At 39.2% G+C, this 66,387-nt stretch overlaps 1 protein-coding gene and 1 long non-coding RNA gene across 3 annotated transcripts; one reads left to right on the top strand and one right to left on the bottom strand.

The window, feature by feature from the left end:
* Positions 1-19,137: 19,137 nt before the first annotated feature.
* On the bottom strand, positions 19,138-50,674 carry FAM199X (family with sequence similarity 199, X-linked). Of its 2 annotated transcripts, none has more exons than XM_032250937.1 (6): positions 50,144-50,674; positions 40,890-41,109; positions 29,207-29,356; positions 28,798-28,959; positions 27,200-27,337; positions 19,138-25,460 (listed from the first exon to the last, which is right to left on the bottom strand). In XM_032250937.1, exons 1-6 carry the CDS (start codon positions 50,338-50,340, stop codon positions 25,290-25,292), a joined length of 1,038 nt encoding a protein of 345 aa, XP_032106828.1. In that variant the 5' UTR covers positions 50,341-50,674; the 3' UTR covers positions 19,138-25,289. The 2 variants fall into 2 exon arrangements, with proteins under 2 accessions (XP_032106828.1, XP_032106827.1); XM_032250936.1 differs by having other exon boundaries at positions 27,071-27,337.
* LOC116531911 lies at positions 39,309-40,473 on the top strand. Its single transcript, XR_004260638.1, has 2 exons — positions 39,309-39,393; positions 40,408-40,473. It is a non-coding gene; the product is annotated as an uncharacterized LOC116531911 (long non-coding RNA).
* Positions 50,675-66,387: the final 15,713 nt, after the last annotated feature.

The raw sequence follows: 66,387 nt of genomic DNA on the forward strand, positions 1-66,387 counted from the left end.
ATTACAGGCACATGCCACCACACCCAGCTAATTTTTGTATTTTTAGTAGAGACGGGGTTTCACCATGTTGGCCAGGCTGCTCTCGAATCCTGATCTCAAGTGATCCGCCCACCACAGCTTCCCAAAGTGCTGGGATTACAGGCGTGAGCCAACATGCCCGGCCTAGGACCACCTTCTTCTGGGAAGTGGGTGCCCTTGTAAAGTGCTCTGTGGATACGACTGTGCTTCCATGAGCCCAGCTGGACCTTGGCAAGGCCACAAGGCTTAGTTAGCCAATCCAATGGAAGTGGCTGGTGGCTGGACAGATCTATTTGGTGACCTTAGAGTTTCTCCCTTCTTTTGTCTCTGTGGATATTAAGCAAATTTAGTGTGATCAATGACAGTGTTTGGATAAGAAATATATTTTTAATCATGAATGATATTGCCTACAGGAAGGATAATCCTATTGTGACTTGAAAAGCAATGGTAATAGACAGCCATCCTTATGTGTTCAACAGGAATCTACAAAGTGCCTGTTTTGTATGCAGTGCTGTGCTCTGTGCTATCTCTTTGCCCTAGCAGGTCCCTTTGCCAGGAATGGATGGCTGCCTCCTAATCTTGTCTTTCAAGTCAAATCTTAAATTTCCCTTCAGTATTCCCCAGTCTTAAGTAATTTTAAGACTCCATTCTCCATCACATTATCCGATTTTATCTTCATAGTGCTTTTGAGTATCTGAAATTATTCTATTTGTTTTCTGTGTCTCACTCTTTTCCTCCCTCTCTCACCCTCTCTCTCCCACTCCCTAGAATGTAAGCTCCAGGAAAGAAAGCTGGTGTTATCTGCCTTGCTCATTTCTATATCCTCAATGAGTAGCCACTCAATATATTCATTAAATAAATGAATGAGACACTTGGAAGATAGGAATCTCCAGCCAGGTCTTAAAGGATGTGGCCATGGGTCAGAAGATAAATCAGCTTTCCAGATAAGGAGGGTAGGGTAGAAGACTTAATGACCTCAGTTTTCTGAGGGTCTGAGGGGAGCAGCCAATGCATATCCCAGGGGCTAGGTCAGGGAGCAAGAAGTGCTGTCATTAGAGGCACAGGGAAAGTATGGAGGGGACTGTAAAGCATAGAAAGCTAAGATGAGGATGTATATGATCCAAAAAGCAGTGAAAAAAATCAATGGGGCCAGGTGTGGTGGCTCACACCTGTAATCACAGTACTTTGGGAGGCCAAGGCAGAAGGATCACTTAAGGTCAGGAGTTCAAGACCAGCCTGGCCAATATGATGAAACCCCATCTCTACTAAAAATACAAAAAAATTAGGTGGGTGTGGTGGCGGGCGCCTGTAGTCCCAGCTACTTGGGAGGCTAAGGCAGGAGAATCACTTCAACCTGGGAGACAGAGGTTGCAGTGAGCCGAGACTGCACCACTGCACTCCACTTTGGGAGACAGAGCCAGACTTCGTCTCAAAAAGAACAACAACAAAAAAAGAGATAATCGGTTATTGAGTAGGAAAATAATGAGAAAACCTGTATTTAGAGTTTATCCTAACGTAAGAACAAGAGTAAAATCCATTCATGTTCCTGAAGCACAATTGTTCCTCAAGTAAAACCATGGAGGACACAGCATAAAACAGGTAAGTGCCTTACCCCTCTCATTCTTCTCTTTTTCCTTCTGTAAAGCAAGAACAGAGCATCATTAACAAAAATGACATGCTAACAGTTCTATTGTGAGGCACTAATTCATACAACATCTTTATGAGTTAGGTGGTGTTATTAGCTCTATTTTGCAGATCAAGAAACAGAGCCTCAGGGAGGAGGTTACATAAATCAAATCCCAATCTAGTCCAGAGTTCTATTTACCACCATCTATAACATGGAAGTTTCAAAGATAAAATCCCACTTGTAAATTTATTGGGAGAAGATGCCACCTTAAAGGAGGCAAAGTGCATGTTAGAATAGAAGATTTCTGGATGCTAAAACCTGAGACAAAAACACTGTAGTTTGTGCTCTTCTCTGACAGAAGGCATTCTACGTGTATTATGCAGCCCTGTGATGTGGTGTTAAGAGCAAAGACTTAGCCAGGCGTGGTGGCTCATGCCTGTAATCCTAGCACTTTGGGAAGCCTAGGCAGGTGGATCACCTGAAGTCGGGAGTTCAAGACCAGCCTGGCCAACAAGGTAAAACCCCGTCTCTACTAAAAATACAAAAATTAGCCGGTCGTGACGGCAAGTGCCTGTAATCCCAGCTACTCGGGAGGCTGAGGCAGAGAGAATTGCCTAAAACCCAGGAAGCAGAGGTTGCAGTGACCTGCAGTCGTGCCACTGCACTCCAGCCTGGTGATAGAGTGAGACTCCATCTCAAAAAAAAAAAGAGAAAAGGCTTTGAAAATCAGATCAACCTGAATTTGACTCACAGCTCAACTAGTTTCTTGAGGTGTGATCTTGAACCTCTCTGAGCCTCAGCTGCCTCATCTATAAAATGGAGATGATACTAATACTGAAGTCATGAAGAAATAAGCTAACATATGTAATCTGTCACTGTAGAGAACAGAATCATCAGCTTTAGAATCAGACAAATCTAGATAAAATCCTAGATCAACAATTTAGTAGCTATGTGGCCTTGGGCATGATATTTTACCTTACCTTTCTGAGTACTGATTTCCTTATATGCAAAATGAGAAAAATAGTACTTACGACTCATTCTTTCAACAAACATATATATGTAAAAATATATAATACACGTGTGTGTGTGTATGTGTGTGTGTGTGTATATATATATATATATATATATATAAATTTAGAGACAGGGCTGTCACTCAGGCTGGGATGCAGCCTGATCATAAGTTACTGCAGCCTTGAACTCTTGGACTCAAGTGATCCTGCCACCTCAGCCTCCCAAAGTGCTGGGATTGTAGGCATAAGCCACTGCACCTGGCCCAACAAATACTTTTTAAATGCCTGTGGTGCTAGGCACAAATACTTTCTAAATGCCTCTGTTGCTTTTCTAGGTTTTTGTTCACAACATTTTGTTTTGTTTTGTACATAGTTAATTCTGAGTGAGTAATGAACACTATATATGAATAATGCAAAAGATCATTTGAGGCCTAGAATGAAATTGCCCTGCTCAGAGAGCCTTCTTGCAAGTGGCTAGAGTCTCTAGCAATCTGGAATTATCTTGATCCATTTCAATGACTGAGATTATCAGAAACTGGTCTTTAATTCCTGCAAGGGTCAATCTAGTTCTGGTTTCCCATTATTCCTAGGGTACAGCGTTTTGAAGTCCCAACCAAGAGTTGGTGCAGGAGTGGAGTTGCCAGGCCCTCCTGTCCTTGCTGAGCTCTGGACTGCAGCTTTTGTGCCTCCTTCCCCCTTGAAGCTATCACAGCACTGCTTGGATTCTCAGTCATTCAGATGTTTCTTCTGGAATCAAGAGAAAGAGGAAAAGTCCAAATGCCAGACTCACTTCTACGAGTTTCTGCGTTTTCTTAGGCTTTTGGATCTCAGTCCCCAGAATTCTTCATTGCTTTGATACACACACACACACATTTTCATAGTTGTCTTCAATGAGAGGGTTGCCCAAATCCCTAGTGCACCAATACTAGAGTGGAAATGTTGCTAGAAACATTTCTAAAATATTACCTCACATAATATACATGTGCTCAGCATCACACAGAAGAAAAGTGACAGAGACAGGTATGGTAGCCCAGTCTCGCTGATTCCAAAGTCTAAGTTACAAAACAAACAACGGTGATGCAGCAGCCTGTGTGGTGTGTGGCTAGAGCTGGTGAATTAGTTTTTATTAGTTTCATTCCGTCTCTAACATTTAATGCTAATTTAAGTATTAAAGAAAAGAAAAAAAACTCTATAAGTGAGTTATGCATTTGAGAAAGAAACACCTCAGATAAGGATGACTAACATATATAAATCTCAGCAAAAATAAGTTGTGGTAAGTGAAGAATGCATTTGTTCCCCTCTTGCCAACCTCATTGCCATTGCCTTAATTGAGACCCTAATCATGTATCTTCTGGATCTCTCTGTAAGTTCTATTCTGCAAAAGAAGGTAAAGACTCTCAGTCTTCTTCAAGTGATAACAGGGTCACCACTCTACTTCAAAGCCTTCAAGAAGACTCTAGGATTCCCCTTGACCTCACAGCCCCCTCCAGCTACCACCTTATTTCTTTGCTCCCCGTCGTAGCAAAGTTTCTCAAGAGAGTTGTCTCTATGCTGGCTACCTTCACTTCCTTGCTTCCCATTCTATCTTAAACTCACCACATTCTGGCCTCTGTCCCTCAGCATTCCACAAAAACTTCTTTTTTTTTTAAATTTTGAGGTCACCACATCTTCATATTATCAAATGCAGTGGGCCCTTTTCCTACTTCATCTTACTCTCAGCAGCATTCCACACTCCCTCTCTCTAGAAACACTAGCCTGGAATTTTTCTGACTTCTCTTCCTCTCTCCAACATCTGAAATTTGGTGTCACAAGTCTTTGTCATGAGAAACACTTCTCCATCTGTGTTCTCTCCTTATATGATCCCACCCAGTCCTGCCTTGAAATACTACCTATATGCTGTCCAAATTCACATCTTCAGCTAGATCATTTCTGAGCTTCAGTCTCCCGTATCTAATGACGTGTTTGATATTTCCACTTGCATACCTCAAATTCAACAAGTCAAAAATGAAACTTTGATTCCCACACTACCCAATTTCTCTTCCAGTTTTCCTCATCTCAGAAGATGTCATCTTTCCACTTCTACCATTATGCTGGTCCAAACTATCATCATTTCTTGCATAGACTATACTAATGGCTTCTTAGTGGGTCTCCCTGCTTTTATCTTTGCCTTCCTATACTACTTTCTCAATAGAGAGCAGTCATAATAAGCCTTAAAGCCTAAATCGGAACATAGAACTACCCTTCTTAAATACTTCCTTCTATACATAGAAAGGGCTTACATGTAGTAGGAATAAAAATTATGATAGTCCTAGCATTGTTAAGGATTTGTGCATATGTCTTACTCTTCCTAACAAATGTATAGCTTAATAGATTCATAGATTCAATGTAATTCCTTACACATTAGGAATCTGAAACCTTTTTCTGTAAAGGGTGATATTTTAGGCTTTGTGGGCTATATGGTCTCTGTCACAACTACTTAACTTTGTCACTGTAGCACAAAAGCAGCCATGGACAATAAATGAAGAGAGGAATGACTGTGTTCCCACAAAACTTTATTTACAAAAACAGGCAGCAGGCTGGATTTGGCTAACAGGCCATAATTTGTGAAGCCCTGTTCTCAGTGTCCCAAGTCTTATGTGATTATATCAAAGAAAAATGGCTACCATGGCAGACATGAAGGTGCACCATTCAGATCTGTAAAGAGAGAAACTAGTTAAGGACTGCAATTATCTGACAGCCTCTTGCAGGTTGCTTTAGGGTCTGTTCAGTTTTTGAGTCAAGGCCATGTGCTTCCCAGGTAGTTCTCAGCCTATAACTGAGCATAGTGGTCATAGTGGTGATACAATGGTTCACCATTTCTGGCCAGCACAGGACAATCTTTACACATAAGCGAGCTTTGCACCAGAGCTCCCTACTTGGCTGGCTGAGATTTTTTTCAGAGCTACACCGCAATGTGAGGCTGTTCCTTCCCAATCCTCCTTTCTTCCCACTTTCCTTTGGCAGGGGTCAAACATGCATTACAATCTAAAGGCAAGTAATGTGTTGGTGGCCTGGACTTCAGTGGTAACAACGGCAGTGGTAAGAAGTAGTCAGATTCTGGACAAACTCTATAGGTAGAGCCAACAGGATTTGCTGACAGAATGGGTTTTTGGTATGAGTTAAAGAAAGGAGTCGGGCTGGGCGTAGTGGCGTGCACCTGTAGTCCCAGCTACTTGGAAGTCTGAGGTGGGAGGATGACTTGGGCCTCGAAGGCAGAGGTTGCAGTGAGTTGAGATCACGCCACTGCATTCCAGCCTGGGCAACAGAGCAAGACCCTGTCTCAAAAAAAAAAAAAAAAAAAAAAAAAAATGTTGCCACCAAAGAGGACTCTATCTAGGGTTTTCTGGTTCACTCATTTCTGCTCCTATTTTTCTTATTACCTGCCTTGTGTTTTCTTTAGTGTTATTTTTGTTGTTCTCTCTGATTTCTTCACTTGTACACTTAATGCATCAGTTTTGGAGTCTTTTCTCATTTTATAACTATGTAAGACTATAAATTTCCCACAAGATAATTTAGCTGCGTACCACTTTTGTTGCACAGTACTTTGTTTTATTCAGCTGTATTTTTAAATTTGTTTCTTCTTCATTGACCCATGAGTTATTTATAAGTACATTTTCAAACTTTCAAATATATGTTTTTTGCTAATTAATATTTTCCATTGATTCCAATTTATCTGCACTGTGGTCAGAAAATGTGCTATGATTAAGATATTTTTTTTAAAAAAGTTCAGACATGTTTTAAGGCCTGGTCTGTAGTCAAATTTTGTAAAAATGCTGTGTGGGCTTGCTGGGGCTTCTGTAATAACTGGGATGTGTTCTATACATTCCATTAAATTAGTCTTGGTAATTGTGTTGTTTAAATCTGTATCCTTATTGAATTTTTATCTGTCCAATCTAAAAATAGAGAAAAGTGCTTAAAACTCCCACTATAACGTAGATTTGTCCATTTCTCCTGGTAGTTCTGTAAATTTTGCTCTCTATATTTTTGAAATTATTTGTTAGGTAAATTCAAGTTTAGAACTGCTATATTCCTCTAGTGACTTGAACCTTTTATCATTACACAGTGACAACCTTCTTTATTGTTAGTAATACTTTTTGCCTTCAGGTTTATTTTGTTTGTTGTGAATGCAGATTCACCACCTTTCTTTTGGTTATTATTTGCCTGATAGATGTTTCCCCATTCTTTGACCTTCACCTTTTATGGGTCCTCATGTTTTAGATGTGTCTATTACAAAGAGCATTTGCTTTTCTTCCCCCTTAACTTCATCATATAATCTTTTAACATTAGTTGTTTCACATTTATTGTGATTTTAAAAAAATATTTGATTTTCTTTTTTTTTTTTCCTTTTCTTGCCTTCTTTTAAAGATTCTTTTTTCTTGCTCCATTTTTACCCTTTACAGACTTGGAAGTTATTTACTCTTTTCATTTTCAGCAAAAAGTCCTTGAAATTCAAATTTAAAATAAAAATGTTAAATACTTATTGAAATAAAATTAAAATGTAATGTAATTGAGGACCTTATAAAAGCCCTTACAATATGTTGACTCCAATCATTGCCTTCTGGTTTAAATGCTCATTTTGAAGCATTTTATTGAAATATACATAGAGAATATTGCACATCAGTGTACAGCTTACTGACTTTCTACAAGCAGACTACATTATTTAACTAACCAACAGCCATCTCAAGAAGCAGAAAATTACCAGTTCCCCAGAAGGGCCCCTCAAATACCCTTGTAGTCATCACAGGTATCCCAGACCCATAAAGGTAACCACTATCCTAGTTCTAGCAACATAGTTTTACTTTTTTTTTTTTTTTTTAACACCATGTAGTATGTACTCCTTTGTATTTGGCTTATTTTGCTTAACATGTTGGTGAGACAGATTTATATTATTGGGTATAGTTGTAGATAATTCATGATCAAGATTGTATAGTATTTCATTGCATGACTATATCCTGATTAATCTATCCATGCACCTGTTGGTCATTTGATTCATTTCCAGTTTGTGGATATTATATTGTTGCTATAAATATTCTAGCATATGTCTTTTGGCAAACATACACCTTTCTGAGGTAGGAGACTGGCAGGCCTTATTTCCTGGTCCTGACAGGATGAAATGAAAAAACCATTAGAAACCAGCAGATGGTAACTAACGTGATCCCAAGCTGCCCTCATTGCTCATTAGCATAAGACAGTCCCACCAGCAACATGACAGTGTACAATCATCATGGTAACAACCCAGAAGTTACTGTCTCTTTTTAGAAAGTTCTTAATAAGCCACCCCTCAATTTGCATTAACCCACCCCTTAATTTGCATGTAACTGAAAGTGGGAGTGAGTATAAATACAGTTGCCAAAAGCCCATAGATTGCTGACTGTGGGTGCAGTGCCTACAACTTACCACTGCTCCATGAGGAGCCGTGCTGCTTAATAAAACATTGCTCTCCAATAAACTGGGTTATCTTAAGGTATTAATTTGGTGAGCTATGGGAAATTTTGCTTTTAATGGCATAACCAGTATCTTTTAGAGCTTCTTAGATTCATGTCTCAGAATCTGTTGTCTCACTGTTCTCTGCTCTCGCCCTTTAAAAATGCTGGGGATGATGGCTCTCTTTATTAGCTTTTTTGTCTACTCCTGTGACTTGTTCTCTTCCTGTTCTGACTTTTGTTGTGATCTGATATGATACTAAAGTGCTTTGTCTTAAAGGTCTGTGAGACCAGTGGTTTCCCTCAGTATTGCTTGGTTGTATGCTTTTAATTTTTTCTAACATATAATCTTATTTTTGGCTTTTAAGTTTTGACTCATATTTCTTTTTTTTTTTTTTTTTGAGACGGAGTTTTGCTCTTTACCCAGGCTGGAGTGCAATGGCACGATCTCGACTGACAGCAACCTCCAACTCCTGGGTTCAAGCAATTCTCCTGCCTCAGCCTCCTGAGCAGCTGGGACCACAGGCGCGTACCACCATGCCCAGCCAATTTTTGTATTTTTAGTAGAGACAGGGTTTCACCACATTGACCAGAATGGTCTCGATCTCTTGACCTTATGATCCACCTGCCTCGGCCTCCCAAAGTGCTGGGATTATAAGCGTGAGCCACCGCACCCCGCCTCATATTTCTTAAAAGTGGTTTAAGGGCTATTAAGTGCCTGCCTACCTCCATTCCCATTTGGCCCAAAATATTTATTTATTTACTTTTGAGATGGAGTTTTGATCTTGTCACCTAGGCTACAGTGTAATGGCACAATCTCGGCTCACTGCAACCTCCACCCTCCAAGTTCAAGCGATTCTCCTGCCTCAGCCTCCCAAGTAGCTGGGATTACAAGTGTGTGCCACCTTGCCTGGCTAATTTTTGTATTTTTAGTAGAGATGGGGTTTTGCCATGATGGCCAGGCTGGTCTTGAACTCCTGACCTCAGGTGATCTGCCCACCTCGGCCTCCCAAAGTGCTGGGATTATAGGCATGAGCTACCATGCCCAGCCATGGCCTAAAACATTAATTGGCTATAAGTGTTTTGACTTTAAGTCCCTTGGCCAAAAGGAATCCCCTAAAAAATAACTCAGGCCGTGATGGGAAACAAAGAGCTGGACATGCCTCAGTACGCTCCCCCTTAAAATTTAGGCCAAAAAAAGGGCTTCTTTTGTGAGTGGCACGTGTAGGGCAACTCGATGGCTCTTTACGTGGAATCACCACCAAAATTTAGGCCAGATTCAAAAGACCTTTCAAAATTATAAAAATAAAGTATTGCCCTTTCCCACAAAGGAAAAAAAAATACCTCCTCTGTTCAAAGTGAAGACTTAGTCTCACTAAAAACTGTTTTAAATCCCTTGAGAATCAATTACAATGAAAATAAAAGGGCCCTTATCAAGTATTGTTAAATACCCCCACTACTGTTAAAACTTCAGGGAATCACTAATTGGATACACCATCCATGATTAAACATTTTTTATAAGTCCTCACAGGCATAAAAAGAATGCAACATGACCTACACTTACAAAATTCTAAAAGACTTAAAACTATTGTTTTGCAAACACAAAGCAAGACAAAGAGAAGTATGTGCAGTAATGAACCACACCTATTATTCTCACCTGATTTTTACCTTTCCTAAGATGTTTAATAGCTATTTTATTATTATTAATTTTGGGTCCTTGCCTGTTTAATCTCTTACAAAAGTTTTGTGCCTTCTAGACTACAACAACTGCATATAAAGAGGATACTTACACAAGGCTTCCAACCCATCCTGTCTTCTCACCTAGAGAATAAAAGCATCCTGCTGTTGGCCCCTTTAAATCAGGTATCCATAGATTTTTACTTCTCCAATGCTAGGCAGGGCCTACACCATAAAATCAGCAAAAAACAGTTACAAAAAAGCAGACCTCTGCTCTTCTGCAGCCCTAAGATGAAGGAAAAGTATCTAACCTCCGAAGGGAGAATGGGGTAGGAGAGCAGCAGGACTTATTTATTAGTCCCAACAGGATGAAGCAAAAAACGACAAACAAAAACGGTGGAAACCAGCAGATGGCGACAAGTGATCCCTAGCTGCCCTCATTGCTTATTTGCATAAGACACTCCTACAGCAGTATGACAGCTTACAAATGCCACGGCAACAACCTGGAAATTACTACCCCTTTTCATGGCAATGATCCGGAAGTCACCATTCCTTTTCTAGAGAGTTCAAAATAACCCACCTCTCAATTTGCATTAGCCTGCCTCTTAATTTGCGTGTGATTGAAAGCGGGTATGGGTGATTATAAATACAGTTGCCAACAGCCAATACTTGTCAACTCCAGGAGCACTGCCTGTAAGTTAGCCCTGTTCCACAAGAAGCAGAAGATTGGTATTTAACATCACTGGCTTACCCTTGAGTTATTTCCTGGGCAAAGCCAATGAGTCCTCCCAGGCTAGGCCCTAGTTTTTGGGGTGCATGTGTTGTACATAATTTCCTTTGGGTATTTATCTAGGGGTAGAATTGCTGGCATATTAAAGTATGCATATGCTCGGCCGGGCGCGGTGGCTCAAGCCTGTAATCCCAGCACTTTGGGAGGCCGAGGCGGGTGGATCACGAGGTCAAGAGATCGAGACCATCCTGGTCAACATGGTGAAACCCCGTCTCTACTAAAAATACAAAAAATTAGCTAGGCATGGTGGCACGTGCCTGTAATCCCAGCTACTCAGGAGGCTGAGGCAGGAGAATTGCCTGAACCCAGGAAACGGAGGTTGTGGTGAGCCGAGATCGCGCCATTGCACTCCAGCCTGGGTAACGAGAGCGAGACTGTCTCAAAAAAAAAAAAAAAAAAAAAGTATGCATACGCTCAGCTGTAGTAGATACTGCTAAAGTTTCACCAAGTTCTGGTTCTTTTGCACCCTTGATCCCACTTGGGTATGTGCTATTTTTATCTCATTTCAATTCTTGCTTTTTTTACACCCCTAGAATAATCTACGTCCTAGTACATTATCACATACTGCTTATGTTTTAGATTTATCCATGTTTTCCTTTTTGGGTCTTACTACTACATTTTTTCCACTTTTTTGTTTGTTTTGTTTTGAGACAGGGTCTCACTCTGGCTCCCAGTCTGGAGAGCAGTGGTACAATCTCTGCTCACTGCAGCCTCAACTTCCCAGGCTCAGGCGATCCTCCCACCTCAGTGCCCAGACGTTCACTACTATGCCAGGCTAACTTTTATGTTTTTTGTAGAGACAGGGTTTTGCCATGTTACCCAGGCTGGTCCCAAACTCCTAGGCTTAAGCGATCTGCCTGCATAGGCCTCCCAAAATGCTGGGATTATAGGCATGAGCCATCATACCTGGTCTAAACTTTTCAAGCATTTAAAAGCCGAAGAAATATAACTAACTCCCATGTACCTCCCACCCGGCTTCAACAATTATCCATTCATGCCAATCTTCTTTTATCTTTACCTCACACTTTACCCCAACCTGGCTTATTTTTTATATGATTTCTTACATATTTACATATATATCTGAACTATTAAAAAATTAAAGATAACCATAATCACACCAGGAAAAAATGATTCCTTAATATTTAAGATCACTGAATATTCGGTGTTCACATTTTCCTTGATTTTCTAAAAGTTTGTTTGAATCAGGACTCCAGTAAGGCCCATACCTTGAAATTAGTAAATATGGTTCTAATGTGTCTTTTAATTGATAGGCCTCCCCCTCTATCTTTCTCTCCTTTGCAGTTTTTTAGTTGAGGAAATGGAGTTGTTTGTCCTGTTGAGTTTCATGGAGTATGGATTTTACAAATTATGTCTGTTCGGTTTCATTTGAGTTCATTCTGACTCAAACCAACTAGTTACATATAATCCTGAACCAAGGAACACACATATACTAGGTCATTGAAATTTATGTTTTTTTCTTTCAGAGGTATGTAAACAAGGATGGTATCATCTCTATCCAATGTGAAGTGCTAGATAATCGGGTGTTCTCCATGTCAACTTAATGTTCTTTCATATGTTTTATATATATACCAAATATTGACTTAACAAAGTTTACAACAAAAAAATCAGATATCAGATAGAACTGATAGACAATTTAATTAAAAAGTGATAACATTAAATATTTCAAGAAATTATGTGTTAACATGCGGAATGGTAGATGAAGAATATGAAAATTTTAATTGAAAAACATTTCTTTTAGAAATTAAGGAAAAGCAATGTGTTAAACCTCTTTGCTACAAACAGTGGCTTTATAAACGATAAAATATTTACTCAATCTGAATTTTCTTAGGATTTATTTATTTATTTGAGACAGAGTCTCACTGTCACCCAAGCTGAAGTGCAGTGGTGTAATCCCGGCTCACTGCAACCTCCACTTCCTGGGTTCAAGTGATTCTCCTGCCTCAGCCTCCCTGAGTAGCTGGGATTACAGGCACCCACGACCACGCCTGGCTCATTTTTTTATTTTTAGTAGAGATGGGGTTTCACCATGTTGGCCAGGCTGGTCTTGAACTTCTGACCTCAGGTGCTCCGACTGCCTCGGCCTCCCAAAGTGCTGGGATTACAGGTGTGAGCCACCGTGTCCGACCCTTAGGATATTTTTAAACGGCCATACTCCCAGTGGAAATAAATCTTTAATTTTTATTATCTTTTGAGATGGAGTCTCACTCTGTCACCCAGGCCTGAGTGCAATGGCATGATCTCAGCTCACTGCAACCTCTGACTCCCAGGTTCAAGCAGTTCTCCTGCCTCAGCCTCTCAAGGAGCTGGGATTACTGGCACCCGCCACCACGCCAGGCTGATTTTTTATATTTTTAGTAGACAAGGTTTCACCATGTTGGCTAGGCTGGTCTTGAACTCCTGACCTCAAGTGATCCTCCCACCTTGGCCTCCTAAAGTGCTGAGATTACAGGCATAAGCCACCACTCTTGGCTGGAAATAAATCTTTTAATAACTATCTTATTTAGAGATATTCATACTATACTGATGAGAAGGCAGTTTTCTAAATGCAAATGAGATAAATGGAGTTAACACTGCTAAGCAAACGTGACATTTTTGTTGTACTGTGATCACAGATGAATCAACTAAATAAAATGATTAATCACAAATCAGTGTTGCCAGGCTCACTGAGAGACTGTTTCTCCCTTGCAAGGCAGTTAGAAGCTCTACCTTTATAAGCTAATGAGTTTATTCTAGCTATAAGCAGACGTAAGTATTCGAGTATGCAGAAAATTTGTGGGCAATTAAGCTCAAATGATGATCCCCCTATATATATTTTGGCACATTTTTATCATATGGGTGTTGTGCAGATATATAAAATGACATATATTACAGATAAATTTTGGATAATACTAAGAGAAACACTCTAGATTTTAATACATGTCAATAAGATATTTAAGAATCACAAATTATCATTTCATCAGCCTTTAAATAGCTTTGCTGTGTTTTGCAATTACTAGAACTTGTAACCTTAATAAGCATCATTATCATGACCTGAATCATTTGGAAAGGAACAGGGATTTACAAAGCTTTCAGTAAGTACTCCCTTAAAAACAGGAGAAAATGAAGAGTGATGGTGTTACGGTTTTTAATGTAACCTATTTGAACTGAAATCTCCATTAATCTCAGATTGACAAAGCTATTAATAATATCAAATTAACAAAGTTCTTTACACAGGCACAAGGAACAAGGATGTAAAAAAGAAAACATGGACTGGTGGGAAAGACAGACAAATCAACCTTAATTGTAAGGCAGAATGACATACAAGCCAAAAATACAATAAACATTTGAGTAGTGCCTAGAAGCAGCAGCCTACATGTGGCCTGTGCCACATAATGAACTTTTCACTGGTCTGTACCAAAATGATCAATATAACAATGTGGAATTGTGGAAAAGTTTTCATACAGTTTCTTTAGATTATTTCCTTCCTACTTTCTTGGCATTAAAATTAGAGGTGATCTGCCTGCCTTGGCCTCCCAAAGTGCTGGGATTACACAAATGAGCCACTGCGCCTGGCCTGGCACCAGTATTTTCTAAAACTTCCCAGATGATTCTGATGTTCAGCCAAAAATACACTGCTCTATACCAGTGGTTCTCAAACTTGAATGTCCATAAGAAATCTTCTGGCAGGCTTGTTGAAACACGAATTGTTGTCTGGGCGCAGTGGCTCATGCTTGTAGTCCCAGTACTTTGGGAGGCTGAGGCGGGCAGATCGCTTGAGCTCAGGAGTTCCAGACAAGTCTGGGCAGCACGGGGAAACCCTGTCTCTACAAAAATACAAAAATTAGCAGGGCGTGGTGGCACATGCCTGTAGTCCCAGCTAGTTGGGGGGCTGAGACAGGAGGATTGTTTGAGCCCAGGAGGTCGAGGCTGCAGTGAGTGGTGGTGGCCCCACTGCACTCCAGCCTGGATGACAAAGTGAGACTCTGTCTCAAAAAACAAACCAAAAAAACACAGATTGCTGGGCCCCTCCCCCAGAATGTCTTACTCAGTAGGTCTAGGGTAGAGCCTGAGAGTTTGTACTGCCTACAAATTGCCAAGTGATGCTGATTTTGCTGATCCACACACTGGGACCACTGTTCTATGCCAAAATCTTAAGGTGGTTTCTCCCAATTTCTTGGTGTGAGTTGTACAAGTGTGCAAACCAGTGTGAAAAGTAGCAGCATGATATAATGCAGCGTGATACAATACATCCAGGTGTATCACTTGGATGACAAATTAGATTCTAGCCCTTGATTTGTCATTAACCAGCCATGTGATCTGGATGAAGCACTTAACCTCTCTGGACCTCAAGCTTCTCATCTACAAAATAAAGAGACTGATTTAATGACCATTAAATCAAAAAGTCTATATCTCATTCAAGTTTTCAGATTATCAACTAGCTCTGTTATCTCAGATTTGATACGTGATTATATGAAATCTAACCCAATATTTCTAAAACATTAGTGGAAGATTTCTCTAGAGTACATTTTATGATTATAAAGCAATAAAAACTATTTTTAATCAATAAGCCAGAGCTAATACATCCAAATTTATATCATCTTCATTCTATGTTACCCTGATACACCTAGTCTAATAATGCTGTCTTTCCCAGGATATTTCTGGAACTCTTTAATATATACCAACACTAGTTTTAAGGCCACACACACAAAAGAACCAGGGTCATTATTTAAACAATTATACTTCATTGACCAAATCTAGAAATTTCGTTTTCTCAGTCCCATTAACCACCAGACAGCTTCCAAATGACCCTTGGTTATTTGCAAAAACCAAAAATGCCCTAAAAACACAATGTTAGTCATTAATGGGAAGGAAATTTACTTGAGAACTTGATAAAAGACGTGAAACCCTCCCTAGAAAAATTATCGGCAAACAAATTTTGATCGCTAGACTCCAGGTTAGAAACTTCTGCCCTAGAAAGACTGAAGATTTACTACTGCCAAGAAAATTCACATATGTAGAGGAGACTTGAAAGAAAGCTTCGGGAGCCAACTACTCAGAAGGGAAAAAACATATAACAGAAAAAGCACTGGATTTAGGGTAAGTCACCTCAAGATTTAGATGTAGATTTGGCTGTGTCACTAACCAGTTTTGGACAAAGAAGTAGCTTTCCTCCTAGTGTAATTTTTCTCATTTGCAGGGAGGGAGAAAAGGGGACTGAGGCTGCATCAATAATTCTGTGTGTTCACTGGATGAGCAGCATCACATAGGAGAGCCTCTTCAAAAAATGAAAATTCCCAAGCCCCACCCCAGACCTACTCAATCAGAATCTCTGGGGGTGGAGCTTTACCATCAATGTTTTAACAAACCCTCCTGAGGATTCTGATCCACTGCTCAATTTTGAATACCAAGCAGATGATCTCCAAAGTCCTTTCAAGTTCTCAAATTCTACAATTTATTTGGAAAGCATACTCTGGTAAGTTAAAATGCAAAACAAAAACCATTAGTCTCAGTTACGTGTTAAAAAAAGATTTAATTTCTAATAAATAAAAGGTTAAAAATGTCTATCTTTCCTTATATCCCCCACAAGATCCTTAATTTTTTAAAAAATAAATACTAGGTATTCAAATCTGTGCCATGTGGGCCAATTTTAGCTAAAAAAAAGAAAATTCTTAAGCCCAGAGGTAAGGTGGGACAGAAAATACCTGGCTTAGCTTATCTTGAACAGTTACTTTCCTGCCTGGTACTCAAATTATCCTGTGGCTTTAATAACAAAGTAGTGAGGAAAACAACTGGAATTTATTTTTATCTAAGAACAATAGATACTTCATTTTCAATTAAAATGTGCTCAAGACACCATCAGGACCTATCAAGTAATAGTAAAAATAACTGTTCTACCTTGGTGCTAGCAAAATGCAGAATGATTCTGAAATTAACACAAATGGTTATGACTGTGATTTCAAATAAGTAGACCAGATATTTGATATTATGGAACAATTTTTATAAATAAGCAAGGTATATTTAAATAAATATTAAGGAGGTATGACAATGGTATCGTAATTATACACAAAATAGGAAGCGCGGGTGTGGTGGCTATCGCTTGTAATCCTGGCACTTTGGGAGGCCAAGGTAAGCGGATCATTTGAGCCCAGGAGTTCAAGATCAGCTTGGGCGACACAGTGACTCCATCTCTAAATAAAACAATTAGGCATGGTTGTGCACACCAGTGGTCCCAATACCTTGGGTGACTGAGGAAGGAGAATTGTTTGGGCCTGGGTTGAGGCTACAGTGAACTATGACTGCACCACTGTACTCCAGCCTGAGTGACAGAGTGAGACCCTATCTCAAAAAAAGTAAATAAAAAATAAGAGTGTCTTTACCTTTTAAAAATCATATATTCACATATTTAAAAATGAAATATGTCACCTGGGGTTTGCTTTAGTATCATCACTGGGAGTTGAGGTAAGGTGAGTGGGTAGGTGGGAGTAAAAGAAACAAGACTGTAAGAAAAGACTTGAAGTAGATACAGGTATGTGTGGATTCATCTTACTGTTCTACTTGAAATTGTTTGTATGTTTGTTTTTGGAGACAGGGTCTCACCCTGTCACCCAGCCTGGAGTGCAGTGGCACAATCTTGGCTCACCCAGGTTCAAGTGATTATCTTGCCTCAGCCTCCCGAGCAGCTGGGATTACAAGTGCACACCACCATGCCTTGCTAATTTTATTTTTTTGTATTTTTAGTAGTAGAGACAGGGTTTCACCATGTTGGCATACTGGTCTTGAACTCCTGACCTCAAGTGATCCACTCATCTTGGCTTCTCAAAGTGCTGGGATTACAGGTGTGAGCCATCACACCCAGCCAAAATTCTTTGTAATACTAAGTTGAAAATACATAAATCCAATTCAAATACATATTTTTAAGATTACAAAAAGCATATAAAGGATCCTGGTCACCAAAGGAATAAACTGGAGTGTTAAAAATGTTAGCTCATTACAAAAAGAAGCAACACTGTACCTAAATCTAGTATCTACTAACCAATTACTAAGAAACAAGGATACCGTAATACAAACATCCCACTTACCATGAGATCCAAACTCATGGTGGGAGGGCAGAGGATTGTCCAACCCAAATAACAGTGACTATGAAGGCTCTCACAAGAATTAATAAAGAAAAAACACTCTGGGCCAGGCGTGGTGGCTCATGCCTATAATCCAGCACTTTGGGAGGCCGAGGTTGGTGGATCACCTGAGGTCAAGAGCTCAAGAACAGCCTAGCCAACATGGTGAAACCCCATCTCTACTAAAAATACAAAAATTAGCCAGGTGGGGTGGCAGGTGCCTGTAGTCCCAGCTACCCTGGAGGCTGAGGCAGAAGAATCGCTTGAACCCAGGAGGCAGAGGTTACAGAGACGTGCAGTCTTCACACCACTGCACTCCAGCCTGGATGGCAGAGTGAGACTCTGTCTCAAAAAAAAAAAACAACAAAAAAAAAACACCGTGAGGGATGTTTCTGAAATTCACATTTGTACATATTTGTAAGCATAGTTTTAAACAACTGGAGTCTTTTAAAATGTATTCAGTTCTGTGTCCCAGCACTGCCATTTACAAGTGTTTTATTTTTATTTTTTGCATCAAAGAACCAACTCATAGAGAAAGCTGCATGGCAGCATTCTGCAACAATAAAAACTGTGAAAACTGGCCGAAACTTCTAACATTATTCAAACATTAAATCTTATAGTCAAATAAAATGGTCACTCTGAGAACTTTCTCCATTAAACCACCAAGTTCTCAAATTTGACAGTGGCTTTTATGAAGCAGAAAATGAAATACAGGCTGGGTACAGTGGCTCACACCTATAACCCCAGCACTTTGGGAGGCCAAGGCAGGAGGACTGCTTGAACCCAGGAGTTAGAGACTAGCCTAGGCAAAAAAAAACTTTTTGTAGAGACCTCATCTTTACAAAAAAAAAAATCTATAAATTAGCTGAGTATAGTGGCATGTGCCCATGGTCCTAGCTACTTGGGAGGCTAAGGTGGGAGGGTCGCTGGAGCCTAGGAGGTTAAAGCTGCTATGGGTTATGATCGCACCATCGCACACCAGCCTGAGTGACAGAGCGAGACCCTGTCTTAAAAAAAAAAAAGAAAAAGAAAAACAGTTTGCTCTCCCTCTCACACCAATGACCTACAACAGTTAACTACGGGCAGCAGTTTTTAGTCACTAATTACTGTTCACTGATAAAATAGTGATAATGGTCACTACATAAACCAGCAAATCTCTAGAGCGGCACTGTCCAACAGAACTTTCTGTGATGATGGAAATGTTCTATATTCCATGCTTTTCAATACAGTAAATACCCTGTGGCCACATGGTAGCTATTGGATACTTGAAGTATTGCTAATGAGACTAAGGAACTACATTCTAAATTTTACTTAAATTTTAATTCATTTAAATATCCATATGTGGCTAGTACATAACATACTGCCCATTATGGTAGTCACTAGCCAAATATGGAGCTCTAGGGTACCTAAGAAAAGAAACACACACACGTACATTTCACCTAATATCTAACTCACATTTATTAAAAATTGAAGATTACAGAAAAGCATGAATAAGATTGGCGTCATTAAGCAAGCTTAATTAACTTACCTTTGACTAATAAATCAAAGTATGTAATAACACTAAAGGATTTTTGAGAATAAGGTCTATTTCAACCTTAGAAATTAAAAACAAAAGCAAAGCAGCTATTCTCCAAAGGAGAAAGCAACCACAGATCTCCCTCTAGTGGCAAAAGATAAAGTTGCTGCAGAAAAGCTCAATTGCTCCTCTATACATATAACTGCTCAGACATTTTCTTTTATAAAATTCTAACTTAAGATTCTAAATCAATATACAAGGAAAAGTTATTTTTTGTCAACAAAAATAAGGCCTGCTTCCCAGTAATAGTATGGATTTTTAAAAATTAGACATAATTTTCACCTACTATGTATGCTAACCTCTCTAGAAATCTGATCTCTACAGAAAAAAGTATTTTGCCAATGACATTTGGGTATCTGGGGCTTTCACCAAATAAAGGTTTATAAAGCCATAACCAAACCGTGAGCATAAGAAATGGAAGCAGTTCTTCTATGTTGGCAAATACTCTGGGATAGAGCATGAAAGGAGCTTACTCAGAAGTATAAAGTTGTAAGCAGCAGTGAGTGGGGTTTGAAACAACTCAGGGTACATCAAAAGAAACAGTATGATATTATAAGAGTTCTTAACCAAAACAACACTTTTCATTCTGGTATTCAGTTTCAAAAGACAGCTCTGCCACATTGCCAGTTTTAATTGCAACCATACACACTCATTTAGATTTCACTATTGAACTACTTTTAAGTACAAGAAGAAACTCAAAATAGAAACGACTTGTGATACAGCTATTGTTATTCCCTCACAGCTTCAGGGAAAACAGGCTTTATATACACTGTAGTAAGTACAGAATGTACAGAAGACAGGTATATATACAAAAGTGCATTAATGTAGTAATACATTTAGCAGGAATACAGGAAAAAAAAATCCTGGTTAACAATCTGATACATTACAGAATTTATGACTACTTGAAGATTCTCCAAACCAGTCAACTTCCTACTTGCTTTGGTTATGATATTGCTGCTACGTAACTAATCTTTGAAACTAAAAAGCAAAAACAAAAACAAAAAACCCACAATTTGAAATTTTTTACCCATCTGTGAATTGTGTTGCATTTACTTGTGTTTATCATCAATAGCTCTTGATAATAGTCCTTAAATTCCCAACGCAAAGATTCAGAATGGATAATACTTGTTACGTTAGAGTACTCAAATAGGAAATTAAATGGATCCACTACAGGAAAAGACATTACCGCTCCATTGCTAAAAGCCTCAGCTAGATAACCTAACCACAAACCTCAAATTCAGTCTCAATTTAAATCCAATAGGTCAGCTACTGTTAAAAAGCCAGCAGCTCCACAAAACAAGTCATGGCTTCAGGCCACTGTTCCTTAGAACAATTCAGAATAGTAAGTGTTAACTTGTTATTTATAAATACAGTCTACAACTACCTTTACGTAGTTAAAATGTATATGCATAAGTAGAGCAAGTCTCTCCTTTTTCTCCTCCACCCCTCACCACAAAAATGAACACAAATTTCCACAGGTTTTGTTGGCCACAAAGATGTAACAAAGAAATCTGACAATTAAAAAGAGTACTATATATTGAATGTAGAGAAGACAAAACAAGTTTTTCGGAGTTTGGCAGGGGTGTCAAATTAAAATTTAATTTGCTGTTATATGACCTAGGTTAAAACATTAATTACCTTAATTTTAAAAATAACTGGAGGGAAAGCCAAAAATAATTTTAGTGTTAAAAAAATAGGAAAATAAAATTTTAGTGAGTCAACTCAGATCTTCAGCTGTACCATGCAACTTCCTTATTCTCCATGGCCATTTAGAAGAATTTTCAGAGTTCCTTCTAAGCCTTTTGGAATAAGTAAATTATTTTCCAAAGAAATAAGACCTAAGCATTATAAGTAGCTATGTTCCAGATACTATGCTAACAAAGATGCCTAGCTTAAAATATCTCAGATGATTTTTATTCACTTAGCATAATTCTATTTTTAAGACAAAGTTTATCTTACTTTATCAGACTTAAAATGAATCCAAAGTTACCACAGTACATGTGTATACAAATACTTATTTTCTAATAGTACTTTTCAGGATTAAATTTACTTCTAGTTCAGACATGTTGAATGAGTCAGTACACTCAACATCAACACTATCACTTGAATGCAACTGGGGATTTTCCTATTAATCGTCCCAAATTATAAACAAACTGTGAGTACCCTCCACCAATTCCAAACAAATGTTTTTCTTGAAGACAGAAGTGCTTATAAAGGTCATCTGTTAACATAAAGGAGTGAGTTCCAGCTATTACACAAATGAATTTGAAGAATTCCTAGAGAATCAACTTGCTATATAATCTCTGTCCTTAAAGTGCTTTTGTCTGTACCTTGAAAATTATCTTTCCAGGTATTAAAAGTGATCTGGTTTGAAGAAGTATCTTGGCATATGATCTTTTTCAGAGAGAAAAAAATACATTAAGCCACACTTTAGATAACTTTCAAGGCTCTTCAATGATCTTGCTAGGCCAAAAATAACATTATACAAATGAAATTTAAGATTTGAAGGTTTTTGTTTTTATACTCTATTACCATCAATTGGTTCAATTTAATGGCTTTGCTTACTGATATCTAATTCCATGGGCATTATGCAAAACAAATTACAACATTTGGACTGTTTTTGAGTTTTGAAAAGCCTGATACTGACAAAAAGTACAGAGTTCACCCCTTTAAGGCACATGAGGCTATACAGAGTAAGCCACAAACAAAAAGTCTCTGCTGGAGAACCCAGAAACAAACAAGACTTCCATATTGGTTGTATATTAAATTTCTGGATAAAATATGGAGACACTTGCTATATTTTATGATTTTTAAAGATCGGAATCTGGATCCTTTTGCATAGTAGTTTCCTGTAATTTTTCCTTTATGAGAGGATTTAGCACTTTTAAAAGCTAAATAAAATGAGAAGTTCACCCAATCTATAAAGAGTCATTATTTTATAAGTAAGTTTCTGAGATTAATTCAGCAATATCTAATTTACCCAAGGGACAGGGGAACTGGACAAATCTGCCATAGTCTAAAAAAAATGAGGTAAGTCTCAAGAAAAAAAGTGTTATTTTATTCTAAGTTCTTGTTGGGACAGAATGAACTAGCCCTTTATGCCTCACTACACATTATAATACACCACCTTCCTTTAATTCAGTTGCAAAACTATAGAAAAATATTATATATGACGTTTTGTTAAATGCAAGTCTCATCCTTTTAAAAAGCTGTGGTAGGAACTGAGATACACTATAAGATCGCTAATAAAATGTTTCTGGATAAATCTGTGGGAAATTTATTACGCCCTCAGTTAACAAGGTTTATTTTCAAAAGGGAGACTTAAAATTTGCTCCAACGTCAGTTCTCTACAGATGAGAACCAATACTAGAGCAGGTAAGTCTAGCTTTTTTATTAACTGGTTAGTTAGCATTTATATTTAAATTAATATCATAATCTACCAAGTTAGATTGTTTCAAATTGAAATAATCTACTGAGTTAGATTGTTTTAAATTGAACTCAGAGATATACCATACTGAATAAATTATTACTTGCTCCAAGAAAGAAACAGTTCAAACTTTGAATTAATCTACATGAGATACTAAAACAGAAAAGAAGTATAGCACATGAACAGAGACAAAAGAACTTTCTATGTCTTTTTCTGCTAGTTTTTTTTTGGGGGGGGGGACAGAAGACTGTTTAATCTCCCTCTTGGATCATAAGCACGCCCAAGTTATTTAATTATTTTCTTTTAATCAAAGGAAATATTTTCAATCTCCTTCAACCCAACTTTATGGACGATCTCTAATTTATGGTGCTATAACGACACTTCATCTGGATTTACACAAAATTTCATGATGCACTCCTATAAACATTCAAACCTTTACAAACTTTAAAAATTGACTTTGTGGCACTTTGGTAAACTTGTTTACTAGTGACTCAAGTTAAACTGAAAGTAATAAGACTATGCAATTATTGGGAGAGTAGAGGAGTAGATCTTAAATTACATCATAACCTTGTTTAGGATTTTCCTTTACTGGTCACTGTTAAGTAAATCGTTTCTAAGCATTTGAACAGATAATGCTGCTCTATGGTCTCCAAAAGTGGCCTGTTTCCCTTGAACAATAGGTATAGATGGCAGGCAATCATTTCGTGGGATTTTGCTTTTGCTAAGAGCAGGTAGAGAACTTAGATACAGTTACTCTGCTCTCTTTCTATACTTGGAAGGGAAAACAATGAGGTTAAGTTGTTCCATCTCCACAGAATATTCTGGTGTCTATCCCCAAGCTCTCTTTGGGTCCTCTAAGCTGGTTAGGAGAACCAAAGAAGGGAAGGGGGAAAGTAAGGACTACTCCAATTGAAAACCATAGACACATATATGTTTTATTTTAGTAAAAATTTCAAATTTCCACTTTAGTAGTCTTTAAAAGGTTACGGCCATACCACAGACCTTGGCAAAGCTGCAATATATTAATTTTTATCCTCAGTTTTCATTCTTTATCCTTCAGGAACCAAAATGAAATCAAAATTTTAAAACATATGATTACAAGCCTTTGTATCAACTGAGAATTAAGAATTTAAGTCATGAATCTTTTTCTTAATAAGCTACTTGACATAACAAAAAGTAAAAAAAAAAGTAGAAATCTAATTAACCTCTGTACTCTAGAGTTTGAAAAATATTGATTACAGCTCTTCCTACAGAATCACGACCACCATCAAAACGCTATCCACAATATGAAAATTATGAAAGTCAGAAAGCAGCTTGATTGTCAGTAGTATCAGTTTCCATCTTCAACCCATGTGAATGTTCAAGACATGTGGTAGAAGAAAAGGAATCACGCTATTTCTAATGTTCATAACAAACTCTCTATGAAAACATTTAAAGAAACTCCAAGATTTCACAGTTAAAATTAGAGCTCTATTAATAACCAACAAGCTAAGGTGTTTTCTATATCTCATTGCTCTGTATATTTCTAACAATTTATAGAGAAGTTTAGCAGAACTATAAGGGTTTTCATCAGTTAATTTTCAACATTTTTAACTAGGTCACATGCCAGAAGCTGTTACACCAAATATTTAAAAATTAGAGCTGTGCTGAAAAAAAAAAATACTACAATAAGAACATGAGAGAGATATAGACTGATTCCCTGCCTGAGACGATTTTACAGCCTAAAATTTCTGAAAGCAACAGAAAAGCAGAATTGCTTATTTTGCCTAATTACTTTCACCATTTAAATATTAATCAACATAGCATCAAGTCTAAAATTGGCTACATTGTTTCATCAGTAGTCATCACTTAACAAAAAAGGATTCTGAACTTATATAAAGTAAAAAACAAAAACCAAATCTAATAGGAAAAAGACTAGGGCCTGTTCTTATACCTTTGAGTCAATAATGAATGATGTTCATTGAGTCAATAATGAATGACAGAACTAAACCTAATGAAGGCACTATAGTAAACAGCAATCCACACCTTGCCCACCCCCACACCTCAGAATAAGATTTCCACCAGAAATCAAGAATTATGCTATGGCCCTTTAGGAAAAGTAAACTAAGAAATCATAACATTAAGAAAGGAACTAAATTACGATCTCTACGCATGTATTTATACTGACATAATAAACTACTGTCAGCAGTACCTTGAAATCTTCTAAACAGTGTAAGTACTAGTCTTTGAAGAAGCCCACTTCACCACCATAAACTTTAAACAGTCAAAACATTTACTCAAGTAGTGGTTCTTAAACTAGACTGTGCATCAGAATAACCCAGCACTTGTTGAGAAACAATGCTAGGCACCTCCCTGTTGGTTTCTGATTCACTAAGTCTGGGGGTGGGGCCCACTAGTATGCATTCATAAAAACTTCTCAGGTGATACTGAAGCTGCAGGTCCTGGGACCACCTGCCAATAACCACTGGCCTAAATTATTAATGGTATATCAGCACAGCCCTAACCAAAATTTTGGTCAAGATGCATGTAAACCAATAAGGATGGAGTATGTTAATGCTCACAAAGAATGCTGATAAATTCACCCTTATTACATCAAAACATCAACATCTGCTTCATGGTCTTCCTCAGTCACTTTCAAGGACAGCACCTCTTCGTTAAGGAAGAGCCCACTGAGCCTCTCCTTCCGGGCCTGCCTCTGCTCCTTCAGCTGCCTCTTGCGGAAGGCCTTCTGCTGTAACTTCCGCTGCTTGGATCGCTTCTGTCAAAATAAAAATTTCTAAATCAGTAAGGTTTAGTTTTTGGCATATCCACCCCAAAATGTTTTATGGATCAAATTCTCTATTTTCTAACTTTCAGAGCTGTTCAAATCCTTCTGTAGGATGAACCTTGTTCCAAGAAGTGAGCCACTGGCTTAGGCTTAAAAATGATTCTTTAAGATTCTAATTTTGTGGTATTTGACAGTGACTCTTTGGTTAGGAAGGGTTGAGGCAATCATTTTGGCTAGCGATGGATAACGAGTCACTTCAAACACTTCTCCTTTAAATTCAATTAAGGTACGTTGGGGTAAATGCAGAGTGAACACACAATATTAGGGGACAATACTGAATATAAATGTAGAGAGCATTGCCTAAATCTCTAATATTTATGATTCTCAGGTGCCTTTCATCCAAAAACACTAGCAATCTTACAATGGCAGGGAAAAAAAAATCATGCCTTTTTTGTATTAGGCGAATATCATCTTTAAAACCCATCAGAGGCTCAGGGCGGTGTCTCACACCTGTAATCCCAGCACTTTGGGAGGCCGGGGCAGGCAGATCATGAGGTCAGGAGTTCAAGACCATCCTGGCCAACATGGTAAGACCCCGTCTCTACTAAAAATACAAAAAAATTAGCTGGGCATGGCAGCACATGCCTGTAGTCCCAGCTACTCGGGAGACTGAGGCAGGAGAATTGCTTGAATCCAGGAGGCTGAGATTGCAGTGAGCCGAGATTGCGCTACTGCACTACAGCCTGGGCGAAAGTGTGAGACTCTGTCTCAAAAAACAAAAAAAAAAAACCCATCAGAAACTCAGTGGGTACTCCCATCCTTGTCACTGGTGAGCTGATGCTAAAAAAGAATGATCACATATCCTATCTAGAAAAATTCCTTAGCAACCAACAAAGCTAGCTATGTTTCTGCTACTTCCCTAAGAACCAGGGAAAGAATCATTGTGTATCTTCAAGTCACCACTGGTTCACCAAAGAGTTAAAGAGATTGTCTTATCATCTTTAAACTGGCTCCAGATTCTTGCCATTGCAAGGAATCGAACTCCCCTGCTAAGGCCGCAGGGCCATTCTAAATATACTTATACCTTTTTTTTTAAGTGCCTGACATTATTATACAGAATTTTCTCAATTGTGAAAAGAGTAGAAATTAGAGAAAAGTATTACATTTTTAAATTAGCTAAGAAGAAACATTCAAGATTAAAACATTAAGAAAACATTTAACACACACAAAAGACATACAAAACATTCTTAGGAGCTAATAGACAGCAACATCAGCAACATAGTGAGATTCGCTCAGTAGTGAGTTGCAGTCAATATTGCAATCTTGAGAATAACTCATTATTTCCACCAATTTATCTTACTTAAAACAGACACAAAAATCAGATAAAATTGAATGCAATATGGTTGTCGGTCAAAACAGCATTTCAAAGCACTTAGCCTAGAGTGCTTTGTTCAACAGCAGAGCATCCTGCTTGTTCAATTAAGACCAAAACCCACAGGCATCTAGATAGCAGGATCATTTAAACTCTTCAAGAAATTTATATGAAGGAGTGCTAATGTTAATATTGAAAGGTAAAGTTCTGTATTGATTAGACGTTTTACTTTTGAATCCCGAATCCGCTCTGCTGCACTTGCAGACAGGTTGCTGTCACTGTGTGCTCGACTCATGTTGGCACTGGAGTTTGAAGCAGAGTTTCCAACACTGGACCCACTGCTGCTTGCAGAACTGACCATGCTGGCACTGCTGCTGCTGGCGCTGGCACTGGCACCGCTCACTCCACTGGTGCTTGCACAACTAAAGTTGCTTCTCTTCCAGGCCTCTCTTGCAGGCCGTTGGCGAGGGCTATGCTCCTTGATATAGTTTCTGACCTTGGGACGCACAAACAGAAACTGGTTAGTGTTGAACCTTGATGGTTCTACCTTCAAAATGCTGGGGAAAAAAATCATACTGTACTTGATCTAAAAGACTGTCAAAAGTGCTGCAGATGAATATATAAGGTAGAATAGAAAGACTAAATTTAGAAATAAGTGCAAGAAAAAATGGACAATGTTCAAAATTCTAGAAAACATGTTATAGAGCTGGATTTTAAAAGCACATAAAATATAATCAGTAAATGGAAGGCTACTAGCCTTCATAATTTAAGACTGTAAAAAAATAGCACTCAAAATAGAAACTAACAATAAAAGAAAATAGATGAGATGAGGCATTTGTTAAAGGTATCCACTTAAGAAAATTTAAGTAAGTTGCTGATTTTATCTAAGATTAGAGTATTTCCTAAATCTTAGCTACGGGCCAATGGTACCTGTCTTCAAACGCAAGACATCAATTTACCATATTAATGAAAAATTTGCTGGAATGCAGAAAATTATAGTATGTCTGCTGGGAGAAATACTGAAATGAGAGAAATTTTTCACAAATAATGATAAAGACAAAACAAAAAACAAATCAAAAGTAGAACATAAGAACATAAGTATTCATTCAGCTATGTACCAGAGAAAAAGAACAACAAAAATTGTATGTAGAAGATACCAGAGGCTGGGTGCAGTGATTCACACCTGTAATTCCTGCACTTTGGGAAGCCAAGGTGGGTGGATCATGAGGTCAAGAGTTCAAGACCAGCCTGGCCAAGATGGTGAAACCCTGTCTCTACTAAAAATACAAAAATTAGCTGGGTGTGGTGGCAGGTGCCTGTAATCCCAGCTACTCAGGAGGCTGAGGCAAGGGAATCACTTGAACCTGGGCGGCAGAGGTTGCAGTGAGCTGAGATTGCACCACTGCACTCCAGCCTGAGCGATGGAGTGAGACTCTGTCTCAAAAAGAGAGAGAGAGAGAGAGAGAGAAGATAATACCAGAGATGCATATTTCAGAAAAGCAGAGGGAAAATTCACGAGGTTTCACCCTAGCCTGGCTCAATTATTCCTCTATAAACCTTCTGGAATCCCTCAGCTCAGAGGTTTACCAAAGAATAGCTCTCATTAATTAGTATTTTGATTGTCAATTAGTCTCCTGTAAACTGAGTTAGAATAAATCTACATCTTTACCTAACCACCCCTTAAACTAATCACCTCGTTAAGTGGTGACATTAAATTTCAAAGCCTAGACAACTGAAGAGCAGGTTCTAGATTTATACTGATCCCAGAAAGGTACTAGCAGGTGAGATGTACATAAAACCTCTTAAAACTATAGAACATCATTTTTTCTAATATTACCTTTCACAGAAGTGATTTGGCCTTAATTATCTATGTATTTAAATATGATTATTCAAGTCTACATTTTATAAGACAGTGGTATTTTTAATAGGTAAATAATGTATATTTTCTTTACATACCTGCTTCAGTTTTTCATCTGTGAGACAGTTAAGTTCAATAATAAACTCACTGTCTGTGGGGGAGATTTGAGCAGAAGGATCAATAATCTTAATAATATCAAGTTGCTCCCGAAGACCCATCTCAGTACTCACTTTTCGACTCAGATACTCAATATATTCCACCTATGTGATGAAAAATTACAACAAACAAGATCATTGCTAAAACTTCTGATCCTTTATTATGTCAATTATCATGTGTTTACATATCAGAAGCACTGAAGGTTATATTTATTCCCTGAAAAACAGTTAAAGCTCAAATTCAGATTTACTAAGCAATCCACATTTCCCCAGTAGCTTTAAACAGGCAATAAACTGAGCTTCACCTTGTCTCCACATATGAGCTTTTAATTAAGAATGTCAAGATCTTTACCTGCTCATCATTTGTCATTGCACTCCAAGGGAGTTCATCTAAATTCCGGTGCTTGTTTTTCTTTTTAGGAAGCAGGCAAGGTGAACTTGGAATACTGGGTATGACATCAGAAAGTACATCACTCCCACTGGCAATATCACTCCCTGGTAACTTTATAAAAATAAGGAGGGTAGGGGGAGAGAAAGCAAAATTTTTTCAGACTACCTTTTAAATACCACAATATATTTTCAACATTTAAAGTTACTTGTAATGAGACTGACTGCTGCCAGCTGTGCTAAGAGGGCTTCCTTAAACTTTAACATAAGACTAATGGCAGCCGGGCGCAGTGGTTCACTCCCGTAATCCCAGCACTTTGGGAGGCCGGAGGCCGGGGGGGGGGGGGGATCACCTGAGGTCAGGAGTTCGAGACCAGCCTGGCCAACACGGTGAAACCCTGTCTCTACTAAAAATACAAAAATTAGCTGGGCGTGGTGACATGTGCCTGTAGTCCCAGCTACTCGGAAGGCTGAGGCAGGAGAATCGCTTGAACCCAGGAGGTGGAGGTTGCAGTGAGGGAGACTGTGCCACTGCACTCCAGCTTGGACAAGAGTGAGACTCCATCTCAGAAAACAAAACAAAACAAACACTAATGGCAAATATAGAATCAGAGGACATTAATTCTGATTCATGCCTATTTATACAAGGCAGCAATATAACATATATTCTTTGCATATATTTAGTTATTCAATGAAAGATGTTTTTGAAAAGCTTAGACTCGTAATCAAGACTTATTAAAATGGCAACTGAAGAGTCAATCATCACTAAAGTTTTTAATGTATAATGAGAATCTGAGGAGGGCCTCCATACTGTAATGAATAAGCAGCACTGGTCTCCATCTGGGAAGATCCGAATAATATGCCACTAACTGGCTTTTTGCCAGAGACCGTGCTAAACATACTGTCAATATAAAGACAAATACATCTTGGTCCTTGTTCTCAAGTCTGTATTAGTGACCTCAAGACAATTAAAATAAATTAAAGCCAAGCAAAGTAACTCACACCTGTAATCCTAGCACTTTGTGAGGCTGAGGCAGGAGGACTGCTTGAGCCCAGGAATTCAAAACTAGCCTAGGCAATGTGGCAAGACCCGTCTCTATTTAAAAAAAAAAAAAAAAAAATTCATGCCTATAATCCCACAACTTTGTAAGGCTGAGGTGGGAGAATCTCTTGGGCCCAGGAGTTCGAGAGCAGTCTGGCCAACATAGCGAGACCTCATCTCTATTAAAAAAAAAAAAAAAATTAGCTGGGTGTGGTGGCACATGCCTGTGGTCTCAGCTATTCAGGAGGCTGAGGTGGGAAGATCGCTTGAACCTGGCAGGTTTAGGCTATAGTGAGACATGTTTGTGCCACTGCATGCCAGCCTGGACAACAGAGTGAGACTTGGTCTCAAAAAATAAATAAATAATAAAATAATTTTAAATATGCTGTTAACATAAAGCAAAACACTTTAAGGACCAGAAGTATTGAACGAGAAAAATTATAAAAACATCATATAAGACAAAGTATAGACAAAGGAGAAATAAAAGCAAGTCTAACATACAGAAAATCAACTTAAAGTGAGATAAACAGCAAAAATATGTGCTATAATTTTATACATATTTATGTGTATTTTTGTCCTACGACATATACTCATGTAGTCATCACCAGGACCAAGGTAATAAATATATCCATTACCTCCAAAAGTTAGAATGGATTTAATTTTAAATAAATGTATTTAAGTCATTCACCAAAAAGATAAAATCTTTTCTTCTATAAGGAACACATGACAATTTTCAAATATACTGACTTCATTTTTACAAGGTATAAAACAGCACCTTTTGTTGTTTTTTGGTTCTAAAGAGTTTGTAATTGTATCTGAACTCTGGATGATTTCTAGGCTTTTGCGATTACCCAAAAAGAGAAGAGCTACATTAGTCATGAAGATGATTTTGATTCCATGTATTAGAACTCCTACTGTGTACACAGCAGTATAATAGGTACAGGGGATTCAAAGGAGTGTTAAGTGCCTACACAAAAACTTTACTTGGGAAAATATTACAACAACACAAACATATAATTATACAACACAGCACATGACGAATGCTAGGTTTGAGAAGACAGGTCACCAATGGAAATATCTAGCAGTGGGCTGAAGCTGCAGGGTTAACTTTTGGGAGAGCTGCAACTGACTGCAAACAGGCACTGGGGAATCAATCACAAAGAAATAAACGAAACCACAAAGATAGGAGTCAATCACTATGCAAAAGATGACTATGAGGTTTACAATGAAATTGTCAAAGACAGAAGCCATTCTTTCTACATCCCCATAAGTAGCTACTACTCTTAAAAACCACATTTTCACTATGAAAGTTATTGACGAATCCAAGTACATAAGTGACTACCAACAATCTGTATTACTTCTTGTAAAATCTCAGTAAGGGCCAGGCACAGTGGCTCATACCTGTAATCTCAGCACTTTGGGAGGCGGAAGTGGGAGTATCACCTGAGGTCAGGAGTTCAAGACCATCCTGGCCAACATGACAAAACCCCATCTCTCTACCAAAAATACAAAAATTAGCTGGGCGTGGTGGTGCGTGCCTGTAATCCCAGCTACTCAGGAGGCTGAAGTAGGAGAATCACTTGAACCCAAGAGGCGGAGGTTGCAGTGAACAGAGATTGTGCCACTGCACTCCAGCCTGGGAGACAGAGGACCCATCTCAAAAAAAAAATAATAATAAAACAAAACAAAACATAAAATATTAACTAACACTGCTTGAACTGTTCACCCTTGACCATAATGTTATCTAGTTGGTGTTATGAAAGGATGATTGCTGAATGCACATATGAATGCCATCTTTTTTTCACCCTTTAATGGCAAAAAAGAAAATGCTTTGCTATTTTCCCTTTGACTTCAAATCACATCAGACATCTTCCTGTGGCCCCTAAAACAAAATGAGATACTTATTAGATAAAAGGCCTCCCCTACATCAAGCTCCTTCAATAAATGAGGCAAAAGGAGGAACTTTGAAATATCTATACTTTCAAAATATAAGAAAAAAATTCACCTAAATCTTCACAGAGTATCTGCTAGGCACTTAAATCTGTACCTTTACTTCTGTTTATGTGTTTGATGGGGAAGGAGTGGTGTAAAAAAGGTAATTAATGGTATCTTGGCCATTTTTTTCAGGGAGAAGTAAAAAGATCCCAGAGTTCAAATCCCAGCTCCACTGCTCACTAGCAGTGTGACCTTGTGTAGGCTAGTTTGTTTCTTTGAGCCTGAGTTTGAAGTAAAATGTAGTTAGTACCATCAATCTCAAAGGACTATTGAGTGGTTTAAATGTGGTAACATGCCTGGCACACAGGCAACACTCAATAAAGAGATGTACTTTTCTTTTTCCATCCTTTGCCATGGTTTTGGAACCTTTAAAAAAAAAGTAGCACAATCCCTAACAGAATGTCACATGTTGCTCAAGTGCCTGGGTTGATTCACAAGGTAGTGTTTAAGAATGATAGGGGAAAAAGGAAAAGACATTCAGGTAAGGTGTATAATTTAGTAAAGTCAAAAATGGGGAAAACAGTGTGAGGTGACATATATCCTAGAAATCATATATCATATCATTTAATCATGCCAAATTTAATTAACACAGAATATCATGCTAGGGATTTGAAAGTTCAACAGAAGAACCTGTCATATGATATGTAGAAGTGGGGCTGATAACATTTTCTAAGAAGTAACTTGACAAAACTGGTCTTTTGGGAAGATTAGTTAAAAAGCACTATGGGGAAAAAATAGAGTGAGGGACGATTGAAATTAGATAGGAAGCTCTTGTAATTTAGGCCTGGATCAAAATAAGCAAAAACAGAAAGAAAAATGAGGATGGGAAAAATATCACATGAAAACGATTTACAGTTATTGAGGTCTTTAAGTGTATCACTCTGGGTGTGGGGCAGTAACTCACACCTGTAATCCCAGCACTTTGGGAGGCAGAGGCAAGCAGATCACAAGGTCAGTAGTTCGAGACCAGCCTGGCCAATATGGTGAAACCCTGTCTCTACTAAAAACACAAAAATTAGCTGGGCATGGTGGCATGCACCTTTAGTCCCAGCTACTTGGGAGGCTGGGGCAGAAGAAGCGTTTGAACCCACGAGGTAGAGGGTGCAGTGAGCCAAGGTTGGCATTCCAGCCTGGATTACAGAGTGAGACTACATCTCAAAAAAAAAAAAGAAAGAAAATTGATGAAGCTGTTTGATAACTGAATGGGTAAGGTAAAAAGGAGTCTCATTTTGAGACCTTCAGGTCATAAAACCCACCCAGAGTGATATATTTAAAGACCTCAATTTTCACAGCAAGGTAACTGAAAGGATGTTACAGATCTTCTATCCAACATCCTCATTTTACATATAAGAAAAATGATATCTGAGGAGGGTCATACAAATAGTGGCAGAATCCAAAGTAGGACAAAAATCTAATGCTTTCAACTATGCCAGACAGTTTTGCCGGTCTGGCAAGTTTGTAATGAGAGGAATGCAATTTGGGATACAGAGGGTTTGTAGTGATAACAGGAGAAGCAAGCACAAGTATCCTTTCGACGGACAATAGTAATTTTTCACTAAGTTTTAAGACATGTCGGCCAGGCGTGGTGGCTCACGCCTGTAATCCCAGCACTTTGCCAGGCCAAGGCGGGCAGATCATGATTTCAAGAGATCAAGACCATCCTGGCCAACATGGTGAAACCCCGTCTCTACTAAAAAAAAAAAAAAAAAAAAAAAAAAAAAGTATAAAAAATTAGCCAGGCGTGGTGGTGCATGCCTATAGTCCCAGCTACTCAGGAGGCTTAGGCAGGAGAATTGCTTGAAACTGGAAAACAGAAGTTGCAGTGAGCCGGGATCGTGCCACTGTATTCCAGCCTGGCGACAGAGCAAGACTCTGTCTCAAAAACAAAACAAAACAAAACAAAACAGAAGACATGTCACAAAGCACAGTCTATTTTTTTCCATGGAAACACTGTAATTGGAAGTTGCAACACTGGATCAAGGACTCAGCATTAAATAATGGGTTACTATTAAATATTAAGGTCATCTAAGTGGAAATGTCAAGTAGTCAATTGGAGATATGGGATTAGACTGCTGGTTGTACAACGGAATTGTATGGGCCCCTGTATATTTATTAGACTAGCAATTTCCCATTTTATAACTGATACTATATTTCAGAATAAATGCTTAATAACTCCCAGCCCATATTTTTCATGGGCAATATTTGGCATATTTATATTACAGTCAGTAATTGTGAAACATAGGGAGAATTAAATCTCTGCCATATTTTCTGCAGAATGCAGCAGAATTTTATGAGTAAGCTCGTTTTTGTAATAGCTGATGTGTAATTTCAGATTGCACCTCTAGGCTTCAAGTGTGACAGCTGATTACTCACTCTTTAAATTATCTAAGCTTTCCTGCTCAACAACAGAAATAATCTCTCAGACTCTAAGACTAGTCAAATATATCCTTAATAATAAAACGACTGTAAGCAAAGAAAATTATCAGCAAAGCAAAATGCAAAGATGCTAATTAATTCTAAGGTTAAAATCTCATCTTATTAAGTAGTGAGCATTTTTCTTCCCAGAGAATCTATAAATCATTTATATTTACTTTACTAGTAACTGAAACATCTGTTAAAAAGAAAGATTTAAACAGATGGAGTTTTTATTCATAACAGAAGTAATACAAATTTTTAAACTATAGTAAATGATTTTTAGTCCATATTAATCCTAACATATAATTTTAATTATCTTCTTGGATAATTTACTGTTCATCATTATGAAATCTCACAAAGACAAGATAGCACTTTAAATCTTTCAGCATATTTAAATAGCAGATATCCATGGTAACACAGTGCCCATACTCCAATTTCACAAGTCAGAAAACGCATACTAAGGCAGGTCTGATTTTTGTTCCAACATCATAGTCACTCATGTACATTAACGGTGAGCGGCAGGGGATGGTTTTCCACTCTACTCATAAAATGAGTGAAGAAGCCACAATTAAAATTTTAAAATGCCTGCCACCTTAACATTATGGATGATAACTCTAAATAAATCACATAAAATAAACAGAAAAAATATTTCTTAGAATCACCAGGATGCCACCTGATTATGCTTTACTGAGAATCCTTATAGTCTGATTTTAAATACAAAGTCTGCACACACGAAAAGAGAGAGAGAGAGACACTGGCTGAGCATGGTGGCTCACACCTGTATTCCCACTACTTTGGGAGGCCGAAGTGGAAGGATCACTTGAGCCCAGGAATTCAAGACCAGCCTGGGCACCAAAGTGAGACCCCTGTCTCTACAAAAAATAAAAAAGTATTAGCTGGTTGTGGTGGTGCCCACCTGTGGTCCCAACTACTGAGAAGGCTAAGGCAGGAGGATTGCTTGAGCCCAGGAGGTCAAGGCTGCATTGAGCCATTTTTGCACCACTGCACTCCAGCCTGGGTGACAGAGTAAGGTCTTGTCTCAAACAAAAAGAGACACTGAAAAATTCATTATGAATATCATGAAAAAGTTTATAAGATCTTAAATGAGAAAATCTTATTAAAAATTTTTAACCAGAAGAGGAAATACTTCCTACCTCATGAGGCCAGTGTTACCTGGACACCAAAGCTAGACAAAGACACAATCGAGGAAGAAAACTGCAGACCAATATCCCTTAGGAATACAGATGCAAAATCCTTAACAAAATACTAAAAAACCACATCCAGAAGCAGACTGAACTTCTCCCCTAAGATTAGGAAAAAGACAAGGATGCTTACTTTCACCACTTCTATTCAACAGTGTACTGGAGATCTAGCTAGGGCAATTAAGCACGAATTAAAAGGTATCCATATTTAAAAAAAAGAGGGCAAAGTATCTCTATTCACAGATGACATGATTGTATAGAAAATGATAAATAATCCACACAGAGGAAAATTTTTTAACAAATGATTTCAGCAAAGTTGGCAGGATATAAAATCAATATGCAAACACAATTGTATTTCTATATACACACTAGCAATTAAGAATCTGAAAATAAAATTAAGAAAACAATACCAGCCAGGCACGGTGGCTCACGTCTGTAATACCAGAACTTTGGGAGGCCGAGGCAGGCAGATCACCTGAGGTCTGGAGTTCGAGACCAACCTGGTCAACATGGCGAAACCCTGTCTATACTAAAAATACAAAAATTAGCCATGCATGGTGGCACATGCTTGTAATCTCAGCTACTAGGGAGTGCTGAGGCAGGAGGACTGCTTGAACCTGTTAGGCAAAAGTTGCAGTGGGCCGAGATTGTGCCACTGCACTCCTGCCTCAGCAACAGAGTAAGACTCCATCTCAAAAAAACAAAAAAACAAAAAAACAAAAAAAACGAAACAACCAAAAAAACCACTTACAACAGCATCAAAAAGAATACAATATTTAGGAATAAATTTAACCAAGAGAATGGAAGACTTGAAGACTGAAAACTACAAAACATCTTTGAAATAAAGAAGCCCTAAATAAATAAGATATTCTGTCCCATATTAATGAATTGGAATATTTAATATTATTAACATGGCAATACTCCCCAACGCAATCTACAGATTCAATGTGATCTCCATCAAAATTCCAACTATCCTTTTTGCAAAATGGGCAACCTGATCCTAAAACTCATATGGAACTGCAAGGACTCCAAATAGCTCTGTTGCCCAGGCTAGAGTGCAATGGTGTGATCTTGGCTCACTGTAACCTCCACCTTCAGGGCTCAAGCAATCCTCCAACCTCAGTCTCGTGAGTAACTGAGACCACAGGTGCATGCCACCAGGCCTGGCAAATTTTTGCATTTTTTATAGACATGGGGTGTTGCCATGTTGCCCAGGCTCATTTCGAACTCCTGGGCTCAAGCTATCCATCCACCTCAGCTTATCAAAGTGCTGGAGTTACAGATGTGAGCCTAAACAATCTTTATAAGGAACAACAAAGTGGGAGAACTAACACATCTTGATTTCAAAACTTACTGAAAAGCTATGGAGTAGAGCTGAGTGTCCAAAAATAAACCCACACATCTATGATTAATTCATTTTTGAAAGGGTGTCAAGATGATTCAATGAAGAAAGAATAATCTTTTCAACAAATAGTGCTGGGACAACTGGATACCCACATGCAAAAGAATAAATTTGGGAGCCAGATGCAGTGGTACATGCCCGCAGTCGCAGATACTCAGGAGGCTGAGGTGGGAGAATTGCTTGAAAACAGGAAATTCGAGACCAGCATGGACAACACAGTGAGACTCTGTTCTTAAAAAAAGAAAGATTGAATCTGGACTCCTATCTTACACAATATACAAAAAGTAACTCAAAATGGATCAAAGACCTACATGTAAGAACTAAAACTCTAAAAGTTTGGGAAGGAAACAGGTGAAAATCTTCCTCATCTTGGATTAGGTAATGGTTTTTAAAATATGACATCATAGGTACAGCCAAAAAAAAAAAAAAAAACGATAAATTAGACTTCATCAAAATTAAAAACTTTGGTGTCAAAGGACGCTATCAAGTGAACAAATGCTATCAAGCAAAAAGACAACTCACGGAATGGAAAAACATTTTTTCAAGTCATATATCTGATAAGGGTCTAGTAGCCAGAATATAGAAATAACACAACGCAACCATAAAAAATAAAATAACCCAATTTTAAAAGGGCAAAGTATTTGAATAGATATTTCTCCAAAGAGGACATACAAATGGCCAGTAAACACATGAAAAGGTGCTCAAAACCATAATGAAATACCAATTTATAACCCAGTAGGATGGCTATAAACAAAAAGACAATGCCAACTGTGGACAAGAATGTGGTGAAATGGGAAAATTCATAAATTGCTGGTGGAAAAGTAAAATGGTATAATCACTCTGGAAAACATGTTGGCAGTTCCTCAAAAAGTTAAATATCAACTTATCATATAATCCAGCAATTCCACTCCTAGGGGTATATATATCCAAGAGAATTAAAAATACAAATCCACATAGAAACTTGTATCTGAATGTTCACAGCAGTATTATTTATAACAGCCAAAAAGCAGAAACAACCCAAAAGTTCATCAGCTAATGAACAGATGAATAAAATGTGGTACTGTACATCCACACAGTGGAATATTAGCCATAGAAAAGAATGAAGTACTGTTATATGGTACAACATGGAAGAATCTTGAAAACATTATGCCAAGTGAAAGAAGCCAGATACAAAAGGCCATGTGTTAGTCCATTTATAAGAAATATCCACAGAAGTAAATCTACAGAGAAATTAGATTAGTAGCTGCCAGGTGATAAGGGGGAGGGGAGAATTGGGACTATGTGCTAATGGGTATAGGATTTCTTTTGGAGGTGACAGAAATGTCCTGGAATTAGATAGTGGTGATGGCTGCACAATACTGTGAGCATATTTATAACTACTGAATTATACATTTCAAAATGATGAAAATGGTGAATTTCATCTCAAATTTTTAAAAAGTTTTAAGAATTTTATAAATTTTTAATCCAAATATGAAAGACAAACATGGAAGGGTTGTGAATTACTTTTTTTCTTAAAAACAATCTCATATTTTCAGTGTAGCATCGTTTATAACAACAACAAACTGAAAAGAACCTAAATAGCCATTATTAGGAAATGGATTAAGTACATTATGATCTGGTTATGGAAAAGAATGAGATGTGTTAGTTGAAAAAAGTATAGGGCTAAACAGTGGATGAAGTATGATCCCATGTGTGTTTTTAACAGTGTACAAACACACTTGTATCTGCATAAGCTCCTAACAGTTGTAAACATAATAGAGTGGGACTTGGAGACTTTTTTAAATTTGATGCCATTCTGTATTATTTGAAAGTTGTTTGAAATTATAATATTCAATTCCTCTTTTGGAATAAAACTTCAAGTATTCAGATGGCTTTCAAACACAGTAGGCATTCGAATTTATCTAGTGAATAAAATCTTTGCTGTATGCAGGGGAAACGTCTCTAAATGTTTTATTGTTTTTACAATCAGAACATGGATATTGTATTAACACAATCTAAATTTTCTGACAAACTGCACTCATTATAAGGCAGCATTTTCAAATAAATTTACCAAAAAGCTATTTTATATGGTATATATGCCACAAGAAAAGTATCAGGTGACAAGTATATTTGGTATATTTCCAAAAATATACCAAAAAGTAAAGAACATCAACATAATGAAGAATTTACATCAACTAATGGGAAAAACAGCCAGCTAATATCAAATGGCAGTATTAAACTCACATATATTATTATTAATCCTAAATCTAAATCGACTAAATCCCCCAATCAAACGACACAGCCAAAACCTATCGGTATGCTGCATCCAGACCCATCTCACATGCAAGGATACACAAAGACTCAAAACAAAGGGATGGAGAAAGATTTACCAACCAAATGGAGAGCAAAAATCAATCAATAAATAAAAAGCAGGAGTTGCAATTCTCGCCTCTGATAAAATAGATTTTAAAGCAACAAAGATCAAAAGAGGCAAAGGACATTATATTGGTAAAAGGATCAATGCAACAAGAAGAGCTAACGATCCTAAATATATACGCACCCAATACAGGAGCACCCAGATACATAAGACTTATAAAGAGATTTAGACTCCCACACAATAACAGTGGGAGACTTTAACATCAATATTAGACAGGACAACGAGACGGAAAATTAACAAGCATATCCAGGATTTAAACTCAGATCCGGAACAAGTAAACTTAATAAACATTTATAGAACTCTCCATTTCAAATACACAAAATATACACTCTTATCAGTACCACATCACACCTACTCTAAAAGGGACTGCATAACTAGAAGTAAATCACTCCTCAGTAATTGCATAGCATTTCACAGGTTTAAATGAAATATTGGTTGGCTGCTTGTTTGTTATTTTTTTCCCTCATTTCTTCCTGTCTCCATTATTAAGCACAATTATTGGTATAAAAGAGGTTTTCAATACCCATTTTTGGACTGCATTCTAGCCTGGGCAATAAAGCAACACTTCCGTTCTCTCTCCCTCTTCCTTTTCCTCTTTCTTCCTCCTTCATTCTTTTTTTTTTTTTAATTCTTTTTTTTTCTTTCTCTCCTTTTTTTCTTTTTAAAAAAATATAAATTAAAAAAAAAGTGTCAGGTGAAAAATATCTCTACATGCAAACAGAATACAAAATGGGAAATTATATATTTCTGATGACAGAACCAAAAATTATGTATTTATGGTTATAATGGTTTATGATATTAGATACATAATGTGACTGATACGTGTCCTATAAAAACACAAAAGCTATTTATTATAAGGTAGGAAGAGTAATTTTGTTTGGATTCATGCATAGAAAAGTACTGATGATATATAATAATGGTAATATTACACAAGTATTAAATTACATAAAAATCTACAAAAGGATATCTATAGCATCAGAGGCCTAAAAGGTACATTAGCAAAAATAAAGATATCTCATTCAATTCTTAACCTTAAAACATGTTGTCAGAGAATCTCCAGGACTGTATAAACATTAGAGAAATTTACTTTGAAGTAGAGATGAAAATATCAAAAGAGAAGTTTATACTTCTACTTCTGTAGTAATAATGCCAATAAAAGGGGAAAAAAAAACTTACCTGCCATTCAAACTCGCTATCTGACCAATCCCAGTAAGTGCTAATAGAAGAAGAGACATCACTGCAGACACTCCCCTCAGGAAATAAATCAAAAGAAGTGAAGTCCTGATCATCTAACAGGGAATAACAATCATCTTGATCTCCAACAGACACAGATGAAAATAGCTCCTCACTGCCTTCTGAGCTGGCAACACTTGTTCCACAAGAAGTTAGGTTCCACCTTCAAAAACACAACACAAAAGAAATCACAAGAACGACAAAATATACACAATTTTAAGGCTTACTTAACAGGACATATTTATAACATTTATAAGGAATGTGAGGGTTTTTTTGATATTTTTAAAAGAGCCCTTACCCTTTAAGGAAACATACTAAAATACTTATGAATGAAATATGTCTAGGATTTGCCTCAAAATAAGGAAGGGGCTGGGGAGTGGATGGGGTACAGATGAAGCATGATGCCATAGGTGAATAAATATTGAAGCTGGGTGACAGGAATGTGGGGTCCATTACACTTTTCTCTCTACTTTTGCAGCTGTCTGAAAATTTTTGTAGTACACTATTTTAAAAGAAAGAAGTATTTAAATTAGGAGTAAAGTAAAATCTTCATCCATAAACAAAAACATATAGCATAGTGGCTATGAGTAAGCTCTGGAATCAGACAGTTCAAATTCCTGCTCTGTCACTTCCCAGCGAATTGATTTTAAGCAATAACAGCTTCTCCAAGTCTGTGTCCCAATGGAGCTATTGTGATGATCACATAAGAATGCATACAGAGCACTTGGAGCACACATAAAAAGTGCCCAATAAATGACAGCTATTATTATTGTTAAAGGAAGAGGGGCGCCATTGCAGGGCAGAAGCAGCACCAACAAGCATCTACACAGGTAGAGGTTCATGAAGTGTTTGTTACATTTAAGTAACTTTTCCATTTTAATGTTGTACAGGCTCATTGCAAAGATGTTGTAAAGAAACGAATGAAGAATAAAAATGATCAATAATTCCATTATCCAGCAATAACTAATCTATAGTATTTTAGTATTTTTACATGCATACATATTTTTTACAGAATCAGCAACCATTCTGTGTATATATATTTTAGTATACTGTTTTTTTCACTTAACATTAATATGCTAAACATTTTCCTAAGTTTATTACTTGAAAACATTTTAATGCCTATATAATATTCCATTGACTGAATGCATAATTTAACATTATTCCTCCAATAATATAGTCTGTTTCTAATTTTTTTAATATTAGAAATAATGAGATGACCCTTGTTAATAATTATTTATCAAATGTATTTTCTCTGGATACAGTTGCTTGAAAGATAGGTACTGAGTCAAAGAATATGAACATTTCTTTTTTTTTTTTTTTTTTTTTTTTTTAGAGACGGAGTTTCACTCTTGTTACCCAGGCTGGAGTGCAATGGCGCGATCTCGGCTCACCGCAACCTCTGCCTCCTGGGTTCGGGCAATTCTCCTGCCTCAACCTCCTGAGTAGCTGGGATTACGGGCACACGCCACCATGCCCAGCTAATGTTTTGTATTTTTAGTAGAGATGGGGTTTCACCATGTTGACCAGGATGGTCTCGATCTCTTGACCTCGTGATCTACCTGCCTCGGCCTCCCAAAGTGCTGGGATTACAGGCTTGAGCCACTGCACAGAAACATTTTTATATCAAGTTTTATTTATTTAATTACTAACAAGATCAAATTTTAAAATATTTATTAGCTATTTTGCTATGGTATTTTTCTATGTGTTAATGTTTTCATTATTGATTTTGTAAGAGCTCTTTATGCATTAAGGATATTATCATGTTGTCTGCAGTATTTGTTGCAGGTTTTTTTTTTTTTTTTTTTTTTGCTCTTGAAGTCTATCAATCTGTTTTCTCTTGTAAATTTCCACTAGTTTTATACTATTAATAAGATAACCTTCACTGGTTTGCCAGTAGCATAGGGAATTAATCCTTAAGATAATGATTTAGTATTTCCAGTACTAACAAGCTCCTGAAATAATGACTTCCTGATGCAAAGTCTGTTATTTATCCATTATTAGGTTTTGTCTCATCCTTCATTAAATTTACTTTTTCTTAAATTATGTACTTCATTTTTTTAACTTCCTCCATTTTGTATGGTTAATCTTTAATTTAGAAGTTCTTGATTTACATACAAAATTTGGACAACCTGAAAAACTTTACGGTACCTTTTGCTTTTTAATTGAAAGTAGAGCATTTTAAAACACTGAAACACACACAAACTATTATAGTGCAGTAAATAAAAAGATGTCAATAAATTTTTATCAATAGGCAAAAAAACTTAAATTCATCTAAGAATCCTAGAATACCTTGTAATATTACTTAGTTCCATCACATGCTTGCTAGATGGACAGTATTCTCATTTTAGAAAAATTTTTAATTAACCAAATTATCCCAGATCTTGCAGTAAAAGTCATGAACAGGAATCATGTCCTGGTTTGAGACCAGTCTGGGAAACAAAGGAAGACAATGTCTCTACAAAAAATTATAAAATGAGCTGAGCATGGTGTTACGTTTCTGTATTCCCAGCTACTCTCAGGACACTAAGGCAGGAGGGTCCCTGGAGTCTAGGAGTCAGTGGTTACAGCAAGCTGATTCTGCCGCTGTATTCCAACCTGAGTGACAGAGAGAGACCCTGTCGCAAAACAAAACAAAAATACATTCTGGACACAGTAAAACCTATCCACACTGTGTTCTGAGCAAACTATTTTTCTTTTGTGTCTTCAAATTACATGTGACTTGTTTTCCCTTTATTCACTCACTCATTCAACAAACATTTAATCAGTATGTTCTATGTAGCAAATACTAGGTTCAGTGCTAGGAAAAACTGTGAGATACTTGTTTTAAATTAAAATTTTTCAGCTTATAAAAATTCTGTAAAAATGTGTTTCTCTCCATGAGTGATAATGGCATTCCTTAAAAAAAAAAAAAAAAAAAAAGAGATGCCATTTTTAGTAATCTAACCAATAGATCACTGCCCAAGGAGTCAGGAATTTGCTTCATTTTGTGCTCTTAGCATGGGGTACAGTCACTGTGTTCTTCAGTTTTCCAGATTTGTAATCACAACAAGGTTCTGAATGTTCTTAGAAGTCTTTGTCTTTTGTTTTTAATTATCAGTGGCAAGTAAACTGGGCTCATAGTTGAAACAAATCATGTATAAAATAGAGTAATAGTATTTTTTAGTAGCAAAGATGGTAACTTCTTTATAGCTTCATTTCCTTTTACTTTTTTTGAGATGGAGTCTTGCTCTGTTTCCCAGGCTGGAATAAAGTGGGATCTCGGCTCACTGCAACCTTCGCTTCCTGGGTTCAGGCAATTCTCTGACTCGGCCTCTCAAGTATCTGGGAATACAAGTATGCACAACTACAGCTGGCTTTTTTTTTTTTTTTTTTTTTTTGTATTTTTAGTAGTAGAGATGGGGTTTCACCATCTTGGCCAGGTTGGTCTTCAACTCCTGACCTCATGATCCACCTACCTTGGCCTCCCTAAGTGCTGGGATTACAGGTTTGAGCCATGGCACCTGGCCTTTTTCTTTTTTTGAGTCAGGGTCTCGTTCTGTTAACAAAGCTGGAGTTCAATGTCATGATCATGGCTCACTGCAGCCTTGACCTCCTGGGTTTGGCTCATCTTCTCACCTTGGCCTCCCAGCAGCTGGGACTACAGGCACATACCACCAGCCTGGCTAATTTTTGCAATTTTTTTGTAGAGAAAGGATTTCATCATGTTGTCTGGGCTGGTTTCAAATGCCTGGGCTCAAGCAATCCTTCTACCTTGGCCTCCCAAAGCGCTGGGATTACAAGCGTGAACCACTGTGCCTGGGAAAATTTTTGTATCTTCTAAGTTGCAAATTTTTTAAATTATAATTTTAAGGCAATATAGATTTTAAAAAGTAGGAAGTACTTTCATCCATTGCTAGTGACACTGTAAGTTGACATAATCTTTCTTAAAAGCGCTATGGCAATATTACGTACATCTAGAGTTTTAAAAGGTTCATTCCTTTGGAATCAGTAATTTCCCTTCTAGGATTGTGTTCCCTTCCCCAAACAGAAATTTGGAAAAAAGATGTGTGTACAAATATGTCCAAACAATATTTGTAACACCCCAAAAGGGAAAACAAATGCCCCTAAAATATGGGGAATAATTGATATATCCGAACGGTATTTTTATAATCACTAATAATCATATTTTCAGACTATTCTAAAGGAAAACACCCAATAAGTGCAAATATGCAGATCACAAATTGTATATACAGACTGATCTTGATTTTTAAAAATTATGTATGTACATAGAAATATTAAAAGAAACATCATTAAAATGTTGACAGTTGTTACCTTTGGGGAAAAGGATCATGAGTGGTCTTTATAGTTTTTTAGATGCCCTCAGTTTTCTACAATAAGTTTTTAAATAAAAATTTAAGTGGGATTCTTTTAGACTGTTTTGTCAGTTTCAAGCTTGTAATGAATGTCTATTGTGTGCTCACCACCAAAGTACTCAAAATTACAAGCTCTTACATTTTATTCCACTAAGAGAAAGCTACCTAACACTTAGATTCTAGCTATAATCATAGTATTACTCTCAAAGGAGACTTTCTCCAAAATCTTGAAAGATGTTGAAAAGAATTCCAGTGAAAGGGTGTTTAACTAAATAACTAGGCTTGCTGCCCTAATTTTAATTAAAAAAATAAAGCCAAGAACATTTCTCTGCAAGGTGTTTTAGCAAGAATATACAGACTAAGGACTTTCAACAGTATTTTGGTAAATAGCCATTTAAATGTTAAAATTAAGAAAAGCAGCCAGGCACAGTGGCTCATGCCTGTAATCTCAGCACTTTGGGAAGCCGAGGTGGGTAGATCACGAGATTGAGACCATCCTGGCCAACATGGTAAACCCTGTCTCTACTAAAAATACAAAAATTAGCTGGGCGTGGTGGTGTGCACCTGTAGTCCCAGCTACTCGGGATGCTGAGGCAGGAGAATCACTTGAATCCAGGAGATAGAGGTTGCAGTGAGCTGAGATTGCACCACTGCACTCCAGCCTGGTGACAGAGCAAGACTCTGTCTCAAAAAAAAAAAAAAATTAAGAAAAGTATGTGCACCATGTACACATACCTCTGCTCCCCGTTTTTCTCAGGTATACCTGACCGCCACCTCTGACGATGAGAATCCAGCCAATGAGCACTGTGGAATAAAGTCCTAACTGTCAAGCTAATGAAGGTCATTTGAAGTCTATATGCTACATATTCATTCTTAGGGGATAGTCCCTCATCAGTACTTGCATACATCACTGACTCTGCCAGAATCCCCATATAGCCAACCTGACCTCTGCTGCTATTCTGGAGTCCAATAGGCCACAAGGTTCCCAGTTAGAGAAGATACAACCCCTACTTCTACCAGCTTAAGTTCCTTACTTTCCTCCTAGCTACCTCAATTATGTTGGGTTCATTACTCATCTTTCCTACCCTTTATTGCCTTAGAAGTAAAAAACACTGTGTCTTTTCTAAGGCTAACTATCCCATTTGGACTTCTGAGATGATCACCTCCATCTCTCATCCCACCTTCTTTTATATTTTCAATTTCTTTCCTGTGGCCTGCTTCTAAGAAGCTAATATCTCTATTCTCAGAAAAGAAAAACTAAAGAAAAACAACAAAAAACCTTCACTTCCCTTTCAAATTCTCACAACATCCCCTTCTTCTTTCCCTGCTAAATTTACTGAAAAGCTTCCACTTTCTCAACCTTTGTAACCTGTAGTTCCACTTCTATCATGTAACGGATTTCTACTGATTACTCCCAAATCTGTATTTCTAGTCTGGATATTTCTCCAAATCCTAACCCCCATTCTCAACTTGTCTCAGCAAGTCCCCAAACCAAATTCCTCCAACATGGTTCTCCCACCTGCAACCCACAGCTCTTCTGCACCTCTAATTCTGTCTCTAGATAGGAAAACTATGGGTGGTACCAAAGGCACACAATAGTCTTCAGGTTTTTCTGGTTAAAGGTGATTGAAAATGGAGCTCTAAAATCATGAGTGAGTAACTGATTTATGTAATAGCTCGGAAGTGCTAAGAGAAAACCCGCATTTACATCAGAAAATCCCTGTCTTTCAAACCAAAGAAAATGTCTTAAACACTACATATGTTCCACACTGACATTTCACATTTTTAAAAAATTCATTCACTTTTTTGGCTTACTGAAATTTGTTCTATTTTCCTAAAATTCTAGACCAATCCAGGTAGGTCTTAAGATTCTAAAAGACACTCTTCGGAAAGTATGAATTCTTAGGAAACTGGCTGTATCCATGTGATGTATTTTCTACTGAACCTAGACCAGTGACACACCAACCTGTCACAAATGACTTTAATTTGAATATTGGGCCGGGCATGGTGGCTCACGCCTGTAATCCCAGCACTTTGGGAAGCTGACGCAGGTGGACCACCTGGGGTCAGGAGTTCAAGACCAGCCTGGTCAACATGGTGAAACCCTGTCTCTGCTAAAAATATAAAAATTAACCAGGCATAGTGGTATGCACCTGTAGTCCCAGCTACTCAGGAGGCTGAGGCAGGAGAATTGCTTGAACCCAGGAGGCAGAGGTTGCCCTAAGCTGAGATTGTGGAACTGTACTCCAGCCTGGGTGACAGAGGGAGACTCCACCTTAAGGAAAAAAAAATCTGAATATTGCATGCATTCAACCTCAGGGACTGTTAGTGCTGTGACTGTCTTGGTTAATGAAAATTGCAAATATAGCCCAGAATCCAGTAAATGAGTATGCACAAAACTGTCATAATTATAAGGTCCTTATCAAGGGCATTAGTTTTAAAATCTCCTCATTTTTCTTATCAGTTAACAAGAAGGAAGCAAAATAAAGGTTAAGTCAAATATCTACCCATTAACAAGCTTCCTACTTCCAATGAAATTTGTTTCACAATACTAAATCCAAGTCAGAATTTCAGCACTCAATTATTCAAAATCTAATTTTGGGGTTGTCTGAATTGGCAAATGATGTGGAAAAAAGTGACACATACAACTCTGAAATAAAAGAACTCCCTAAACTATACTTTGCCCAATATATGATTTAGCTGTGTGCTTCTCCCTGAAAAGAAATGGCTGGAAGCCTATGGTCCTCTCAAGCACCATCTTGAGGAGGGGTAAGAAGACAGAACATTCCAGAAGGATAACAGATTTAAAAGGCAAGGTAACCTAGGGCAGAAACGTCACCTGCTGTGAATATTGCTAATTTTGCTTCCCATACTTTCTACTGAAAAGGATACAGAGCATTAGAACCCCTGCCACCATGCCAAGCCTTGTGAAAAAAAGGGTACGAGAGGGAGAAAAAAAAAAAAAGCAGGCAGTTAACTAGGAAAGATGTTTGACTTGGAAAATCTGGGGCTTGTGAAAAACCTCCTTCTCCCCTCCTCACTGACCCACTGAAAAACAGCCTTGACCTCACCACAGTCTTTAAGGGGAAGAAAACACAGGGAAAAAATGGGGAGGAGGAGGAACAGAACAAGTTGTAAGAAACATATTATTCTCATCACTTCACTCCCCATCACCTCCAACCAGTTTTGGCAGTACTTACCCTCAGCCTCTACCCTCATTCCCTTGCCCTCATCATCACAGCAGGATCATTCTGAAATCATTTAACTTTCCTGGGTATGTAACTTGCTCCATGGCTGAAAAACTTAAATGCCAAATATGTACAAAGGTATTCTTTTATATTATTTTCCAACATAAATAACCCTAAGCACACTTGATTTCATGAATACGTTACATTCACATTACAGTGGCATTAGGGGTTAAATAGGCTTCTGTGAATTAGTCTAAGAAACCATAAGTTCTATTTGTAATACTGGATCCATTAGTTTTGTTCCAAGTTTAATCACCAACTTCAAAGGAATAGTCTTGGATTTGCTTGACTACGTTTTATGACCTTGAACTCAATCTTTTCTTTCTGGGCCTGTTTCTTCATTTTTTGCAATGACGATTTATAGTCATAAATTTACTGCCACTTCCTTTTGAGATGTGTTATACTGATATTCTCTCTTTAACTATAGTACCTTGTTCCAATAGACTGTAACTTTCATTTATGTAAGAATCATCTTATACATTCCTTGTACCTGGTAGAAGCTCATTCAATCTATAGACCGATTTAAGGCAAGGGAGGGGAGAAATATGCTGAAGACACTAAGATATGGAAGAATTTGATCAAACTTACATCATAAACTTGGATCAGAAATCAGAACTAGATTTCTTACCTCCAGTATTTTCCATAGCTGAACCCCTCTCCCAGAGCCTTATCCACACAACCTCCCAGCCCTTTGTATACATATCTCAAATATCCACCTATATTAAAAGTTGAGGCTATATCTAGAACGTCTTCAAATCCCTCACAACATTTGATCTAACACGTAAATGCACGCATGAGAGAAGTCTCCAGAACACTACCTTCTACTGAAATCAGTCAGGAGATACACTCTGAATAAATTTGTGTAAGGCAGTCCAGCCTAAGCCTCTCTCCCTTCAAAGGGGAAGCAAATTGAAGGATACGTCATACGAAGGAATCTTCCAGATTTAAGCTTATCCATTCTGGCAGAGCCTAAAGCGCTAAGGCAAACAGTTAATAAAGGAGGAAAAAAAAAAAAAAAAGAGAGAGAGAATCCACTAGTTTCCTAGCGCTCAACCAAAAAAATGGGGTAGGGGTGGTGGGGGGGAGGGGGAGAAAGGACTATGAGACAGGTTAAAAATTGGGAAAATAAAGCTTCTAGCTTTAAACGTGCCACCTTTCAACTCCACTTTTCGAAAGATCTATGGATTTACTTGGGGCCATCCAAATTCCTCTACAGCGTACAGGAAATGGAAGGGGTTAAACTTTTGCAGATGGATGGAAACGGGCGTATTTAAAAATCAAGGGTGGGGGGTTGGGGTTCGTAGGATACAGGTGGGGGAAGGGAAGGGAAGGGAGGGAAGGAGAAGGTAGGGAAGGGAGGAGTCGCCTATGGCCAGAAGATGAATGAGGAAAAGAGAGTGAAACGCCGGTCAAAAGGAAAATCAGAGGGCAGGGGTGAAAATACGGATGGGGGACAGGGAAGGAGCCCGGGAATGAGCGCTGGTCAAAGGCAGGTGGGGGAGGGGGAGACTAGACGCGCAGCCCGGGAAGAAGGACCAGGAGCAGGGGGGCGACCAGCGGTGGAAAACCCACCCCTGCCCTCAGCTGCAGTTCATACCTGTTGGTGTGGAAGCGGTGGAGCGGGTCGGTGCGATGGCAGGAGGACAGCTGGCAGCCGAAGTCGCTGATGTCCAGGCAGCCTGGCTCCTCGCTCAGGCAGGTGCCCACCCCGCGAGGGGGTCCCAGGAGCGGGAAGGGTTCCTCGGGAGTTAGAAACTTCTCATAGGAAGTGATGGCCGAGGCCTCGTCGGACATGGTTGGAGATAGCCTGGCTCGGGCTCCCTCTCTGGCCCTGGGCTGCTCCCGCGCCCGCCCCTGCCCCCACTCTAACCTGTCTGCAGTCGCCGCCGCTCCAGGGTGTGCCCGCGGCGGCTCACCGGCAGGCTGGGCGACACGGCCCGCCGCTGCTTGCGTGGTGCGGGGCCGCGCGAAGAGGCTGCTCGAGGCCACAGCGGCCCGCCGGCCACCTAGTTAGCGCCTCGGTGGCCTCCGCAGCCTCAGCCGCCGCCGCCGCCGCCCGACTCAACCCGTCAGCGCAGCGCCGCCGCCCGTCCCGGCCAGGCGCGCCCCGCCCACTGCGCTCGCGGCTCGCTACTGCAGCAGTCCGCCCGGCGCCGGCCCGGAGGGGAAGGGCAGCGGGAAGCCGCTCCCTTGCCCCCTAGTGGACTGGAGGAGGAACTGAACCTCCTCCTGCCGCAGCCCAAAGCGGATCGCCCCGCCCTCTATGCCTCGAATCAGGGATTCAGGCCGCTGGAAGGGCTCGGCTTCTCTGGCCAAACTCCTCCTCCGCTTTCTCTATCGCACTTGATAACTAAGAAGGAACCGCAGCCCCAGAAAAGGGACTTGTCCAGGGTCACACTGCGGATGCGTGAGAAAGCATCCAGATGCCGTGGTTTCCAGCGCACTCGATCACCCTGTCCAAATTCAACAAGTATTTATTGAGCTCCAGCAGTGTGTGTGCCCAGCACTGTGCAATGAGCTGTAGGAGAAATCGTCCAAGCAGTAAAAAATAGTCCCTGCCTCACTTCTGATCACCTAACTGCAAAAACCCTACGCTGCAGCCACCCGCCTACTCAGAGCTGCTGGACACGTAGTACTCTTTTGTGCTCTGCACCTTTTGCTCGTATTAGGCACTCTGCTTAGAATGCCCTGCCATCTCTCCCCTGCTAATCCTTCAAACTCCAGCTCAAACGTTATCTCCTCTGTGAAGCCTTCCCTGACTCGCAAAGGAGGCTTAGGCACTCCTGCTAATATGCCCCCTCTCTCCGGTAGAAAATATAGCATGGAGCTTAACTTGTTCAACTTGAATCAACTTGTTAGGTGTCATATACTGTTCTTTCCTGTTTATCTCATCTCTCTTCTCTGTATTCTGGACACGTGGTTCCTGTTCTTGGATGCGTAAAATTAAAAAAAATATATTCAGAGGAAAACCCAAGATTGCTAATTTGTTGCTTTGCCCAAAGAAGACAATGTTTAAAACTACCTAATACTAATTTATAAAAGGAAGCACATTTTCATGTGAGCATAATTTTTCAATAAAAGTAATTATTTGCATTAACCATATTTAGCTTTATTGAAAAACTACATTCATCCTTCAGGAAAGCAGAGAACTAAGATAGGTGAAAATGAGGGGAAAGGTGAAAGAAGGAAGGAGGAAAAAGAGAAAGGGAGCAAGAGAGGTGGGGGGTTGTCACTAAAACAAGTCCCATTCAGTGTTAAACTCTGTGCCATGCCCTACCAATGCACCTTACAGTGAAAACAGCTCCTCAACCGTGCCTTTAAAATGTATTCATTATCTTGCTTCAGTTACTTGGTTGTTTGACTGTTGAGCATGCCTGCTTTCCTTCATTGAGATTGCAAGAAGGTATGTTGCATTGTGTACTTTCAAAATGAATCATTCATTAATATACAATGGGGCTGACCAATTTAAAAATTGTGGAAGTGAGGCTGATGATGGTTTGGCCAATGGTCCCTAATCATGAATCCCCAAGGGTTTGAGGCCAGTGAGACTGAATGGGCCATGGCTTAGTCCCCACAAACAAGAGACTTGATTATCCAAAAGAAATAGGAGTCAAATGCTGCATGATAATGTAGGTACTCAGGTAATAGCACCAGGAACTGTTAATAAGAAGCTAACAAAATAGTCTAATTTATTTATTTTATTTATTTATTTTGAGACGGAGTCTTGTTCTGTCACCCAGGCTGGAGTGCAATGGGGCGATTTTGGCTCATTGCAACCTCCACCTCCTGGGTTCAAGCCATTCTTCTGTCTCAGCCTCCCAAGTAACTGGGATTACAGACATGTGTCATGATGCCTGGCTAATTTTTGTATTTTTAGTAGAAATGGGGTTTGCTATGTTGGCCAGGCTGGTCTTGAGCTCCTGACCTCAAGTGATCCACCTGCCTCAGCCTCCCAAAGTGCTAGGATTACAGGTGTGAGCCACTGCACCTGGCAGTGTAATTTAAATATATATACTTTTTACACATACTATAAAAGGTGAGTGTTTTTTAAACTGCAGTCTAATGATAGAGTCTGTGAGGTTTCTACAATTATGTGTTTTACTTTTGTGTTTAATTTTAAGCATATTCCGAAGTATCTGTATGACCACATGATAACTGGTGCCACATAATTAAGACACATTTTTGAGTTTATTTTCACAATGAATTAGCACAAGGTAATACTACTTTAATTGTCACGATCTATAGATATAGAAATATACTGCACTTGACCCCCTAATCGGTGATCTAACCCTTATAATTTTTTCATGTGATTAATGAGGTTAAAGTGTGTGTGTGTGTATGTGTGTGTAAAAAGACAAATGAGGTGAACTTCATACTTGGCATCTTCCTATACAAATGAAGGGTTGCAGTAATCTAAAAAGAAGAAAGTAATGGGAAAGTGGAGTCAACCCCAAGACGTACTTACAAGCATGGTGAAGGCCAAGAGCATATGCTTGCCAGTCAGTGTTCACGTTTCTAGGGCATTTTTGTTTCATCATATATAACACATTACATTGACTTTGTAAAAAAGTTTGTGCACGATTTGTAAATTTGCTTTGGTGTTAAGTTTGTACAAGAGCTTTATGAACATGCAGAGTTTATATTTAGTTTTATGTTTGTTTACATTTAAGAAATACTATAAAAAGAATTTACACAAATGCTTGGGTCTGAGAGAATTTAAAAAAAAAAAAAAAAAAGAGGTCCCAAGCCAGGCGCAGTAGCTCATGCCTGTAATCGCAGCACTCTGGGAGGCCGAGGCAGGTGGATTGCCTGAGGTCAGGAGTTCGAGACCAGCCTGGCCAACATGGTGAAACTGCGTCTCTACTACAAATACAAAAATTAGCTGAGTATGGTGGTACACGCCTGTAGTCCCAGCCACTTGGGAAGCTGAGGCAGGAGAATTGCTTGAACCTGGGAGGTGGAGGCAGTGAGTCTGGGCCACAGAGTGAGATTCCATCTCAAAAAAAGAGGTCCCTCCACATATTTCTCAGTAAGAAATACTGACATAGATATGGATAGCAGTACATAGAGTTTGTGCGCTGTGTATATAATGTTTACTTAAATATGTGGTAATAACATACTAACACACCTTAACCAAGTTCTTAATCATTAGAGTTCATGACTGTTGGGCATCCTGCCTTCTTGTCTCACCTTGATTTGCTTGGTTTGTCCCATGGGTGTAGTTCGCCTCAATGGATTTACCCAATTCATCTCTCCCTTCCATTATGCAAGATCCTTCCTAATTTCTGTTTCTCTGAAAATGTGGGTGGGTATAGCAGTTCCTTATTTTCTCTGAAGATCTGAGCCTGAGAGCAAACCCTGGGGCAATCTGCCTTGAAATTTTCAGATGTATAATTTACCTACCAGAGAGCTGATGGCTGCAGGAGAGACTGAGTAGTATTGAGATTTGTCAACTAACTTTTATCGTTTTGTTTACTATTGGATAGAAATATACTGCACTTGACCCCATAATCGGTGATCTAACCCTTATAATTTTTTCATGTGATTAATGAGCTTAAAGTGTGTCTATGTGTGTGTGTGTGTGTGTGTGTGTGTGTGTTTAGCTAAGTCAAATATCACCAACAAAACCTGCTCATAAAACAAAGCTTGAGTTTCTTACTTATTTTGGCAAAGAAAACCTCCACTTACACAAAGCTTTGGCAATGTTTCAGAGGGGAATGTCTGGCTAGAAATTATTAAGAATTGGAAGTTTGGTTTAAGGTGGATATTTCAATGTGGGGTCTTGATTAAGATTGGGTAAGAATCATTTTACAATAATCCAGGATTGGTGGAAGCAGCAAGGTGAGGATTTTGAGGGGAGGAATTCAGAGAATTGTAGGGTGCAAACTGTTGATGCTTTCCATTGAAGAGGTGGTAGGTCTTTCAGGAAGTTCTGTGAAGGATGTAGGAATTAGATCCATTCTTTTTGCATGCGGTTGTCCAGATGTTCCTACATCATTTATTGAAGATTATCGTTCCTCCATTGTATTGCCTTTGCTCCTTTGTCAAAGATCAGTGCACATTTAAGGAAAGGATGAGTTTGGCTTGGGAGAAAGATTAGTGAGGGCTTTACAGTGAGTGACATTTGTCCTGGGCTTTTAGAAGAGTAGGCCAACAAAAGATGGGCATTTTAGATAAAACATTGTGACTTGGTTCTTTTATTGTAGCTGGAAGTTACAATAAAGAAGTTACATTTAAGAAGAGAGCACTGCAGAACCTGAATACTTAATTATGTGTGCAGAACATGGCTTCTAAAAATATGCTATGAGTACAACTAGGGATGCTATGAACACATCTCCCTTTCTAACATTTGGTTTATGAACATCCTCTCCCCTCAACAACAGAAGTTATTTAATCCCAATGAAAATTATTATCTTGGTTCTTTTATTGTAGCTAGAAGAATGGATTTAGTCAAGTGAGATTAGAATGACTGACTATACAAAATATGCTAGACGTTTTGAAATTTTCATCCTTACAAATGTATGTTTTAACAATCTGGCCATTTTCATCCTGAACGTTTTTTCAATCTGAACATTACTCTTAACTAGTACTTGTACGCTTTTACAATATTATAATTGAGGTTTGTAACGATGATTCAATATGTTTTCTGAATCATATAATTATTAAATTAGGATATGTTTTTATTATTTCCAAACTGATAATCCGGTCTGTTGTTGCTGCTTTTATTTAACACTTCTAGATTAATTGGAGCATCTTTATCATGTATCTAACCTTGGGCTCATTCTTAATCATCTTTGATAACACAGAGTTTACAGTTAACAGACATATAACAAACAATAGCTGATAGAGATTCATGCTATTATAGCAGTGTCTATCACAAAATAATTGTAATCTAACTAAAATTTTAACAAATGCTACCTAATTCTTTTTAATAAAAATATAAGAAATTTTCTACAATGAAGCAAAAACAAATACATCTTCATTTCTAATTTGATAGAATGTAGTCTGCTGGTGTCACCAGGACAGTAGATTTCAGGAATAGGCCAGATCTCATTTTAATCTGAGTTATGACACACGTTCAAGTTTGCCTTGAGGGGTCTTATCCAGTTACACCTTAACTCACTCCTGACTTCCCCAGGGATGGGTATGATGGCTCTGACTACAACAGGGGGCCTACAGAGGGACACAATCCTTTGACAAACATGAGCTGAGCATGAGGATTAGGGTTCCCTAGAAGCGGAGCCTGAGGGGGGCATGATCTTGGGCAAGCGATTTAGAGTGAGTGCTCTTAACAGTAGGGGAGTGAAAGAAGCAGGATAAGGTTGGAGAAAAATCCTAAGCCAGCTAGAAACAAGTTCTATCCTAATCCTAGGAGGAGCTCTGGGGTAGGATTTGCATGACAGAATTGGTCAACCTTGAGACAAGGTACCCTTGTACCCTTATCATCAGTCAGACATTGCTTGTAGGGTGCAGGGGTGTGTGTGTAGGGATTGGGGGTATTAGACAGCAATCTCCCAGGCAATGAATCTCTTCTGCAGAGTGTAATTCTCCAGAGAAGGAGGAAGCTGTAGTTATCAGCTAATACGCACAGCTTCTGAGGACCCCAGAACAGCTCTTAAGAAACAAATAACTGAAACATACTGAAGAGAGCACTGCAGAACCTGAATATTTAAATTATGCGCGTAGAACATGGCTTCTAAAAATATGCTATTAGTACAACTAGGGATGCTATGAACACATCTCCCTTTCTAACATTGGGTTTACGAACATCCTCTCCCCTCAACTACCCAGTTTGCTTAGCAGTAGTAGCTGGTGGTGAATTCTGCCATTAGGGCAAGATGCCCAGCAATGAAAGAACTGGATCCATTAGGAGAATTTAAGGCAGATGAAGTCTGTGGAATGGGGATATGGTGTGTATGGTGAAAGGAGCTAAAAGGGCAAGGTTTCTTTGTGTATGAGACCCACTCACCAATCTCCACCATTTGTTTATTTCTACTGGCCCTAGAGACACTCTTGTCAGCTTGTCTTTCCTCTGCCCACACTTTTGCTTTGCACCAGGATTTTTCTCTTTCCTGGCCTCTGAAACTCGACTTCTCACAGCTCTACCCCTTACATTGACATTTTCTAATAGTTTGACAGCTAGAAACAATGAAGAAAATTATGTAAAATGTTTTCTCATGCTATCTCTGTCCTTTTTGTTTTCAAATTTAGCCAAGCCCAGACATGTGCACTATCATCGGGTGTTCAGGAAAAAAATAAAAGACAAGCTGATTCGTCTGCAATTCAAGCCTGAGAGGCTTTCCTAGGTTTGCAGTGATGGGTTCTGAAATGCCAAGTGAAAAAGAAGGTCAGGGAGCTACAAAAGAGGTATAGAGGTAGGGAGAAGGCAGTGCTTCATTTACCTCCAGCAAACTTGGGGATTTACCTTCTCCTTCGTCCCCAGTCCCTTCACCATCACCAATCCTTCCCCTGAAAAAACCACTGTGGACCACCTGATGATAAGTTGGGAAGTGAGAGTGGGTGGTTGTGGAGCAATAATGACAACATCCTGGGTACTGTACACTCTGAAGGAATAGAGGAAATTCCTGTTTTGTTTTAACCTGGGACAGAGGGGATTGCCCTGTTCTCTCCAGGCTGAGGCAGTAATTCCTGACTCTGGGGACTGCTGATATGGAAATTACTACCACTCTGGATGGAGTCAGATTAGTATATTAACAAGTCTCTTTGTACTGTCTGAAAATAAGCAAGATCTTTGCTAACATCCAAGCTTTACAGAATGGTGGGGTAAGGTGAAGGCCCTGTATCTTTATCCCCCGTGGCCTTCAGTACTATAGGCAGTAATGGGGCCTGTGTGGCACAGTGGAGGGCAATGAGTGAGCTGGTTATGCCAGTTCCTACTCTAGTCACCTCCTTGGCTGCCAGCCTTCAAGGGAGACATCTTTGCCTTACTAGGGGCTGCCCTTCTGCTTCTGAAGAAAACCTAGTCATTGAGGCAACTCTTGGGGTGGGTAATTGGGGGAGAGAGAGCACTTGAAAAGAATTTATGGTGGCCTTTTTCTCAGTGATATTTGAGAGACACCAGGACACATCTGAATGTGTCTAAGTCTTGGCTGCATTTGTTATTAGCTCTGTGACCGTGGGCAAGCTATTGATTTATATGCAGTCTGACTAATCTGAGTTTTCTTAGCTGCTTTGAGCAAACAAAGGGGATGGGAAAGGGTAATACACTTAACTACCAGCAATGGGTTCTTGTGAGGATGAAGCAATAACAACAAAATGGGTTTAAAGCACTTAGTATAAGTGCCTGGTCCATAGAATCGCAAACACTGGATTTTGCTTATTTTAGTGCAGTACAAAGAGACTCTTTAATATACTCTTCTGACTCCAGCCAGAGTGGTAGTAATTTCCATATCGGCAGTCCCTAGAGTCAGGTATTACTGCCTCAGCCTGGAGAGAAAAGGGCAGTCCCCCCTGTCCCAGGCAAAATGATTATTATCATTTATTATTATTAGCCAGAGGTCTTAGGTGAGATCAAATTCAATCATTATAATTTCCATTTTGATATACTGCTTAACTCCGTGCCAGGCAATGTTCTAGGTGCTCCTCACATGTGAAATTTTAATATTTTTACTGCAACCCTGGAGGTAAGTACTATTATCATACCCATTCTACAGATGAGAAAGCCAAGGAATAGCATGCTTGAATCACTTGCCCAAGATGCCGTGGTTAGACAGTGGTACAGTGGGGATTCGAACCGTGGGAGCTAAGGTTTTAAAGTCTGTGCTCTTTACACATGCAGTTAAGAGTCAGACAAGAACCAAAGGAGATGGGGAATGGAGGGTAGAAAGGGCACAGGTTTAAGGTGAAAGGTCAGAAACTGTAAATTCGGAGTTTGTGTTGGTCTAGCAGCTTGAAGGTATCATCATGAACTGTTCACCAAACAAGTTAAGCTCCTATTTGAGAATGATTGATAATCTTGCAAGACAACTTACAAACTGGGGAAATGTTCCAATAGATGACTAAGTCTTTTAAGTCTTTTTAACCTGGTTTTTCGGTCTCTTTACCAGATTAGTCGCCTGGCTCTCCCAACCAGACAGGCTAACGACGTGGTCGCGAAGGGGTTAATGTCGGGGCCTGGGCGGCGTGGGTGGGGGGTGGAGGGTGGGTAGGAATGGAAGGAGCGGAAGCGAAGGGGCTTGTGGGAGCGCCGTTGTGCACCGCCTAAGTGAGAGCGGCGGATGGGTGACGGTCGGGTCACTGCGACTGCCGCTGCTTTCCGAGGCCACAGGACAGGGGCCATCGGCCGCCGCCAGGACAGCGAGCGAGGCGGAGGTTTGTGGCATTGCTTACGGACTGAGAGCGTAGACACATCCCGCTTCTAGCAGAGCTGGCAAAGGGGAACGGAAGTGATAGGGGATAGGAAGTTGCGAGGGAATGAGGAGTAGGGGAACTGACAAGCGGTAGGACCCGGCGGCGACAATTGATGGCGTAGTTGTAGGATTAAGGGGCGTGTCAACTGTGGTGTGTGTGTTGATACTGAGATGTGTGAATCTACAGGTTATTTGTAGTCGGGAATAGGCAGGGTCTAAGGGTGAGGCGGAAAATGAATGAATGGAGGATAAAATCAGGGCGAAAACGTGTTGTCTGCCGGACACCAATACATCTGAGTCACATCTCGGCAAGATGATTTTATTGGAAAGATCTAGGTCCCTGGTTTCAGATTCTGCTATTGATGCATTGATTGATTTCCTTTACCAAAATACCAAGTACCTGCTCTGTGCTGGGTACTACACTAGAGGCTCCGGACGAGGAAAGGAATTAGGCTTTTACCTCGTCATTTACAGCCTGCCGGTTGCTATATGCATTTGGAGACAGGCAATTACAAAATAAGGAGACAGAGATAGATCCTGTGTTATGAAAACGTATTGGGGGCGACCGAACTCACCTGGGAGTTGAGATCTGAGACGGCTGTTTGATATGGTGATTTAACATACATTTTGAAGACAAAATAAGCAGGGCAAAAACGTAGCGCAATTTTCCTCCAGGCACTTTTCCTCTCTGTTGAGGTCAAGTTCAGCTACTTGGAGAACTGAGTAACACTTAAGGCCCAAAGCCATTTTTTTTTTTTCCCTTTCCTTTTCTTTTCTCTTTTGAGAGGGAGTCTCCTTCTGTCGCCCAGGTTGTAGTGTAGTGGCATGATCTAGGGTCACTGCAACCTCTGCCTCCCAGGTTCAAGCGATTCTCCTGCCTCAGCTTCCCGGTTTCTGGGATTACAGGTGACCGCCACCATGCCCGACTAATTTTTGTATTTTTAGTAGAGACGGGGTTTCACCATGTTGGCCAGGCTGATCTCGAACCCCTGACCTCAAGTGATCCACCTGCTTGGCCTCCCAAAGTGCTAGCATTACGGGTAAGAGCCACTGTGCCCAGCCCCCACAACTAGTTTATTTTTGGTAAGAGCTTTTGCCCATCACAGTGGTATTTCCAGGCTCCTCTGGAAGAATCAGTCTTATATGAGAGCAAAGCCTGCAAGCTCTGGGTAGGACTACAATGCAGTGCCAGTTATTTGGTTTTCCAGCAAGCTCAGTTCACAGCAGGGAATTGTGCACCCACCAGAAATCCTAAGCAATATTTTAAAGCTTCTGAACAAGAAAAGCAGCCTCTTTGTTTACCGAAGAAACAACAGTATAGCACTCTAAGTCAGTGGCTCTCAAACTTTCATGTGAATCAGAGTCAGAGGGTTTCTTAAAACACAGATTGCCAGGTCCCATCCACAAAGTTGCCCTTACATTTGGTCAGGGTTGGAGCCCGAATTTAGATTTCTAACTAGTTCCCAGGAGATGCTGATACTCCTGGACATGGAGCCATAGGTGGAGAGCTGCAGGTCTAAACAGAGTTGACAATAAATCAAATAACATCTCCTGGAATCCCTTAGAACCTGGGAGGCAGAGGTTGCAGTGAGCTGAGATTGTGCCACTGCACTCAAGCCTGGGCGACAGAGCAGGACTCTGTCTCAAAAAAAAAAAAAAAAAAAAAAAAAAAAGAAAAAAAAAAAGAATATCTTCTGTAGGGAAGGCTAGGCACACTCCTAAAGGTCACGCATGTATGTCCGAATTCAAACATAGTAGATAAGAAATAAAATTGTTTTTTTTGATATTGCTTAGAAAATCTTTTTATATTTGTATAATATTGTATATTAACAAATTGTATACATTTGTTGAGTTCAAAGTGGTGTTATATGTATACAATATGGAATAATTAAATCAAGCTAAATAACTCATCACCTAAAATATTATTTTTTACACAAAATGACTCAAAATGGAACTTATCATTTTTTGTAGTGATATTTGAAATGTACTCTCTATTTTAGAATATGAAATTTTGAAATATCACTACCATTCTACTCTCTGCTACTGTGGGTTCCATTGTTTTAGATTCCATATACAAGTGAGAACATGAAGTATGTCTTTCTGTGCCTGGCTTATTTCACTTAGCGTAATGTCCTCCAGGCTCATCAATGGATAGATTTTCCTTATTTTTGAAGATCAAATAATATTTCATTGTGTATGTATAGCACATTTTTTTTAATAATTGTACTTTAGGTTCTGGGGTACATGTGCAGATCATGCAGGATTGTTGCATAGGTACATACATGGCAATGTGGTTTGCTGCCTCCATCCCCCCATCACCCACATCTGGCATTTCTCCCCATGTTATCCCTCAGTAAGGGTTGCTGCCGGTTTCTTCTTCTGTTCTCTTCATCCCACAAGGGTACCTGCCAGATGTCAGCCTGAGCTCTCCTTTATGAGGTGTCTCTTTGGATATATGGGGGTCGGGGAGCTGCTTGAGGAGACAGTCTGTCCCTTATAGGAGCTCAAGTGCTGTGCTGGGAGCTCCGTTGTTCCATTCAGAGCTGCTGGGCAGGTACGTTTAAGTCTGCTGCAGCGGAATTCATAACCACCTCTTTTCCCAGGTGCTCTGTCCTGGGAAGGTACGGCTTTATTTATAAGTTCTTGACTTGTTGCTGTCCTTTTTCAGAGATGCCCTGCCCAGCAAGGAGGTAGTCTAGTCAGAGTCTGCTAGCAGAGGCATTGCTGAGCCGCCACGGGTTCTGTCCAGCTGCTGTGTATACTTCCTTGCGGTTTTGTTTACAGAGGTACAGTTAGAACTGCCTCAGTATGTGGTGTGCCTTAGTAATGGCGGACTGCCTCGGTAATGGCAGACTGCCTCGGTAATGGTGGATTGCCTTGGTAATGGAGGACTTCCTCAGTAATGATGGACTGCCTTGGTAATGGCGGATTGCCTTGGTAGTGGTGGACTGCCTCGGTAATGGCAGACGCCCTTCCCCCCACTGAGCTGGCCTGTCCCAGGTCCAGCTGCGCTTGCTGCAAAACTCTGAATCCAGAGTGTTTCAGGTTGCTGGTCTTTGTGGGGGAGGTACCCGCCAAGCCAGATCACCTGGCTCCCTGTTTCAGCCCCCTCTTTTTCAGTTGAATGGGCCACTCTGTCTCCCAGGTGTTCCAGGCGCCAGCTGAAACGGCCACCCAGATTTTGTGTGAGTTTTTGTGCGGAAACCCACGGCCCCGGCTGAAACAGCCATGCTGGAAACTCGTGGCGCTTTTTGGCCTGGGAATCTCCTGGTCTGTGGGCAGTAAAAACTCGTTTGGAAATGCGTGATCACTCACCCTCTGCATTGTTATCCCTGGGAACTGCACTCCAGAGCTGTTCCTATTTGGCCATCTTGGGTCTCCCCACACATTTTCTTTATCTGTTTATCCATTGATGGTCACTTAGGTTGATCCCATAACTTGGCTATTGTAATAAATCCTGCAATGAAAACGAGAGTGCAGATTTATCTTTGACATACTGATTTCAAATTCTTTGGATATATACCCAGAAGTGGAATTGTTGGATCATATAGTAATTCTATTTTTAGTTTTCTAAGGAACCTCCATACAGTTTTCCATAATGGCTGTACTAATTTATATTCCCACCAACAATGTATAGGGTTGCCTTTTCTCCATATCCTGTCCTGACATCTTTCATCTTTTTTATAATAGCCATTCTGAAAGGTGTGAAGTAATATATCATTGTGATTTTAATTTGCATGTCCCTAGCGATTAGTGATGTTGAGCATTTTTTCTGATGCCTGTTGGCCATTTGTGTGTCTTCATTTAAGAAATGTCCATTCAGGTCCTTTGTCAATTTGTTAATCAGGTTATTTGTCTTCTTGCTATTGAGTTGTTTGAGTTCCTTATATATTTTGGACATTAACCCCTTATTAGAAGTATGGCTTGCAAATATTTTCTCCCAATCTGTAGGCTTTCTCTCCACTCTGTTAATTGTTTTCTTTGCTGTGTGGAAGCATTTTAGTTTGATGTAATCCCATTTGTCTAGTTTTGCTTTTGTTACATGAGCTTTTGGGGTCAAATCCCAAAATTCATTGCCCAGACCAGTGTCCTGTAGTTTCTTCCCTAGGTTTGCTTCTTGTAGCATTATGGTCTCAGGTCATATGTTTAAATCTTTAATAAAATGGATTTGTTTTTGTGTTTGTATGTTTTGGATGGTCGAGCAAAGATCATCTTCCTGAACTAAACAAAGCAAATCTGTTTTTTTCCATTGTAGTTGTCACAGTGACTTATACCGTAAATTGTTTAAAGACATAAAGTAGCTGTTTTCTATTCAAATCCCTTGCTGATTTATATTCAACTAGTTATTGACAGTGGAACTCACACCCCCACTGTATCATCAGCAACAAAAAATAAAATGTTCCTAATTTCTGGTAACAAATTATGTTTGAGGTTAAAAATTTAAAAGACCATGTGACAATCTAATTGACAGAGAAAGATTAGTATAAGAAGTCAGAATTGGTAGGTAGTTCCCACCCACCAATAAAACCCTCCCTTTAGAAGGAATACAGTCATGCACTGCATAGTGACATTTTGATCAATGATGGACCACATATATGATGGTAATACCATTAAATTATAATGGAGTATATATAGAAACCTGTTATATAGCACTTGATATTGACATTGCAGATTGATTGGGGTAATGATTGATATTCATTATTGGTGCTGGGACATTTGGTTTTCCATATGAGAAGAAATACACACACACACACAACACATATATACACACACACACACACGTTCTATCTCGGTTTGTGTAAGTACAGTCTATGATGTTCTTATGATGAAATTGCCTAATGATGCATTTCTCAGAATATATTCTTGTTGCTATGCAAGTTGTGACTGTAATCATTTTATTTATTCTAGAACACAGAATCAGAAATCTCATTGTGTTACAGCTTAATTTGAAGCCTCCTTTTAGGGGTTGGCCCTAATCAGTCTCCTGGAGGGTGGCAGTCCACAGTTATATTTCCCCTTCAAACCCCTTCCCACAAGCCTGAAAAAGGCTAGGACACATTTTCAGAAATGTCACTGATCATTCTAGACTCTTGTCAATGCTTCATCCCAAATCTCCCTAGGCCAGTTACAAAAGAAAATAAATGAAAACCGAAACCAAATACTCAGACACACATAAAAAGACAACCAAAAAGTACATTTGAACTGGCATGAGTCTGTTGTGAATCTTTGTAGGGGCTAGCAAGGTGCTAAGATGGCCAGAGCCTTGGATGTTTCAGAAATCTGTTCTCAGGCCGGGTGCAGTGGCTCATACCTGTAATCTCAACACTATGGGAGGCTGAGGTGGGTGGTCACCTGAGGTCAGGAGTTCGAGACCAGCCTGGCCAACATGGTGAAACCCCGTCTCTACTAAAAATACAAAAATTTAGCTGGGCCTCGTAGCAGGCACCTGTAATCCCAGCTACTCAGAAGGCTGAGGCAGGAGAATTGCTTGAACCTGGGAGGTGGAGGGTGTGGTGAACCAAGATTGTGCCATTGCACTCTAGCTTGGTCTCAAAAAAAAAAAAAAAAAAAAAAAAAGAAATCTGTTGTCTATCATACCCATATTCCAAAGGAGTCAGCAGGACAATCACACATGAGTCTTGAAAATTAATCAAATTTTGCATGTGATTGGTGAGCCTCTCACTTATGTTTGTGCACTTATTCTTCCCCTCCACTCTGGTCCTCATCTCTGCCTAAATCCACACCTAGTCTTACAGACGGTGTTGTTTTCTGTGAAATGTGAGGAGATGAAAGAAGCCTATGTAAGTTTGAACTCTGCAGCTCCGTTTCCTAAATGATGCCTGAGTAGGAATGATTTAATTTTGTTGCATGAACATCCAGTATCTCAGGGACCCTGAGAGTAAATAGATGGTTGTGAAGAAGAATTTTGGGCCGTGGGTGTCAGAGCACCAAACACAATTACTCCAGAGTTCAAGTTCCGATGGGATTGTTTCCAGTCCATAAATTCTGTGTGCTACAGCTGATTCCTTAAATTAAACTTTAAATCAGTTTGTGTGTCTTACCTGAAGTGGGGTGGGGTTTCTGGTCTGGCACTGAACTACTAGGCTAGGAGGTCAGTGTTTTCTTTGGAGCGGTTTTTCTGAGGGTAAGAGTCATTGCATCAAGCAAGTGAGAACTGTAAAGGAGAGGAGGAAAAGAGTAATTATCATAATGTCACATTTTTTCTTACAAAATAAGATTAGGAGAAAAATGAATAACCCTCTAGGAGGAGGATGAGGAGGTGGCAGAAATAGAATTGTGCATCTGGGATCTGCAACTGAGATATCCTGTGCCTACCTATTGCTTTTCCCAAAGCAAAGGCTTGAGCACCCTGTGTATGTGAAGCCAGTTTTCCTTTAGGTCCTGTGACTGTGCTGGGGACAGGGTAGCTGTTGCCACTGTTATTGGAATAACTTTTCTGCACTTGATAAGGTGATGAGGAGCAAACCTGGGGGACCAGATCTCATATACACATATATTTAAGAGAGAGATATATATATATGTTTATGTATATATGTGTATATGTATATATCGCTTTAGGGGCATTTTAATAGCTCTGGCAGTCGAAGGAGTTTATATAATTGTCTGCCAAAACTGCAATGTAAAAGAGCCAAGTTGAAAGTCTGACTGAAAGCTAGAATTCAGGGGACAGGAAGTGACATCTGCCAGAAATGAGTTCTCTTATGCAAGGTCCTTAGAGGAGTTGTCAGTGCCCTCTAGCCCAAGACCACCGGGAACACACCTGTGGTTGAACAGGTTGGGTTGATTGCTCAGTGCATCACGTGGAGGGAGAGCATACACCATGGGTGCTGTGGTGCTTCTCTGTTAAAGGGTGTCAGAAAGGACTAATTGTGGGATTTGAACCTGTGTTAGGTTAATTTGAGGAACATTTAGAGAAGCGTGTCTTTGCTCTGGATTGGACTCTGTTAGGAAATGGGAATAATTCTGTGATTGGGTATCTTAGTGAATCTTATCCACAAGGAGGCTAATTGGTAAAGTAGCAACAGTTACTGTTAGCCAGGATAGCAGAGTGGTCATTTTTGTGGCTTGGTCAAAGTTCGTGTTTTGTTTCTTCAGATACAATTATGAGGTGGTATTTTTTTTTCTTGGCCACTGTGGTCACATAGTGGCCTTGTCTGATAGTGGCGGTTTATGAAATCGTTTGTGTTCATCAGGAGAACACCAAGGCCCAGCTGCAAGAGCCAGGCCAGTTGCCACGAGTGACCAGTGCTGGGTCCAGCCGCCTATTGGAGGCCAGATTTCCTTTCTTCTAAGAGTCATTTATAGCAGATAAATAGATGTGCTGAACAGGAAAGCTTGGGACTAGATGTGGATGAAAGCATCTGGTTACCTTCCCTTTTTTTTTTTTTTTTTTTTTTTTTTTTTTTGAGGTGGAGTCTCACTCTGTCACCCAGACTGGAATGCAGTGGTG

This window comes from Sapajus apella, unplaced genomic scaffold (genome assembly GCF_009761245.1).
Source record: "Sapajus apella isolate SASKATOON/1434 unplaced genomic scaffold, GSC_monkey_1.0 scaffold73, whole genome shotgun sequence".
NCBI classification, from domain to species: domain Eukaryota; kingdom Metazoa; phylum Chordata; class Mammalia; order Primates; family Cebidae; genus Sapajus; species Sapajus apella.

Excerpts from the sequence above, each read along its gene's own strand:
- FAM199X (XM_032250936.1), bottom strand. The coding sequence starts at position 50,340 with ATGTCCGACGAGGCCTCGGCCATCACTTCCTATGAGAAGTTTCTAACT. Across the intron at positions 28,960-29,206 it reads CAATGACAAATGATGAGCAG|GTGGAATATATTGAGTATCT; the intron begins GTAAAGATCTTG and ends TTCATCACATAG. Across the intron at positions 25,461-27,070 it reads AGCGGATTCGGGATTCAAAA|AAGCGATCCAAGCAGCGGAA; the intron begins GTAAAACGTCTA and ends TTATTTTGACAG.